The 60,979-nt window shown below is 37.4% G+C and overlaps 1 protein-coding gene and 1 non-coding gene across 3 annotated transcripts; both read right to left on the bottom strand.

The window, feature by feature from the left end:
• Positions 1–9,142: 9,142 nt before the first annotated feature.
• On the bottom strand, positions 9,143–40,759 carry Tmx3 (thioredoxin related transmembrane protein 3). 2 transcript variants are annotated; one of them, XM_032885398.1, is made up of 17 exons: positions 40,531–40,624; positions 39,771–39,872; positions 39,604–39,658; positions 36,569–36,608; positions 34,504–34,627; positions 33,010–33,055; positions 31,673–31,753; positions 29,036–29,135; positions 28,313–28,390; positions 25,874–25,940; positions 23,284–23,382; positions 21,430–21,487; positions 21,202–21,255; positions 19,900–19,956; positions 14,880–15,009; positions 13,497–13,565; positions 9,143–12,503 (listed from the first exon to the last, which is right to left on the bottom strand). In XM_032885398.1, exons 5-17 carry the CDS (start codon positions 34,559–34,561, stop codon positions 12,246–12,248), a joined length of 1,155 nt encoding a protein of 384 aa, XP_032741289.1. In that variant the 5' UTR covers positions 34,562–34,627; positions 36,569–36,608; positions 39,604–39,658; positions 39,771–39,872; positions 40,531–40,624; the 3' UTR covers positions 9,143–12,245. The 2 variants fall into 2 exon arrangements, with proteins under 2 accessions (XP_032741289.1, XP_032741288.1); XM_032885397.1 differs by lacking the exon at positions 39,771–39,872 and having other exon boundaries at positions 40,531–40,759.
• Positions 40,760–45,118: 4,359 nt separating this feature from the next.
• Positions 45,119–45,249, bottom strand: LOC116885046. The gene has a single exon (XR_004385932.1). It is a non-coding gene; the product is annotated as a small nucleolar RNA SNORA17 (small nucleolar RNA).
• Positions 45,250–60,979: the final 15,730 nt, after the last annotated feature.

Here is a 60,979-nt window from a genome sequence, read left to right as displayed (position 1 = left end):
TCGATCTAACATATGAGGAGCCTTTTACAGCCTCCACAAAACTAACTCCAAAAGGATCGTACACCTTAAAGTTAAATGCTAAATTTAAGAACTTGTAGAAACCAGGGCTCTCTGAGTTTGGTATCCTGCCCAGGATGTTTTTACACACAAGCCACTCTTCCAAATGCTCTGCACACATGCAGCCTCACCCCCATCCCCAAGTGAAATTATTCAGAGGCTACCGCTGGGTGGTTCCCATTTAGCTCGGGGGGGGGGGAAGACCCACAACACCAGATCCCGCTGCTCAGCCCCCATGGTTGGCAGTGACCCTGTGCTCACCATGTCGTAGCTTCGGAGCTTGCCTGGGTACTCTCCACAGCATCCAGAGGCAGGAGAGAGATCCCATCACACCAGAGCATGCAAGCCTGACCTTTCAAGCCTGCTCAGTTACTACAGAGGGGCACCCGGAAGAATCCCCCTCCTCTTCTGACTGGCAGGACCTCCTGAAGGCTCTGATTGGCCAGTGAGTCTTGAGTGACTCGAGCACCCCCTCCCTTAGGATTAGAAAGTGCTTAAGGGACACAATGTAGAGGCTTCCAATCCAGGGCCAGACCTTTTCCAGTTCTGCCGAGATTTGCATTTCAGCATCACTTGTTCCTGTCCAACAATAGCCAACCCATCTGTCTCCCCATCTAGCCCCAGGGAGAGAGGATCTACCACTCCAGCGTCTACTGCTCAGCTGTCTGCTCCTCCCGTTTATGAGCAGTGACCCCGTGCTCACCAGGTCCTCACTTCAGTCTGAGCTCCCCTCACAGCACTCAGTAGGCTCTTTCCCTTCTTCCTCCTGGAATCAGGGTAGAGATAGCTTGCATAGTCCATTACTCAACTTGCAGTAGAGTTATCAATCTGTCCCACAAGTGGTAAGGTGCCCAGAACACCTTAAACAATTAAAGAGGGATTTTAGGAAATAAGAGTTTTGTTTTGTGGCTGTTGGGATTCAGACCTAGGACAAGCGGCTGAAGTGCACATTGACTATATCAAAGCCGGCAGGCTGGGCCTCCAGGCTCTCCTAGCAATCCTCAGTCTCCACCTACTGCAGGGCATGGCTGGCATACCTCGCCTTGTACCCTGAACTTTCTAGCCCAGGGACTGGGGCTTTCCCTTTCCCAGTAGCTCTTCCCATAATCCAGACATTTGTGCCTTTGTCTCCCTCTGCTCTCTCTCTCTCTCTCTCTCTCTCTCTCTCCTCCCTCTTCTTCCCCCCCCTTTTCCTCCCCCTCTATTTTTTCCCTCTCACTCCCACCCATCAGCATTTTCTCTCCCTATTTGCCTCGTTAGCCCCCCACCCCCCTCCTCCCTCCTCATAGCAACTTCTCTGACCTCCTTGGGACTAGTGAACCCTCTGGTTTCTAGGAATCAGTAAACCCTCTGGAGAGCTGCTTCCAGTAAACGGGCAAATACTCTAATTGGGTTTGGGTTGAGTCCTTCATGCTGGGTAAACTGAGCTAGTTTTCAGATAGTAGGTATGAAAACTCTGGAAGACAAATGACAAACCCCATGGAGCACTATCGTTAGCCAGCACATCTTCCTCAATGGGAAGGTAAACACACATTCACACCCAGAGCTGTATTAGTAAATATTTTCTAGATAAACAGACCTGATGGGATGAATCTATGTATGTAGAAAGTGGATGTATTTAGAGTATTTCACAGGCTATGGTCCAACTAGTCCAACAATGGCTAATTTAGCTCATGTGGGAGTAGGAAAACCTACTTATTATTCTCCCTCAGTAAAATCACAATGCTTCCTTTCTTGAAGGATATCACTGTTTTGGAAATGACTCCTATTCTCTCCTTGCTTGCCACAGGGAAGAAAAATCTTTCTCAGTTTTACTGTCATGTGATGGGTATTCCTGGTAGTCAAACAATCTTCATATGGAATTAACTAAAACTGAGTTTGGGTACTGTGGAGGATTTTTCTTAATTATAGTTTTTCTTTAATGTGTGTAAACCTTCTTTAATGTGGATTTTTTTTGAGGTGTTAAGATCCACATTTACTCTAGGCCACAGTTTCTGGTGGCAGCCTACATATATAAAGGACATTGAAGATGGTAGCTCATTCTCTTCGTCTATTTACAAAGTAAAACCTGGCTAGCAAGTTCTTTCTTTCTTCTCCCTCTCTCTTTTCCCCCCTGGCATTAAAGAGCCTATGTCTTTGAAACTCTGATATATACTGAAGACCAACTGAGACATCCAGTCACATGGACTGAACCACTACTGGATTATTCAATTTTCCATCAGTAGACAGCCACTGTTAGACTAGTTGGACCACAGACTGTGAGACATTCTAATAAATCCACCTTCAACATACATTCAGAGATTCATTCTATCTATTCTGTTCAAGAGAATCTTTAGTAAAATAGCTTTCTCCACTGAGGAAGATGTGCCAGCTAACAATAGTACTCCACAGTGTTTGTCAGCTGTTTCCTGCTTTTATCCCAAGCTTGTCTCATACCTACCAGGTGAGAAGTAGCTGCAGTTTACCTGAACTCACCATGAAGCCACAAAATAAAACTCTTATTTCCTAAAATCTCTCTTTAATTGTTCATATCCCGGGAACCCTTCCACTTGTTGAACAGATTGATAATTCCACTGCAAGTTGAGTAGTTGAGTAATGGACTATGCAAGCTATATACCTTGATTCAAGGAGGAAGAAGGGAAAGAGCCTACTGAGTGCTGTGAGGGGAGCTCAGACTGAAGTGAGGACCTGGGAGCCGGGGTCACTGCAGGGTGAGCAGTAGACGCTGGAAACCTCTCTCCCTGGGGGCTAAACAGATGGGGAGGACAGACACTGCTGAAAGGCAAATCTGGAGGATCAGAGGTCTGGCTCTGGATTGGAGCCTGGGTTGAGAACCTCTACACTGTGTCCCTTCAGGTGGGAAAAAACACTGGCAATCAGCTCCAGGCTGACCTTGGAAGGGAGGTGGGCCTTCCATTAGGCAAAGGTTCAGTAGTACCTGAGCAGGCTTTTGAAATGCAGATTGCTCTGCTCAGATAGATGGAAAGGTGAACACAAATGGGGGAGGAGGCAGGCTTCTGAACAGAGGAAGCTTAAGTAGTGGGTGGAAAACAGGTGTGCAGCTGTTTGGAGGACAGGCATCAGTAGTACTGAAATGCAGATCTCTGCAGATATGGAAAAGATCTGGACCTGGACCGTAAAGCCTGGGCCAGGAACCAAAATGCTGTGGTTTTTCCATTCTTTTTTTCTTTTCTATTCTTTTTTTTCTTTTTTGCCAGAAAAGTCTATGGTTTTATTTTTCTCTGTTTTCTCTTGTGGTCATGCAAGAAGATTAAATTTGAACAATGCACACAGTTGGATCACACACTCTAGTGTAGGCTAGAATTGAGTGCATGCCTCTGGCCCAAATGGAGATAAGAGCTACTTACACTCTGTCAAAGCAACCATTTAAACAATTTTTTGCAGGATCCAGAGAGATGGCTCAGCAGTTAAGTACACTGGCTGCTCTTTCCTAGTACCAGGGCTCAATTCCCAGCAACCATATGGTAGTTTACAGCACATACTCCAGTTCCAGTGCTTGCAACACCGTCTTCTGAACTGTGGGCACCAGTCTCACACATAGTGAACTGGTATATTTGCATGCAAAACATACACAAAATAAAATTTTAAAAATAGAAAAACAATTAAAAATTCCTGCAAGAAGGGTAAAATTTACAAGATTGATTAGCTAGAGTGAACATATTTCTGAAGATTACTAAATGTGTGTATGTGTGTGTGTGTGTGTATATATATATATATATATATATATATATATATTTCTCTTTTTTATTGGCCATTTTATTTATTTACATTTCAAATGTTATCCCCTTTCCCGGTTTCCCCTCTGCAAACCCCCTATCTCATCCCCTCTCCCCTTGCTTCTATGAGGGTGTTCCACCCCCAATCCCACCTCATCTCCCTGGCATTCTCCTACACTGGGGCATGGAGCCTTCACAGAACCAAGGGAGTTGCTGTCACTCATGACTCACTGGCCAGTCAGGCCTCCAGGCAGACCTGCCAGTCAGACTAGGCAAGGTGTTCTTCCAGGTGTCATGTTGCAGGTTCAGTCCTGTAGCTGAGCAGGCTTGAATGGTATGGTGAGAGGTGCCCTTAACCCTGATGGTAGGTGGTAAGAGGGGATTCAGGCAAGCTCTGAAATTGGGAAGTAGTTAGCACAGGGTCACTGTCCACATTCAGGAAGAGCAACTGGCTGAGCATGGGAAGCTGATGTGTTGAGTCCTCCCTGGGGCTGGGTGGGAACCTGAGGCAAATTGTGGCCACCTGTGAGGTCCCTTGTAGTTCTAACCACTCTCTGGAACCGGCTGTGGCCTCTGAATAACTTCACTTATGGTGCTGCATCTAGGCAAAGCATTTCGAGCAGTGGTTTGTGTGAAGAAACATCGTTGGCAGGATACCAAACTTGGAGAGCCCTAATTTCTCCAGTGTCTTCTATAGGTTCTAACCTTAGCATTTGACATTTAAGTTTAAGATCCATTTGGAGTTAATTTGTGAAGGTTGTAAAAGACAGCCCATGTGTTGGATAGCACTCCAATATTTAACTGTGAGGTAGAAGAGTATAATTAATGATATAAAAGATTTACCAATGTTTAGGAGATAGTAAGGTACACCAAGGCTTTAGCTGAGAGAGAACTGCTTCTAAAACATCCCACAGATAAGTAGTAAGCTAACCAGGCCTGTTAGAGATTAGGATGCTATGATACAGGACTGTCCAGAAATTTGGCTCTAAACCATGACAAAGGAGATGCCCTTTACAACCAGCCACCAGGCGAATTCTCATATTAAAGAACAGGCCTCTAACAAACTGCTCAATGGGGGCCTTACAGGAATCACAACCAACCTTAAGGCCTGGTGTGCCATAAAGGTCTGATTTTCTTCTTGAGAAAGCATAGTTCTGCCACATGGGTACGACTACACTGGGTGACAACTCCTTAAAGAGGAAAAAAATCTGTTGTGTTGAGGTCTGACCTAATCAAGAAAGGCTTTCTCTGAGGTCCTCATGTATGATGAATGACAGTTTTTTCTCAAACCCAGGAACATGCTTGACAGATCCAATAACAGCCTGGGGCCTGGGTCTTGGGAGCTTTCCCTAAGGCCCTGATGTATTGAGAATAAAATAGAGCTACTTCTCTAAAGCCAGGAATATGCTTATGAGAGCTGGTCATAGTCTGGGGCTAGAGCCTTGATGAGGGGTTGCCTCAGATTTTGAGAACACAACTCTTTCCACCACATGGGGCTGTGGGTTTCAGTTCCAAGTCCACTGTAGGCTTGGATGATTATGTTAAGATGCTCTGAGTATCTCCTGTTGAGTTTGTCCCATTGTGTGATAGGTTCTGAAGACTTCATAGAAGTCTCCCATTTCTTTCTATTTTTCACTGTAAGTAGTATACAAGATGCTATTCTTAAGAGGCTTCCTTTGCATAATATATAGCTTCTGAAAGGCCTCCCCACCCAGCTTTTATACTTTTCTGCCTTCTACTTTTCTTGTCTTTTTCATCTTCTGGGATCTTCCACTTAGGAACCTATCACAGATATTGTTTCCGGGCGATGGTGTACTTAAGAAATAATTCTGGGAATATCTTTGTTATGTAAATGTCTGTCCAAGTGGCTAGACTTGCAGTCGCTAGTCCATATTTAAACTGTTCAAAACTTAACCTGGAGCCTGAATCTAAAAGAGTGTGGAGAGCCTTTGGGGCCACTTGCTTCTAAACACTTGGGTGGGAATTTGGCCAGGACAAAAGAAGTAATCTTTGGGCCAGGATTTAGGAAATAGGCCCAGATTAAGAACATTTGAGTTAATGCAAAGGTCAGAGCTGGCTCAGTGGGGACAGGGACGTGTGTGGCATTCCTTTTGTCTGGGTCAGTCTGACTAGCCCCTAGAAAGGTGTTTACAGGATTTAGATCACAGACTAAAGTTTAAGGCCATCAGCTGCACGGGTCACCATTTGAAGAAGGACCTGATTCATGCAAGTAATTTTGTAATTTCTCAGCATGTATTTGAATGAAAATAGACTAGATTGGTGGATGTACAATTTGAGTAGGTTAGCTTGAGCCAGTGAATATTGAATTTCCAATTAAGGGACTGTCTTATGCATATATGTGTAATCCTCTCTGATACAGGTTACAGATCTCAGCATCAAATCTTGCTATTTCCTCTACCAGGGAATGAACTGCCCTTTTTCAAAGTCAGAGTATTCCTATGTGTTTTTCAATTTTATTTATCTTCTTAAAAGTTAATTGTTGGTATTACTTTTTAAATTTCATTTTCTTTATGCATCATTGTTCTATTTGTTTGTACTCTCCAATGTTCCCCGGTCATTAAGAATTCCATTCCTATTTTTCAAGTCTGGTAGCCTTTCCTCATGCTGTGTAGACTTCATTTGTACACCTAATCCTGCCTCTGCTACCCTGTGCCTGGAAGGCATGCCTGCAAATCCTTCCAGGCTGGGCCCTGACTGGTCAGTGTGAAGGAAAAGAGACCAGTCAATGAGTGTCCTCCAATCTCCCTGGCATTTTGGGTAATTGAAGACCTGTGTAAGAATTGAGTTCCCTGACCAACTTTGAAGGTAGTGTAGTCACAGGACGGAAATGGACAGGAAGGAAGGAGGGTAATAGCCTTCCTGCTTTGACAATAGTCGACATTAACAATGAGTAGTCAGGTAATCAATTTTAGATGATTAGTAAAAGTCCAAAGTGGCTAGTTTGGAAGGTTCACAGACCAGGGCAATCAAGAATCTGGTTGAGGAACTAAACTTACTGGAAACCACATTTTTGTAGTTATACTAGTTCAACCAGCACAGAACCTCTGGACAAACTGGTGTGGCTATGTCTAACAGATATGTATTTATCTTGTCTGTAAAGGCACAACCTGAAAGAAAGGTGTAATTCTTGGTGTGTTTAATACATAAGTCTAAGCCCTGAAAGATATAGGACTATTATAAAACCTGTTTCAACTTTTTATTTTTTTCCCCTCCTCTGTTTCAACTTTTTAAAATAACTTTTGAGATTATAATTAATTTCAACCTTCTTATTTTTCCCTATTGTTAAGTAACACATCCTGGGACAAATGGCTGAGGTGCCTGTTTAACAAATCAAAACAGACCTGGATGTCAGGTTCTCCTAGCATTCCTCAGTCCCTACCGTTATAGAGTATGGGCTAGCATATCCTGCCCTCTAGCCTAGGTGTTGGGCTGCCCTTTCTTATGTAATACAACATTTTGGTTACCCAGTCTTTTTCATCTAACATTTACTCTCCTAGCCTCTTGGTCTGGCTCTTCCTCCTCCCCTCCTCTTTCCTTACAAGGCTCAGGATATGTCCACCCTGGACTCTTTCATACGGCCTCCCATTCAGTTACGGAATGTTGTGAGCAACCACGTGAGTGTTGACCCTGGATATTCTGGAACTACGTATGTTCCCAGTATGCTCCCAGTGCTCTTAAACATGGTGAGATGTCTCTAACCTCCACATACTTACTTTTGACATTAGTCCCCAGTCCAATTTAGATTACATATTTCCTTCCACCCGGAACAAACTATTTTGCTTTTATTCCACAAACACAGGAAAATGTCATTTCAGCAAGTTTTCTTCTAAAGCAATTCAAATATCATGTTACACACGCACGCCAAATGCCTGTACTTCTATATGGCAATCTGTTCTCTACTCACTTCCCCAGCTCACCTGTCCAAAGTATTCTCCCAGACAGAGGCAGAACAAGACCATCCTAGGGTTATCATTACTGTAATGAAACAATATAACCATGTCAACTTTTAAAAAAGAAAGCATTTAACCAGGGGCTTGGCCTACAGCTTCAGGAGACATCCTCACAGGGAGCATGGTGGCAGGCACAGAGGCATAGTGCTAGAGAAGTACCTGAGAGCAACGCCCTGATCCGCAGCTTTGGAAGCCTCACCCCTCACCTCCAGTGATATACCTACCTCTAACTGCCTACATCGCATAGAAGTTTAAATAAGATATTCACATATGTTAATATCTGGTTAGTTACACTTTGTGTGTAATCGTTTTCATTTAAAAAGCACAAAGGCCTAAGAATTTCCACAGGTAACTAAACCTAAGTATTTGTACTTAATTTTAATATTAAAACATTTCCTGTCACCATATAAAATGCTAGAATTAAAAAATTTCACAAATATTAAGCATTTCAGGACTTCACATGACACTGAATTGTTCCCTTCTCCCTGAGGTCAATGATAGAATTCTAAATGAAGTGAGAAGTCAGTTAAGTTAAATGTTAGTTAGAGCTGTGGATGTGTGCCAGTCATGAATTCATCTAATCTTCGTAATTTAGAGATAGGAGGCATTATCCTCAAACTACAGAGAGGTTAGCTGGCTTTTCTATCTTCACAAGGCTGGAGCAAGAATATGAACCATGATGTGAAACCAGAGTCTCATATAGAGGGTGCTCTACCCATTCACCCAACCAGGGAGGGTGCCTCCCTCACACAGCTGAGCAGTCTCCGCTCATAACCTGTAAATCAAGTGTAAGTTCATATTTTGGGCTCACTTGTTATTCTTGTTCCTATCATCTCATGAAAACACATCTCTTTGATGTAAGAAATTTAAAATTAACACTTGCATAAAACTTATGTTTTCATAATGTATACTCCTTTATTTAATGTCAAAATAATTAAAAATCAAATGCAAACAGTGCCTTCCACCCGCACTCCATTTTAAGGCTTTAAATTCTCTGTTCATTGATAACAAAGTGAGAGGTCAGGAGAGTATGGTGTCCAGGATCATAATTTATTAATACAAAATTCAAATCCACCACACTTTAAATTTTGTAGAAAAGTTGAGGTATCCTTTTAAAAAGAAATATTTAAAAAACATATTAGGTTTTATACAATTAAAACTAGACCAAGAGATGTTTTGGGTATAAGGAACTATGCTACAATTCACTTCCAAGCCTGCTTAAAATCTAAAATTATGTTTCTGTAATTATAAATAAACTATGCCTTAATAAAAGGAAAGTACTGTGTAGAATAATAGTTGTAGCTTCTGAGTTTGTTTAGAGATTGGTCATGTGGCAAACTTCTGAAAAACATATTAAAGGTAGCAATTATGTAATGATGTTTTTAATTACTTTATTTTAGAAAAACAAAGGTTTCCAATTGGTGTATAAGGCAGAGTATCACAATTAAACAAGTTAGTAGTAATAAAGACTTTCAAAAACCATTATAACTTAGTCCAAACTAGAAAATTTATTATCATCATTATTATTATTCTCCTCATTCTTGGGACTTATACATTCAGGAAAAATATATATTTGTAAAAATAAAATTGCAAACTCAGTCGTTTAAGTCTTAATATCTTACACTTGTTTAAGAATTTCTACGTAAGAATAGCTGAGTGATTTTTTTCCCCTCTGTTCATTTCATCATGAAAGACTGATGAAAAATGTATAAATTTTTTTCCCCAAGAAAGGGTTTCTCTGTAGCCCTGGCTGTCCTGGAACTCACTCTGCATTTCAGGCTGGCCTCGAACTCACAGAGATCTGCCTGCCTCTGTGATACCAATGCTGGAATTATTTTTTTCTTAAAATTTAGAGCAACCTACCAAGTCAACATTAGAAACATCATGGGCAATAAAACTGAGTAAACAGAAACAACATTCATGACTGCTTCAGCTCTTCAAGAGACCTTTCCATCACTTTTACTCATTTGGCATCTTTTACATTATTTCTAAACCAGGTTTCAGAAGTCCTTTGAGTAAAAACCTCTAGAGCTAATTAATTTCAAAGACGTTTCAAACAAAAGAAACTACAAAAATATTGATAAACACAACAAAGAGAGATTTCAGGACAGAGGTGCTGAGGATGTTGGGCATGTTTAAATGCACATTCTCTGAAATACTCTTAAATGTTGGTAGAGCACCAATGAGCTATGATTTTGAATTTCAGAAATCAGAACTTGACACATGAAAGGAAAGGTAGAATCCCAATTTCCTGAAAGGATTCTATTTCTGGTATTTAACCAAGGGAATTAGAGGATCGATCTTTTCCTAGATTATGAATAGAGCTGCCTTGATTCTAAAGTATGTTCTCCTGATAAGCAAACGGTACTGATAACACACTGAAAAGAAAAGTACATGAGTGAACAAATTTTAAGTTTTTTTTTATGTGAGCAATCTAACAATGCAAATAATATCCTCAAGAAGAAACATGTAAAAATTAAAAGTTTAATTCAAAAAGAAATAAAACTATTTACTTACAAACCACTTACACGTTCTTTCCCCTGATGCACATTTTAAAAGTACAAATAGAATATGAGGATCAATATAAAGTTGTTTCACAACAGAGAACCAAAGCACTCATTCAAAAAGAAAATTATTGCAGGATACAATGAATTACCTCTGTGCATATGTTTATTAATGCAAAGCTGTGCTTTACTCTTTTTTCCTACTGAGAACTTATTTACAAGGATGATTGACAAGACAAAATACATTTAACATTTGGTAGTGATAAACAGTAATAAATGTAATAGTGGTACTTCCTATTTCTTCATGTCTCTCTCTTCACCACATATTATCATTAATGAGGCATCCATATGGACTTCAGGTCTTTTCTCCTGCAAAAAGGCTTGACCATTGGGACCACTACCATGAACTTTCCCAAAGAGTCATCTTTATTCTATGGAGGAGTTTGTTACAGTAATTTTAACAGTGCTTATCTCCAGTTTCCACCTGAAAATATTCTTTTATTTTCTGAACATTCCCCATGACTACATACGTACACCATTATCCATAAAGTTAATGATGGGTGATTAAATATTAAAAATGGTTGCTTTTAAATATAAAAAGAATATTTGGACACAGACTATGATTAGCAATTCTCTTGCTCTATAGATATACATGTTTTAATTCATTAATATGATGCAATATTGATTAGTATTGCATCAGAAACCAGAAGCTCCCTTGGCAACCAAAGCAGAAGCCCCAAGTAACTTCAGAGTTAGTGCTACAAACCGTGTTTGTAAATGTTCAGCGGATCCTTTCAACAAACTCTAGAATACTCAAAGAATAGGACCTAAACATTACCCAATAAAAATTCTGAGATTAGATAACGTGAAAGCTTCAAAATTAACAAACTGATCTGTAGTAAACATATTATCACAAACACCCACTGTGAGGCATGACTGCATTCTGATGAAAGACAGAGGTTGTGACTGTCAAAGAGGCAAGGCTGGGTCTAGAGAAGGGAATTAGGATCTCTCCCTTGGTTTGTGACATCTGAGTTTAACATGTTGATTGTACTGTGAACATGTTATGGCCTTCCACAATAGAGGTGTGGCAGTAAATTTTAATTATTAGTTTACATATCATAAAAACATGATTTCTATTACTTCCGAAAACATTCTGAATTAATAGAAATACTAGAAGTAATGTCAAGCTATAAAATAAAAACAAAACAAAATACCAGGCTGCTTTGGCTAACATCAAGATATATTAGGAGGGCCACTCCTTCTTCCAGTGGTGGACAGTGCACTCTTCTAAACAGCATAGGTAAAAGCTGAAGCCATCACTCCCTGCATACCAGCGGTCATTTTAAAAGGTCAATTACAAGATTCTTCCCCCACTTCATGGGACCATATGCCAATATCATAATAATGCAACAGAGTATAAGTAAAAAAGTAACATTTCTCCCTTTAAAAACAACTAGTAAAATAAAATCGCTATGCTATATATAAAATTACTAGTTTCAAACTCAGAACCTTAAATTTGATACACGGAAAAAGTTAACAGTTCTTAAAATGTCTAAATTTTAAAGACTTTATTTGTTTATATAAATTTTATCCAAAATATAGGAGAATTAATATAGTAGGTGAAAGTACTATTTCTCTTTGCAAAAAACACATCTTCCACATTAATGGGCAATTTAATATTCTGTCCAAGCTTCTTAACTTTGTCATAGAACATGCACATAGAGAAGTGTGCACAGAACGGATCTGTAAGGTAAGTGATACAATGATCTGGCTTTGTTTTGAACAAACTGTTCATCACTTTGTTCCAAACAGCTTCCTACTTATGGAAAGATTATTTTAATTCATGCAGTTGTTATTAGCAAAATACAAAGAATATGTTCTCTTCTGTAAATAGATCATGATTAAATCTCTAAGTTCAATAAATACTCTTTAATAACTTGAAATTCTATCAAATATTTTTTATCTGTGAAGTCTCAATCTTTCTTCTTTTCTAATACATCTTTGGACTCTTGCACAGTAGGCACTAGAGACCCTCCACTGCTGGATTCCTGCTCTTTACTCTCTTCTATCTGTTCCTGGTTTTCCATTTCACTTTTGGACACTTCATATCGTTCTTCTATGTAGCCTCCATCTGTGTCAGCTGTATAGATTCCATAGCACATGATACTGATGACACCCAGTGGCAGCCCGAAAAGAAAGCAGCCCATAAGGGGAGAGCTCTTGAATATAGACTGTGGGGAGAGAATACAATTGCATTTGAATGGAATTCTGACATGAAACACATGATATAAATTTAAGGCCATAACAGATTCCCCTCACTGCTATTGAACTCAGTTTCAATGACTTAATGACAATACCCGAGTAATTCCTACCATGTTAAAGACTAAACAAAAACTCTATACTCATATGTGGGTGTGCATGTGTGCAGAATTGGCAATGGGCAACAGGAAAAGTAACCAAATAGTCTCTTAGGTGGGATATATATGAGAAGGAGGAGGAAGAAGAGGAAGAGGAGAAGGAGGAGATTGTGTGTTGGAAAATAAACTTGGGTATTGCAAAAAAGGTACCAGCTCTCAACAGAGCCATTTACTTAAAGCTCTATACATATTCTCTTCACATGACATTTTAACATGAGTGATGTTGTTATTAGCAAAGCCACATTAACTTACTAGTTAATTTTATGTTATGTGCTATTTCCTCAGTTCTCAGAAAAAATAATTTTACTGAATCAGTTTTACCATAAGATGTATTCATGGGTTAATTGCTCGGAACTGATGGCTGTTGTGACACTGTGTAGACTGCTGAGAGAAGGTGTGGACTTGGGTGAAAATGAGGGCAGCTGGTGGACAAAATACCAAGTGGCCAATCCATTTGGGTGGAAAAAAGAAAATGAATGTGACTGATAAATAGACGGATGCTATGTATGGGTTCATTCAGATTACTCAAATTTGCTCCTTTATCAATAAAGAAGGCTAGCACATTTTCATGATGGCTTTGGCCTCAACAAATAAAAAGCAGCATAGAGCTGCTAGCAAGACAGGTGGGAAGAACAAATGAAGGAAGGAGCTGTTAGAGAGTTACGGTCAGATTTTAATTCTACAATTTAAGTCAGCCATTTAAAGAAATAAAGTACAAAAGAAAGAAAGCAAGTACAAAGAGAGAGCAGATTGAGAACCCCAAATTTTTCAACTATTGAAGACACCAAATTAACTGTCAGAACTTACCACAATTGTAGATTTGGCATCAAATACTATTCTTTTCAATCTCTGAAAAATGCTATCACCTCCTTGGGCCTTCAATTTAATAAGAACAAAACATGTTATGCACATATTAGTAGTTCATTTTATGTTACATAATCATGTAACAGGAGGTAAAAGTTGACTTATAAAATATTACATATGTAACCCCTCAAATTCATGGTAAATATTTACACCCTCTTTTGTCTTATATTCCCATCTTATCATGTTAACATACTCTAAACATTCATTCTGCTTTTACTCATGATCCCTGTGGCTTGCTGAAGCAGGCCCACCCTCCCCAGGCTTGGACAAGCTTTGGGTTTTCCTCCGTTGCTTAGCCACATTGAGGGAGAAACTTTCTACTACTTAAAAATATCCTCATGCAGACAGAGCTCAACAGGGAGTGCTGAGAAGCAGAGAAAAGTTCCTGGGGATATCAAACCCTGGCATCTAACTATCCCAGAAGTCTGGCCTATTCTTTGAATTGTTAAACTACAGGACCAATGAAATCTGTTATAAAAGTCTGGTTAGGTTTTACAAAAGGGCTCTCACCACTACAACTGAATTTCTTTCAATCAAAAATACTATTTCTACATAGTACCATATTGCTACTTACTTATGTAACTAAGGGAGTTTCCCAAATTTACTGACTTTAAACCATGATAGGTATGCAATACTGACTTTTCAAAGTTTGTATAAAACTTAAAACAAAAATGTAAGATAATGGTAATTAAATTATCATTGAAGCAACAAAGATCCTTCTCAATTTTTTTTCCACTTAATTAAGATGTGTGCTGGTCACACCTTAGCAGGTTTTTATAACTGTTAATATGAATTGTACCTTAGGTTGAGAAATACTACAATAAGAAAATTAAAATTGTATAGTCTTTATGATAATTCTCTTGCCTGATTACTTTTAGAACTCTTTGCTGGACCTCTGACTCTCAAAACATTTCTTGATGGTTAAAAAACTGTGATTGTTCACAGTTTTTATTAGGAAATAAAAAATAATTTCTGGTAACTTATTTCAGTTGTCCTTAATTCAACTGACCCAAAAGTGTATTTAGTGCCAGGTAAAGTCTCTAAAAAGTACTACCCCACATCACAAATCTCTTAATATCTCTAGTCCAACACCAGAGGCTAAGAACACTTTTCCCATTACTGTGCAAGCAAAGGTATCTCAAATACGGCTTTGAGGGACATCTGCACCTGTGGCTGACTGAGACGGGAGAAAGCAGTGGGCTGAAGCGGATTCCTTTCCCCTCAGGCAATGAATACCTTTTCTTTTCAGGATCAAAGGTGAAGGACTGCTAGTTTCTCCTCTGCCTCCTCCCTTTTATCCCTCTGAAATGGATCTGAATCACTTACTGGTACTGTACCATCCAAAATGCTGTTAATGAACTGGACCATGTCGCTGGCATCCTTAATATGTCTATCTAGCAAAAAGTACTGTTGGTTTGAAGTATTCAGTACAACTATGGTTGGGACCGTCAACTCGCTAGAAAAAAAAAAGAAATCAAAACTCATATTAAGCACAGCAATAACGAATACCTTACTGCTCATTTATATCTTAGGAGCTACAGTTTGTTAATTGTACAGGAGGTACAGATTTTTAATATCTTTACCACTGTGGTCTACAGGAACCTTTCAAAGTTTGCATAAAATTAATCATTATGCAAGATTGCATGAAAATATTCTAAAAATCAACACCTGAATAACAGTGATTAAATATGAGAATAAAATTCATGCTTTGCAAATTATAAATTTCTTAATAGCATTATATGGAATACTAATAACATTTAGCCCTACCTTAGATGGTACTCAGAAACCCAGATAGGCAGGAAGATAGTCTCTAGACCCATACTGTTTGATTCTGGCACTTTCTCTCAACATTGCAAGGTGTTAGTCCAGAAATTTAGCTTCTTACATGCAAATTTTTTTCTTATAAAATATGGAAACCAATAATTCCTAACTTTCACACAATTACAGGAGAATATTCAAGCTAAACATTCAGAATGACATTTTATATTTTGAGCAAACATATACAAGGTGAATAAACACTATTGTGAACTCTCTAGTCTACTGTCACTCTACCCAACAACAGGATACATGTATTTTCCAATGTACTTAAACATTCATCAAAGAGGATCACATCCTAGCACAGAAAGCCCTATTGTTATAGCCTGAATGTGAAGTGGCCTGGACAGGCTCATGTGTAGAAGGCTTGGTCCCCAGCTGGTGATATTATCTTTGTAAGCAGGGAATCTTCAACAGTTTAAACCTAGCTAGATGTGACTGGCAACGTGCACTTGATGGTTTATCTTGCTTCCTTTTTTTTTTTCTTCTACTTTTACTTCTTAGTCACCTAAGGTGAGGAGTATCAGCCACACATTCCACTGCCATGATGCTCTGCTTCATTTAAACCAAAACCAGTGGAATCCACTAACATTGTCTGAGACTTATAAACTGGACCCAAAATAAAACTTACCTCCTTTAAAATGTTTCCCTCAGGTATTTGTCAGAGACAACCCCCCTCCCCCAAAAAAACCCAAAAAGCCAAAACTTATCATACCCTTCAAACCTAACAACTTAAGCTCATTATGATCTTGTGACTGTAATTTGAGCTCAGACCTTCTATTTCACAACTGATTAAACTATTTATTAAATGTTCACTGTTAGATACTATCATCTCAGATTATGTTATTGAAACAAAACTGCTGCATAATGTTGCAAAACTATTTTTAAATAAATCTATCTACTCACTGCGAAAGATTTAAAAAAAATGGTCTTATCAAAGTTCCTATCATACATACTGCAAAAACTGTATTTCTATTATAGGATTATACAGAATATCTTTTCTCTTAGATTTATACAAGATCAACCTTACAACTTCTATAAACAATAAATGGGCAATAAGAAATATATGAATTGTTGTTCTGGTTTTTTTTTCTTTTGGTACTAAAACTTTATGGTAATTTGGGAAACAATTGGCAAGGGGGATGGAAGTGGAAAAGAAATCAAAAAGATCTCAGAAGATGGAAAGATCTCCCATGCTCATGGATGGCAGGATTAATGTAGTAAAAATGGCCATTTTACCAAAAGCGATCTACAGATTCAATGAAATCCCCATCAAAATTCCAACTCAATTCTTCATAAAGTTAAAAAAGGGCAATTTGCAAATTAATTTTGAATAACAAAAACTCAGGATAGCAAAAACTATTCTCAACAACAAAAGAACTTCTGGGGGAATCACCATCCCTGACCTCAAGCTGTATTATAGAGCAATAGTGATAAAAACTGTATGGTATTGGTACAGAGACAGGCAGATAGATCAGTGAAATAGAATTGAAGACCCAGAAATGAATCCATACACCTACGGTCACTTGATCTTTGTCAAAGGAGCTAAAACCATCTAGTGGAAAAAAGACAGCATTTTCAACAAACGGTGCTGGTCAACTGGAAGTCAGAATGTAGAAGAATGCAAATCAATCCATTCTTATTGCCTTGTACAAAGCTCAAGTCCAAGTGGATCAAGGACCTCCATATAAAACCAGATACACTCAAAGTAGAAGAAAAAGTGGGCAAGAGCCTCAAACACATGGGCACGGGGAAACAGAACACCAATGGCTTATGCTCTAAGATCAAGAATTGACAAATGGGACCTCATAAAATTGCAAAGGTTCTGTAAGGCAAAGGACACTGTCAATAGAACAAAATGGCAACTGATCTTTACCAATCCTATATGCAATAGAGGGCTAATATCCAATATATACAAAGAACTCAAGAAGTTAGACTCCAGAGAATCAAATAACCCTATTAAAAAAATAGAGAGCTAAAGAAAGAATTTTTTTTTTAAAAGATTTATTTATCACTTTATTCAGACACACCAGAAGAGGGCATCAGATCCTGTTACAGATGGTTGTGAGCCACCATGTGCTTGCTGGGAATTGAACTCAGGACCTCTGGAAGAGCAGTCAGTGCTCTTAACTGCTGAGCCATCTCTCCAGCCCCCAAGAAAGAATTCTTAACTGAGGAATATCGAATGGCTAATAAGTACCTAAAGAAATGTTCAACATCCTTAGTCATGAGGGAAATGCAAATCAAAACAATCCTGAGATTCCACCTCACACCAGTCTGAATGGCTAAGATCTGCTGCTCAGCTGGCAGCAGACGCTGGCGAGAATGTGAAGAAAGAGGAACACTCCTCCATTGATGGTAGGATTGCAAGCTGGCATAACCACTGTGGAAATCTGTCTGGCAGTTCCTTGAAAATTGGACAGAGTACTAACTGAGGATCCAGATATACCACTCCTTTTGGGCACATACCCAAAAGATGCTCCAACATATAACAAAGACACATGCTCCACTATGCTCATAGCAGCCAGAAGCTGGAAAGAACCCAGATGTCCTTCAACCAAGGAATGGATACAGAAAATGTGGTACATTTATACAATGGAGTACTACTCAGATATTAAAAACAATGACTTCATGAAATTCTTAGGCAAATGGATGGAACTAGAAAATATCATTCTGAGTGAGGGAACCCAATTACAAAAGAACACACATGTTAAGCACTCACTGATAAGTGGATATTAGCACAAAAGGTCAGAATACACAAGGTACAACTTACAGACCACATGGAGCTCAAGAAGGAAGACCAAAAGTGTGGATGCTTCAGCCCTTCTTAGAAGGGGGAACAGAAATACTCACAGGAGGAAATATGGAGACAAACTGTAGAGTAGAGATTGTAGGAGAGGCCATCCAGAGACTGTCATACCTGGGGATCCAGCCCATATACATGCAGTCACCAAACCCAGACAGTATTGTAGATGCCAAGAAGTGCATGCTGACAGGAACCTGATATAGCTGTCTCCTGAAAGACTCTGCCAGAGCCTGACAAATACAGAGGCAGATGCTCTCAGCCAACCATGGGACTGAGAATGGGGTCCCCAATGGAGGAGTTAGAGAAAGGACTGAGGTAGCTGAACGGGTTTGCAACCCCATAGGAAGAACAACAATATCAACAAACCAGACACCCCAGAGCTCCCAGAGACTAAACCACCAACCAAAGAGTACACATGGAGTGACTGGTGGCTCCAGCTGCTTATGTAGCAAAGGATAACCTTGTCGGGCATCAATGGGAGGAGAAGCTGTTTGTCTTGTGAAGGCTTGATGCCCCACTGTAGGGGAATGCCAAGGCGGGGAGGTGGGAGAAAAGTGGTAGATGGGGGAGCACCCTCATAGAAGGGGGTGCGGGGGGGATGGGATAGGTGGTTTCCAGAAGGGAAACAGGGAAAGGAGATAAAAAGAGAGAGAGAACAGGGAGATGTGCAGCAAAAAAGTTGACTTCTGCACACAGTACAGCTATTGCAAGTATGAACTCATAGTTATCTGCATCTGAGTCTGTCAAGATTGTACCATGTTTTGGGCAGGGGAGGGGCGTGGTGGTAGGGGCTATGAAGTCCTATCCCTTCCTGTGTGATTATTGGCAGTTAATAGCTGTTGGGTCAGGAGGTTATCATTTTCTTCATTGATGTTATAAATGTTCCAGGCAATAACCTACTCATATACTCATGCAAATAACTCATATTAAGTTGGGCCAGACATATTGGGCAGAAGTGTTTCAGAGGGAAATGTGGGAGAAAATTGGGGGGAATGGGGATAAAAATAACTAAAATTTATTCTACACTGGTATCAACCTATTAATGAATTTTAAAAGTTGAAAAAATACCAGTGTCAATTCAATTACTTCAAGTATCAATAATTATATGTGGAAATGAGCCAACCCTCAGGAATTTGGTCTCTATATAGGGATTAAACTCAAGTTGCCAGGCCTGTGAGCAAGTGCCTCACCAGCCCATAATTTTTAAAATTATTAAAGTTCGTATTATAAAAACTACAGATACTACATATTGTAGAATGATTTGAGAACACTAAGTTATAAAGAAGTGAGAAATTATCTTCTACACTAAAGAATGAAATTAAATCTCTGGGGCTACAGAGATGGCTCAGCTGTTAAGAGCAATGGCTACTCTTCCAGATGTACTTTGATCCCAAGCAACCATACGGTGGCTCACAACCATCTATAATGTGATCTGATACCCTCTTCTGGTAATCAGGTATACATGCAGATAGAACACTCATATATACAAAATAATTAAATCTAAACAAAATTTTAGAAAAAAATAATATAATTAAATCTCAATGAATTCAAAATTCAGGATTTATAAAATAAAATAAGACATATAATGGGAGAATGTTAGCACCAGAAAATGACAAGTAGTTTTTGGTATGTTTTTTCCAGCTAATTAAGTCACTCTCTATCTCTCAAAATTAAGAGATATCAACGTGGAAAAATTGCTATCAAAACCATCAACACTTTACTTACTCCATCAGCAAGGTGTTTATATAGTCATTTCCATCCATATGGCCAAACTGAAAATCTCTTTGAAACACAGCAACAACAAAGAGAAAGAAGAGAAAGAGCACAATATTAGATTAAAAGAAAAAAGGGACACAATACAAACTAGAAATTGGTAAGCATATAAACTTTCAACAATGAACATGGAAATCCCTATGATATTTAATAAGAGTATGTTCTACTGATAAGCAAGTACAGGAGCAGCAGCAACAAACTGGACATTTCACCTCATTGTAGTAACCATGCTTAAAAGGCAGGAAAGAAATGTGCTACAAGTAAAATACTAGGAAAGCTGATTTACTAGGAAATAGGACCACTTAGAAAAGTCAGATTCCATGTACCAGGAGAACTACACAATGCGTTTTTGGTAGATTTGAAATATGAAGAAAATAATGACTTCTAGAAGTTTTTAGTGCTGTTTTTGATAGCAACAACAAACCCAAATATGTGAAATACAGCAAAAATTCTTAATCCTAAGTAGAATTTTTATTCCTTTAATTTTTTTGAGTTATTTTTACCATCATCTACCTGACATGTGACTGTCACTTAAATTGTTTCCAATTTACAAATTTATGTATATATTTTTCTACCATAAAACATATGCCAAACTCTCTCAGGAAGCAGGAATGGGATGAATTATAAATGCAGCTACTCTAACTTGAAAGATGTGGCATGCATGTATCCTCGTGCTGACCGGAAGCTCCAGGCCAGTCAATTCTTGATTCACCTGTCTCATTCTCACCAGTATGAGATATGGACTGTCTTATCTGAAAGCCTAGGGCCAAATGTGCTTGAAATTTCTGAAAGTTTTCATGGTTTGGAACATTTTCACATAAACAATGAGCTCCCTAGGGCAGGGACCAAAGTGTTAATTACAGATTTCATTTTCCCCCCATATATATCTTATACACATATCCTGAAAGAAATTTCATAACCAGCCCCCGCCCCCAGAGCTGAGGACCGAACCCAGGGCCTTGTGCTAGGCAAGCGCTCTACCACTGAGCTAAATCCCCAACCCCCACACAATTCCTTAAAAGTGACTTTGTGTTCTGACTACTATCATGGGAAGGCAAGTGTGGAATTTTCCACTTAGTGTCATGTCAGAGTCCATGCATTTAGACCTTAGAGCATCTTAGATGTCGGATTTAAATTTTAGAGATTAGAGATCCTCAACTTATCTTACCACTTTTGATTTACCTCACTGTAATGCCAAATGAAACAAAGACAACCTTTCAAACAAAGACAACTTTTTAGAACACATACACATACCTATGGAAGTGGTCTCTGAAATCTCTAGCAACTTCCTGAATAATTGACTTTAATCTATGGAAGAAGAAATATATAAACATTTCACTCTTCAATTAAAAAGTTTAATTATCCCATTACAACATTGTTGCCTTATCTAAGGTGCTACAGACAAAAGATACTCTAAGGAGATCACAGAAAGAACTGATCTGGATGACATTTGAAGCTTAAATCCATTTTAAGCAACTGTACCTGGTATGCTCGAGTGATGTATTTTTCTCATCAATAACTGCAATGGCCACAAGCTTTCCTGAAATTAAGAATAATAGCTTTCATTTTCTTGAAATTGAACATGACATAACTCATATTACACTTACTTGTCAAATATTACATCTCCTGTAAATGTGAATTATCATAATATGTTTCTAAACTTTTACTTCAATCATAATTTATGTGTTATACAAAATTAACCCAACATCTTTTTTTAAAAGACTGATATTTATTTATTTATTTATTAATTATTATATATGAGTACACTGTAGCTGTCTTCAGACACACCAGAAGAGGGCATCAGATCTCATTACAGATGGTTGTGAGTTACCATGTGGTTGCTGGGATTTGAACTCAGGACCTCTGGAAGAGCAGTCGGTGCTCTTAACTGCTGAGCCATCTTTCTAGCCCTTAATCCAACATCTTATTGTACAATGCTTGCAGCCTGGACCAATGAATTAGTTAACTGCAAATGATAAATTTCTTCTACCTCTAGGAGGTAAATAATAATAAATTTGCTATAATTTCTCTATTAAAAAAAAAAAAAAATTTATGCAACCCACAGACTGACAGTGTTTTGTGGAAAGCTACACCATAAAGAAGACACTGATTTAAAAAGCTTACTAAAAATTGTTGTTGCTAAAAAATAATCCCAACAGTTTTAATACTAAGGAGATGATTTTTGTGCGGCAATTTTTTATGTTACAATTTCACCAATAATGGCATATAGAATAAAACTGAATGACAAGTATAAACTGTCAATAAAACTGAAGTATAAGTAAAATAGTAATTCATATGCCTACTGATAATGTTCAGGAGTGGAATAATGTAATACCAGATCAGTGGTGTTCTGGTGGTACTGATGTGGGTTAAAGATGTTATGTGCTGAGCACTGAGCCAAGTCCTGGAGAACAAAGGTGAGATAACCACTGTGTATTACCTATGTTAATGAACTTCAGGAAACTCCCACTTACCTTAGGAAAGCAAGGTTTTCAGATTTATGAGGAAAGTTAAATGAATTTATACACCTAAACATACTAGAATATTATTCCACTTGGGGCAGGAATACAAATGTAGGGTTAAGTTAAAAAAAATAGTGTCGTACATTATTTTGATGCTTTTCCTAATCTCAGTCTGCATAATACAACCATATAATTTCAACTGACTGTTAGCTTTCTGTTGAAAACATCAGTCCATAAGGACTATTTCTTGAAATATTTCAGGTACTAGACAGTGCTTAATTTTTCTTATTTTTACTTAGTTTTCAAATATTTCTTTCCTACAACTGCATTTCTACTTCATGACCATGAAACCATGAGAAGAGACACACGTGATAACAACTAATAGTTGTCCCACTTTTAATTAGTCTAAGTTTATACAATATTCTCCTAAGAAAAGATGCTTCTTATAACTTTTAAGCTTCTATTTATACTAATATTCTATTTAATAAACACTTGTATTTATTTTCTTGCTTTGTCAATTTCTACCACATGACCTTAAGCAATATACAATATGACGGATTCCCACTCACAAGTAACAGCAGACCTTAGAGATGGTGAGAAGGCTTCACTTTAACCAGCAGCCTCATGACTTTTGTCTTTCCCTCATTCCTTGTCTTCCTCATCACTATCACTTATTAGTGAGCCTTCTCTTTGGCTACACTGATCATCATATGAGAGTGCATATCCGTGCTTTATACATCCCAATTCTTAGAAAGCAGAACTAGCAAACATAAGTCTACTTAGTTAGGAAATGCAGCCTTAAAAGAGCCAGTAGATACGTATTCAATTAAAGAAAAATTCTGTAATAAAACAGGAATGGCCATCTACTTGTTACCTGTGTCTCCAAGTTCATACAAAAGGAAACCATCCATAATAAGATAGTTCTGAAACCTCTCCCTGCTGATCCATGAGGACAGATCGCCATCTTCATACTCTTGAAACAAAGCAAAGGAAATACATCAGAGTACAAGATAGTTATAATGTCTACATCTAGCAAAGTAAATAAAGTACTTAACACAGTATTATAATTAAAAAATCTTAGGCTGGTTGTTATGTAGTTTATTCTACTCAATCAGATGTAGAAAAGGATTAACAAACAAAGCAATTATTTCCTATACCATCACTAAAATTAGCAAAGGATAATGAAAAAATAATTAAAATGCTCTAAATCAAAACTGAATATGTTTTGAAACATATTAAGAAAGTCCATTTATAAATTTAAAAAGAGATTATAACACAGTTATTAAAGACTGACTATTCATTTGACAACAAAATTGAAAAGATAGTGATAAAATAATCAAATGAAAATATATTTTCCTAAATGATAGCCTAGTGAAGCTATTACCTGGTTCTTATGGGTAATTTGTATTGTAATTTCTTTGCTCCTGTTTATTAGATTTTATTTTATTTATAATTCTTTCTCATATCTACAACTTAAACACACACACAAGACACAGTACATTAGTTGTATTTCAACGTCAAATACTTCCTTTTCTAGGCAGACAGGAAATATTGCATCCTGATTAAAAATACAGTTCTAAAATACTTCTGGAAACAGGACAATGGCATGGAGAAACTATTAAAAGTAAAGATCTTTAATTGATTGTATTGTACTCACTGACTGAAAGGTGTGCCTTTTCTTTCTGTCACATTGTTAAATAACCTATCTTAAGCAATCAAATCTATAAAATAAAAAGCCAAATTGAAATTATTTATAGAGTTAGATTTAGAAATTAGAAAACTGAACCTATAAGTTGATCATTGGGCCAGGATCTTCATTCCATGGCAACAGTAAGTTTCCTAAGGATGGTATGTGATGAATTTAAAACTCTTTAGAAAAACTATCCCTATAGTAGGATCCAAAAGGTTCCAGATTCATAAATAATCAGTAGCAGAATAAATGTCTGAGGTATTATGAGATCTATTGTCCACCTGAAAGATTCAGGCAGGTTCAAGGTTTAGCAACAAAGCTGGTCATGTACAATACCCTCAGGAACTGCACCTACTACTTCTTTCTCAAGCACAAAAGACATCTCAAGTAGAAGTGAGGTGAAAGAAGAGGGACTTTCTTTGAGCAGGCACAAAGAATATATATAAATCTAGACAAGTGTCACCAGGTTGTGTGTGTGTGTTTTTTTTTAATTTCCAAAAAAGAATCAAAGGTAACTGTAGCTCTCTAAGTTACCAACCTCTTAGCAGAACTAGAATAAGAGATTTGATGGCCAAATCTAGATACTGCTAGATCTTAACTTGGGAGAAAAAAAAACCACTTTAAAAATACAAAAAATAGCTACAGTGGCCAAGTATACAGTGAGCAGTACTGCTAGCAGTTCCATAGTCAAGAAGATGGTAGGCAAAGACACATATATAGTTTCCTTTCTCTCTTTCCTCTCAAGTTCATTTGACTGCTTGGTGATAATTGTAAACATTCGATAACTATCTCCTGAATGACTGAGTCTATGAACAGCCTTGTTGTTCATAAATCTCCTTAGCTAATGTTTTAGTGATGCATGACATTTATTTCTCTGCCATTCTATCCACTGCATAAATCATTTAAAGGATAAAAATAGTAAGTAGTCATTGTATTGTACTAAGTAATAGAATACACCTAAGATATAGTAATTTATAGCATACAGTAATGACAATTATATATCAGGAACTTAAATCAGTTTCAATTAAACACAGTAAAAAATAGAGATGCTTAGTATTCTCAGTTCAATTATCAGAATAACATGTTCCTTGACTAAAACAATGAAAATACTTTTTTTCTTCAGTAGTCTAATAACTGAGAGGTTACCTAAAAACACATAGCCCACATTAAAAACAAAAGATTAATGAAACAGTGACAAAATGCCATTAGGATTTGCTTTGAAATGCTTCAAAAGAGAAACAATAAAACTGAAGCAACTGCAGTAAGGTTCTGTTAACCATTTATATTACTGATTATTAGGCTTTTATTATGTCATTCTTTTTACGATGTATGAAAGATACCAAAATAAAATTTAAATAAAATAAAGTATTCACTTCTAGGAAATGTTTTCTGACAGAGGGGGAGAAATACCTAAACAGGGTATAAAGGTTTCATTCTGCTGAGTATGTTTTCTTTTATCTCTGTATGATGAAAGTTAACTCTCCTCCTAAAATTAAGTTTGAACATTTTAATGCATAGAAATAGAATACGGCTTATTTCTTAAGGTGGCAAATAATTTCACACACAAACACACACACATGCACATTCATGCACACAAAATCACTGGCAGCAACTAGGGATGAAAGTACACTGAGTGGAAAACTACTGAAGGGTTAAAAGATTACTCTATCAAATGCGACACTGGTAGCACTTAACAAAATCTTTTGTAAATGCCTCCTTATAACAATGTTCTAATTATGAAAGGCTTTATATGAGTTAAAACTTTGGAACTTACCATCGTAAACAAAGTAAGTGTCATCTTTGAAAACAAGCACAGCAGGCATCTCCTTCAGTGTCACGTACTGCAGAAAATCATACGTTTAACACTAGCAATTCCATTAGTAATCACAATTTCAAAAGCACTGAAAGAAAACTAGGAAAAACACTCACAACAACAACAAAGACTAAAAAGAGTACAATTTTAAATTCAGCTAAATTTTATATCTGAATTTTATATCTAAATTTTATATCAGATACCTCTCTGGAAGCATACTGCTTGATATGAGAAAAACCAAGGACTGTTTTTAAGAGTTTCTAAAAGACCATGAACAGCATTCTGAGTAGGAAAGGATGGAGTGGATTCTGGAGCACAGGACAGACAGCAGGACCAAAGCTTCAATAGCCGACCTAAGGATGTCACGCCCCACCACTCACCACTTCATCTAGGGTCAACTGCCTTATTCTAGAAACATAAAGCCTATGACAGTATCTACCGCACAGGTTAATTATGAATGACATTAGGTAACAAGTACTCTCCAAACTGCGTTTTAAAACACAACTGTCATTCATAAGGAATCACCTAAAAGAACCTCATTCTATTTTGTATGTATTTCCAAAGAGTAAAATTATGACAATTAGATGACAAATAATTTGGCTAGGCAATTACGCATGAGTACATGAAACATGAAAATAACAATAAATAAAGGAATTCAGGTATACATTAGCATACAAGCAATATGATAAATGACTTTATGATAATGCTGCATTGTGACTAAAAATTACATGTCATAAAAAGAACTACCTCAGGTAGTGAAAAAAAGCTTTCAACCATGACTAGATCTCCCAGCTCTTAGACACTCACCCACCAAAATGATATGAAGTTTCTATTTTCAGTATGAGGCATTGCTCCCTTTCAAAGGAATGCAGTGGTCATTCCTGGAAGGGCTTAAAGCAGATAATCCAGATCCATCTCTTTCTCTCTTCTAGATGTTTCTATCACATTTACATGGGTGCAGGGACTATTCTCCATGCTTTCAGTTTTTTCTTTTTAAATATAAAGTCTCATGTAGCATAGGCTGGACTTGAGCTCCTGCCTCTGCCTCCAGTTATACAACATCCTGTCTAGGTAATTCTACAACTTCCAGAGGTGGTGGTTAAACAACTATTTGCATTTGTTAAAAATCACACACCTGGGTGCTAAAAATGGATCTGACTATAAATACAAAAAGTAATAGTTATATCTAAAAAGGGAGACATGACAAATTAAGGGTATGAACATGATCTGCTCTGAAAAATAATGTCTTACACCAAACTAGGAAAATTAGAGTGGGTTTAGATTGGCAAAGATTGACATTCATTCTGAAATTATTTCAGAATTCCATTTATAATATAAAAACCTAGATATGTAAGAAAGCAGTGGTTTTCAACCTATGAACTGCGACCCCTTTGGGGATGAACTACTATCTCACAGGGGTTGTATATCAGATATCCTGCATATCGGATATTTACATTTTATGGTTCATAACAGTACCAAAACTACAGTTATGAAGTAGCAATGAAAATTTATGGTCAGGGGCTACTACAACATGAGGAACTATATTACAGCACTGCATCATAAGGAAGGTTGAGAACCACTGTGCTACAGGAGCACTAAGTTATTTCATGTTCTCCTGCTTATTGACTCTTAAGCCCAAAGGTCACTGATCTCTGGACCTACTTTCACACTGTCCACTGCACTGTGCTCTAAGCATTTTCAAATGAACAGACTTGAGTTCCTTATGAACTTCAACCTCCTCATACACAGTATGATATACACAACAGAACTGTCTTCTGCTTGCTTCTAACCCCTTCTCACAGTACCACAGGAACACTGGCTATTGTGTTGCTTCTCAAGTATTTAAGGCATGCTCTTGTCTTGGGGATGTACTTTCTTGTACTATCTCCTCCTTGTTTCTGATACATTCTATCCACAGACCTGCATGAGGCAGGTTTCATTTCAAATATTTCTACTTAGACATACCTCCCTTTCTTTCTTTATTTTTGGACCAAAAATGTAAATCAATTGTCTACCCCTACACATCCTAACTCTCATGCTGTCCATTTACTTTTTGGTGGCATCTCTGAAATCTTGTTTTTATAATATTTATTTATTTGCTGTTGGTGTAAGGAACCAGGAAAAGACTGTATTTGCAGGATACATAGAACTTAATACTTAAAAGCGTCTTTGGGGTTTGATTTATATATCACTGCTTACTAGTATTATTTCACAGAGAAAAAAAAGTCCCTAATGTAATCAAAATCTCTAAGTGCCATGAGTTCATGAATTATAAACAGTCTGACATCAATAGTGAAAAAATTTCTTTTCAGACAACATTATGAATAAATCTGACATGTAAAATCAAATCATAATTCTTAAGAATAAATTATTATCATTAAATCAGATATTAAATATTACCTCAGGAACCACATCTTCTGAGGCAGAAAAGAAGTACGTATATACAATTAACTCTGAAGCAGCATCTATGTATTTCTCCTATGATAATGCAAACAGAAAAAGATATCTTAAATATAAAAGATCACAATTTATTTCTCACTTAATAATTAAAGCTATCTGTAAGCAGCAGAAGAAGTTCCTACCATGTCAGCTTTCAGTGAAAGAAGAAACCATAGCCAAATCAAACACACTGCTGTCAAGGCAAACAATCATTGCAACTGAGTGCTCCTATTCTCCCCCTCAGAGAGTGCTGGATTATAACACACAGCCGACCCAGGTTTATTAACAGAGACTAGCAATGATGTATACCGATGCTGGTGGTGACTGTTAGGAAGGCGTGCACAAACACACGCACACATTAAGTAAACAGCACAGTGCTTTGCTTTAAAAAGGTAACATTTGCACTGCAGTTTTCAGTCTTTCACTTAAAGTGTTAAAAAGTGATGAAAAATTAATTAATCTGGTCAGTAACATAAGAAATACTAAGGCAGGCAATATTTAGCCAAATTTCACTTACTTCAATTTCACAATTGCAAATTTAGTAAGAGAGATTAAAGAAAGTGTTTTCATTGTGAAAAATACTTAAACTATTTTGCTTTAAAGTCTTGGTAAAATCACAGCTCCACAGCAAACAAAATTACAACAACATGTCTGTTTATGTGGAAGAAAAAGATAATTTCATACTTTCAAGGGTGATTCTCCACCAATATAAACAAAAAATACACGGTGCCTCTTCCGTACATGGTCGAACATTTGTTGACTTGGAAGAGGCCGAATTAGAGCCCTGTGTGAAAACAAAACAAATGGGTATGAGTCAAAGATAGTGCACAGCTGATTGCTATTTATGTGACATCTGATCACATTTAATCACATTTAATGTTCTAGCCATGCTTTTCTGCACTTAAGTATAACACCAAAGCCACCCAGGTAAGATTCCGGCCTACGGTGTGTGTCAGTACACAGTAACACTTTATGTAGTACCCAAAATTAAATCTGCCAGTTCCAAATACATCTCTTTAGACTTCATCAATACTAATCAATAGTTTTTGATGCGTGAGACACAGAATGATCATCTGCTTACAGTCCTTGGCTAAAAGCAAGACAAGTCACCTGAGAATTCTTTCAGCTTCAAAAGCATATTTACAGAAACGGATCACGAAATAGTATCTCGGGAGTCAACAAGAGTTAATATTTATATAACATGTGTCAATTTAAATATTACATATTCCGTAAGTATCCTATAGAGGTCAAAGCTAAACTTCCAATTTATATTACTATTTATTTTCAGAAAAATAAAATGGAAACAAGTTACACTAGCACAAAGAGAAAACTATGCCATAAAATTTATTATACAGTTATTTTAAAAGCAAGTGGATAAATTAATTATACTAAAAGTTACTATAAAACATATCACTCATAAAACAGTTAAATGAATAAATGCTTTCTTTTTTAAAAATTAGTATAGATTGTCATACTTTCAGTCCACAAAACTTACAAAATGAACAGAACCTATTGTGTAAAAGTGAACACCTTCAAAGCACACAGGGCTACGGCCATTGCATCACTTTCCCTAGCCTCTGCTTCAATCCTTCGTAATTAACCAGGAAGTGATGCAACTCTGGAACCGAGTCATGAAATTGCCTCTACTCTGGAGTACTTTCACTCCAGGAGAACCCCTTCCTAGGGTTAAGAAAAAATGCACTCAATAACTGCGAAATATAAAGCTATCTGAAGCCATGGGAGTCCAGTGCATACCACTAGCCTCACTTACTTCAAATTAATTCATTTCAAATTTATTTATTCACAAAGAAAATGAAGAGAAACATGCAACCACAATGAAAAAATACAATTGAAACTATATGTATAAGCATCACAAACTCTAATAAAGATCATTCATAATTCTGTGCATTTACACAAATATTTCAAGGCATAATTTTACACAACAAACCTATCCTGTTTTAACCTCAAGCTATTTATTTACTAACATATTCTGTCAAGCTATGAAAGGGCCTATATAAACTTCAAAGCCAATATAGATTAACTGATATTGACAAATATTCTTCAAAAAGATACACACATATTATAAATATAATTATGAACACTGATATTCTCTACATCTTAGCAAGACACAGACATTTCGTTTAAAGAAATAACATTCAAATCATCAGGAATTGCTAGTGGAAAAATCTACTTTCTGATCAGCAATAAGTCAAAGATCTGTAGCTCAATGCAAACGGCTCACTGAGTTTGGCTATGTCACTTACTAAACAAATACTGCTAGAATACATTGCATGTAGCATTAAAAAACATGTGATAGAAAGAAAATTAGTTTAGATGCATTTAAAAATGTTTTTAGCACCACAAACTAGGGATGAAATCCTAAGTCTATAAGAACAATAATATTCTGGGCTTCTCTTAAGACTCTGAAATTAGAGAACAAGAGACATAAGTTGATATATAGCATCCCAACATAAAAAAATTTCTAAAAGTTAAGATTCATGAAGTTGCTAACTGATTTTCCTAATTTCATTTTCCATATTTCCAATTAACAACTATGGTCTGATAATACTAACTAGAAACTTCCACAGAAAACAGTTCATAATTTAAACTGTGCACTGTTCTGAGTAATGGGGCACCCTACTGTTTACTGGTTTCTCTCAAAGAGTACACAGAAAGCCAGTGAATCATCCCTTTGTCTAGTATATGCATGTTGTATACACAACCTGCCCATCTGCAATTCTATAGCCCTTTGAGTTGCCAGACTCATTTATGAGAGAATTGCGGGGTTTGAAAGCAAGTAATCCTTACATTATCAATGGACCCAAAGTGCAGAAGTTAGTGATACTGGAAATCTAGATACTAAAGGAAGGAAATCAAGTGCTTCCTTTAAGTGAAAATCTAAAAGTACAAGATATTTTGAGAGAAAGAAAAAGAGTACATTCATAGGATCTGGTACTAGTCACAGTTTCAAGCATCTGTGAGAGGGGGATGAGGTAGCAGCTGAGGATGTCCTTTATAAATAGGACATATATTTATAAATAAATTCATGTACATAATATAAATAAATTTACATATAAATTATATATGCAATAAAAATTTGAAAATGGATTACAATTAGAGAAAAAATTCTAAACATGAAATTATCTTAAACACAAAATTAATATATATTACAAATTATGATATATCATTATAGAATTTCACTGCATATGCTACATATCTATATTTTTCATAATTGCATATAATACATTTAATATCTAAAATATGTATATCCAATGTGATCTACTAAAATACATTTTCTTTCAAATATTAAAACGAACTTACCCAGACACTCTGTGAGCAAACTCAATTATATCATCTTTGGTCCGTGGTCCTCTGTAATTATATGCCAAGTCTCCCTTTAATCTTAAAAATTAAAGGTAAGAATTGGAAATTAACGTTCTTCATATCTAGTCTCAATCTCCTTCTACTAAAGTATAAACTTAAAATGTACAAAATGCTAAATAAGAGAAAGCTTTAGGAGCTGCACACTTGTGTCTTCTGAGGAACAGCAACTTAAGATGCACATGAAAAGGCTGTACTCCACGCACACAACAGGAATACATTTTACTTTGTAGTGTAAAAGTTACAGTATATAGCTTCTGAAAAGTGAGTAATTTGCACATTTACAATCAAGAACTTAAATCAGAGTAATTTTAATCAAGTGAAAAATAAAAAGACAAAACTAGAATATTTTGGTGGTGGTAAAACCTCTAATTTGCATCGTGAATGAGGCATAAAAATAGCTTTCCTAAAACTTAGATTATCTTCCACAAAACCTGTTAATGAATAAATTTATATCTAGCAAAATGTACAGATAAAAAGAACAATAAGAAAAACCAGAACTCCTAATAACAAAGAGAAAGCACCATTAACATACACTGTAATAGAAGAAAAATTTAAAAAAAAAAGACATACACACACACACACACACACACACACACACACATACACACACACACACACACACTCAAAAGGAAAAAATGTCAACACCCCTCCCCCTGAATAATATATTTACTCAAAATTGTAAAATTTTGGGGTTTTAAAATATCAGAGAAAATAAAAAAAAAAAACACCTTGAAAATAACTGCTTAGCACCTCATAGTATCAAAATATGGTTAATGAAAATAACAGGGAAGTGCAGCAAAATCATTGTAAAATAATTCTCTTTAGAATCACCACACCATTTTTTCAACTTAATTTCTCTAGTAGACTTGATCTATACCCACAGATTGAAATAATTATCTATCAATTTTCTTCTTGATTTCTTTCTTTCTTTTTAATGAAGTTAGTTTCTTTATACAAGAATGAAATATGTTAGATGTGATTTGCAGAACACAGACTGGGGCTACTCAAGAGACCTTTCATAATTAATGAGTGTATACCTTATGCTGTAAGTGCATGCTACACAGTAAACCCTCAGAACACATTTAGTGAATTAGCTGGGTACCACATACTTAAATATGAAATGTATAGAGATGTAGTCTCTAACTTTGGATCATGCACTTGGCTTAAAAACAATGGCTGAACCCAAACCTTCACCCTCTAAAGAAAGTCTAAATAAAATATAAGCAAAGTGGACTATTAAAAATATAGATCTAAACATGTAACACTTGACTTACAGCTTAATTGTTGGATAACCTCGAACTCCAAACTCTGAAGCAATGCCTTGATAAGAAAAAGAATAAATATTTCTAAGTTCTTTTTAAACTGAGAAAACTAAGTAACAGGAGCCTTGTACTTAGAAAAGTATATAAACCTGAGTGAATGTATTAAGTATTAAAATTTCATAAAGGAAAAAAAGCATGACATTTTTCTTACAATTATTTAATAATCTAACATGAACTTTTGAAAAGAATTTTTTCAAAATTCAACAAAATTCAGAGTACACATGAGTTGGAATAGTTATAACTGGGTTTAAAATAATAATTAAGTGTATAGAAAATAGCTGGGTACCATCATGGTTAATTTTTTTTTAAGATTTATTTATTACATATAAGTACACAGTAGCTGTACTTCAGACACACCAGAAGAAGGTATCAGATCTCAATATAGATGGTTGTGAACTACCCTGTGGTTGCTGGGATTTGAACTCGGGAACTCTGGAAGAACAGTCAGTGCTCTTAACCACTGAGCCATCTCTCCAGCCCCATGTTGGTTCATTCTTGTAACCTAGTACTTGGGACACGGAGGAAAGGACTGACATGAACCCTAGGACATCAGAGAATGTTCCAGGCCAGCTTGAACTACAGAGAAAAGATCCTGTCTCATTTTTGTTTTGTTTTAAAGAGAGCAAGCACACGTATTGCCATATAACATAATTCTGCTTTCATAAGTAAAAGACAAGGAAACCAATCTTATTGAACACAAAGGAGTTTACATGTGTCACAGCATTCAATCTTCAAAATAACCAGTAAAAGAAAGATCACAATGAATTGTTTACCAATAAAGCAAAAGTTTAAGGTCTTAAACTTTCTCAGTGTCACACATAAAAGCAATTGGCAGTGCCAATCTTGCTTTCTCTGAAGCCATGCTCTTCAATTTGCTATGATACCCTAGACTTCTCTAAGTTTAATTTCTTCTGTTATCACTTCCCTTAAGACTACCTAGTAAAAATTTGGTTATGGGGACATATAGTTTCTGTCACAACTCAGCTTTGACAATGAAGCATGAAAACAGTCTACACAGCAGTATACAAAACAGGGAGCAGGGCAGATCTGGCTTATGTGGTGCCATGTACTTGTCTCAGATTCATTCCGTTTCTGTACCCATTCATTAATCTCATCTTCAACTTTCAATATCTTCCTAATCTTCACTTATATTTTTTCTCAATCTATCTTTTAAATGCCTACTTATTGTTCTACCTTTTTTCCTCAGCTTATTCCTACAAATTCAACTTTTCTGGCCCTAGGGCTTCCATGTCTGTGTTATGATTAAGATTAAGCTCACACCGTGCATTAGAATTTTAATGGATAATTCATTTAACTCAAAGTATATAATCTTAAATTATTAAGATAACTTTATATGACAAAACGTTTCTTCTACTTACCCTAAAAATTGTTATAATTAAAATATTTCCATTATTAGAACAATACAATTATTAACTACGAGCTTACTAGAATACGAAGTAGCATCCATCTTTCCAACTTTAACTGGAGAACCAATACTTTTCATTTCAAGCCCAACTTCATTCCAAATTGGTTCCAGTTTTTTACAATGGCCACACCAGGGTGCATAAAACTACACAAAAATAAAGAAAACACACTAAAAAGCTGTATCACCATGAAGATAAACCATAAATTTAAAGAAGTTATTTAAGTAACCTACTATTAATCTGTTTCAGACAAGATAATTTTAAGTGGCAATATAACAAAATAAAACACATGAATCCAGATAAATACCTCAAAACTAATATTTTAACTTCATTTTAATAGACTATTGCTATCTATTTAGAATAGAAACATTGATTTAAAATCTTTAATTCTATGCAAATGTGTCCATATTTATTAAGATAAGACCACTAGATAAACATGTATGCACAATACCATATGCAGCCTGTGTTCACTGTAAACATCTGTTCTTAGTACAAAAATTTGACAGAGGTAGGTGCATTAGCTGAATTCTGTTTTCACTGGCAGGATATGGGTGATCATTGAGAGGTTAGGCACAGGGACAAGTCAGATTGATTACAACCACAGCCCTTCAAATTTCAGAATCATCAGAGTTTAATTAGGTTCTTGAGTTATATGATGTTAACATAATATTTATGAATTTTCATGAAATGAGGCTTATTTTTAAACTCAATACTATGGAAATGTTCAAATATAAATAAGAAGAGAAAAAATTAGGCGGTAAATTTTCAAACTCTATCTTCTACTTTTAACAGTCACCAATTTTGCTATCTTGTTCCATTTCATGGGTTATACTGTTTTTTTTTTCTTCTGATACATGTAAAAGCAAACCCCTAAGTTTAATTTTGCTCAGTATTGATATAAAAATGTGTTATATTAAAATAACTCAACCCTGTAAAAGAATAAAGAAATGAGTTAAGTCGATACTGAAATCATAATATAATCTCAAGATATAATCCACAACTTTATTATAAAAAATGGTCTTGTGAGGTTCGGCCAGCAGCTGACCAATGTAGATGTGGATGTTTGGAGCCAACCACTAGACTAAGCTCAGGGACCCTGGTGGGGGACTGGTGGAAGGACTGGAGGAGCAGAGGGGGATTACAACACCATAGGAAGAACTTTAGCATGGAGCATTTGGCTGGCCAGACCACCCAGTTCTCCCAGGGACTAGACCACCAACCAAGGAGTGTACAGGGAGGAATCCATGGCTCCAGATACATAAAATGGCCTTGTCTGACATCAGTTGGAGGGGAGACCCTTGGTCCTGTGGAGGTTTGATGCCTCAGCACAGGGGGATGCTGGAGGGCTGGTGTGGGAGATGGTGGGTGGGTGTGGGGAGCACCCTGATAGAGGCAAAGTGGAGGGAAGAGAGGGCAGATTGGAATGGGGGGGCTTGTGGGGTAAATAGGAAGTGAGATATCATCTGAGATGTAAAAGAATGGAATGATTAATAAAAAGGAAAAAGAAAAAAAGAAAAAGAAATGGTCCCAGCTTCTCACAGAATGACTTTACTTTCAGCATCTCATCAAAAATAAATTTCTTTGTCAGGAACTTGAAAGTTCTTAGGGTCATTTAAATATAAAAATCTAAATAGGGGTAGGAAGATGGCTGGTAAAGAGCTTGCCATACTCCTCTAAGGACCAGAATTTGGATCACTAAAACACAAGTCCAACCCAGCTGGGTACATGCCACTTAAGATTACATTATCCTAGTCCACAGGAGAAAGAGAAAGGGAATGCCCAGGGCAAGACACCTAACTGAAATAGCGAAATAGAGAAAATCCTGAGATCTATCAGTGAAAGAGCCTGTCTCATGTTATACAAGGTGCTGAGCAACTGAAGAACACAACATAAACCACTGGCCTTCACAGGCACAGACACCAGCTATGTACACTGTGAATACACACTTGCAAATATGCATGCATACATGCACACATACCACACCTACATACATATGGGAGGAAATACAAGTAGCAATATCTGAGAAAACAGACTGTTCTCTTTGCAAAAAGGGAGACCAAAAATGATACTTAAATTTACATACTTACATCAACAAGCCAAATGTCATCTTTTCGATTATCTTTAAATCTAAAAAAAAAAAAAATCTGATTTTATATTTATGTTCACAAACAATATCCCTGCCAATGGTAGTAATTATTGCAACTAGTATGATTTACAAATATACAACTTACTTAAGAATACTGAATTTATCAATACTGAACAAATTCTCTAAATAAAAGTTTTATATAAAATTTTTACTCAGTGGCTGCTAAATCTTATGCTATTCAGTAAATATTTTAAGAATTAAAATTGAAAAATGACAAAAGAATTGAAAAAATTCCAACAAAAGAAAGGAGAATTTTGGAGGAAAACCACCAATGTGGTCTGCTTCCTTTATCTGGTATTCCATTCTTACCAAGGGGCTCCTCTACACTGAACAGTATTAGTCACTTCTTGTCATTATTTCAGTATCAATACAGCAAAACTATTTACATTATACTTTGTTAGGTGTTACATAAACTCTAGGGATGAGTTAAAACACAAAGGAAGATGTATATAAAATACATACAAATAAGTACTTAAGCATCCAGACTTTGTTATCACAGAACATTCTAGAACTAATCTCCATGAGTCTTGAGGGATGATAGTGTATGTCTCAGCTCTTTACTCCTCCATTCCATTTTAAACCTGTAATGTAGGGGACTAGGTGAAGCTCAGAAAAGACTGCTTACAAGATTGGTCCCTTCTTTATATTAAGAACTTGGATTTTAGAAGGAGTCCCATCATTTCCTGGTAAAGAATGCAGTTCCCATAAAATATCTGTGAAACAAATCCAGAATTGCTGCACTGGGATCACGTGTCTGAGGTTCATTCCAGGCTATAATAAACTTGTAAAATGCCATCAGCTAGTTCATTCAGAACTCCAGGGCCACCATCAGATGCAATGCTCTTAGAAAACCTGAACAGGAAGCAAATCTGCCACACAGGCCGAGAAAGAGTCGGAGCAAGTCAGCCCAAAGCACGGGATGACAAAACACACTCAGAGACTGGGACTCAGGTCTACATGAACATTACAGACAACCCAAGGGGTCCAACATGTTTCATCTTGTAAGAACGGCTTGACTTTGGGCTTCAGAAGTCTCCCTGCACAGTATATTTAGCTTTCATCAGGATGCAACAAATGGGACATGTTTTTTCCATATTGTTTTGGTTCCTTATCACACTGGAATTCCCTTTTTATGGGGTACTGTCTTCTGGATCTGAGTGGCAACACCAGCCGGTACCATCACAAGATATATTTCAGTTTCACATTCAACTAACAAGCAAGATACTCTATTAATATTTTCCAATGGAAGAGCCTTTTAGGTGAGCATCATGTAGGGAGCAAAATGATTACCAAAGGTGAAACTTCCCTCTCCTCAGGCAGAGTTACCATTATAAGAACAGTGTGTAAAGGTGGCTGAGAGTGACAAACCCCATCATTGAGCTAAATAAAGCTACTTTTCTGTTATCAAAGAATTTTCCTCAAATACACACTTTCTTTCTTTCTTTTTTTTTCTTTCTTTCTTTTTTTCGGAGCTGGGGACTGAACCCAGGGCCTTGCGCTTGCTAGGCAAGCGCTCTACCACTGAGCTAAATCCCCAACCCCACACACTTTCTTTTTTAAAATTTTTATTAGATATATTTCTTTTACTTATATTTCAAATGTTATTCCCTTACCGGTTTCCTGTCCATAAGCCCCCATCCCCTCCCCCTCCCCCATAACAGGTATTAAATACACACTTTCTACAAACAATCTTCAAATACAACCTCAGTGCTCATCACTATGACTAGAGCCCATGGGATGTTCATACTTCTTGGTAATCCTTAAGAGTTCAATTGATCAAGCTTTTACAACAGCAATTCTATTAACAGTTGGGTGCCAAGGTGATTGACGGGCACAAGGAACAAGTTGAAATTGTCTGCAGAAACTGTTCAGTGAGTAAAAGAGTTTGTTGTGCAAGCAGGGTCAGGATTTAGATTTTAGCACCCCCTCAAAAAAAAAAAAAAAAAAAAAAAAAAAAAGCTAACATTATACCGTCAATCTCAGTGTTACATGAATAGAACCAGGAAGAGTGCTGGGGTTTGCTAGATGCTGCGAGGGTAGAACCATCAGAGTAACCATCTGTCCTCTGCATAAGCATGCAAAGATTGTGCTCACATACATGTACATACACTACAAACTTCAAACACACACCTACACACACCTACACAGAAAACTGGAAGTAACAAGTCCTGATTCATCTACTCTTAACAATGAAAGACATAAGATAAAAAGGATGGTAGTTTCTTGGTAGGTATTGTTTCCATCATGAAACAGTACCATACAAGCATCAGGCAGGTGCAATGGACAGGGAAATCCATCTCACTTATGAGGAACACAGAAGAAAAGTCTTCTGCCTCTCTGAAAGTGGGAAAGTGACTAAGTTAGAGACCTTGATAAGAACATTTTAGTAGCAAAGTGCATGAAAAAGGTGAAGCCTCTAATAAAGATACTAACAAGTGCTGGTATACATGAGATTGGTTGGCATGGGAGGCCTGAGTCCTTGACAACAAGTTCCTCCAGAGACTGGTTGTATACCAAATCTGGTGTGGGAAAGGAACCCATGTGGCCTACCAGGGAAGAGATTGTTATCAGCTACAGTCAAGGCAAAAAGACTGACCTTGAGTTTTGCAATGAAGTTTGACTTCCCACCTACTTCGAGCAAGGTCTTGTGAATAAACCTGCTATACTATTCATTAAACACTGAATTCCAGCAGTAACTCTGTATTATTAAACCAAAAGAAAGAAACACTATCGAAACATTTGCTGGTTTTTCATCTTAGAACTATTAGCAAAATTCTCTGGGGCGCCCCTCCATTTTGCACGTAAACGGGAAGCATGTTAAACAACTCCTGAAACGAAATTGTCAATGTTAATATCAGTCACCATGATACCTATTATTAAAAGATTAGATGCATGTGTGGATATTTTGATGGCATCTGAGGTAGACAAAATTAAATAGAATTTAATAGTATTTTACACACACATATATATACTCACGATTCATTTAGATCTTCTACAAATCCTTTACAGACAGCCAGATCAAGTAAAATAACTGGAAAGAACAAAATGTAGAAAATAAATGATTTATTATTTTGATTTTTACCTTAAGTCTAAATTGCCCATACAATGTTTGAACTTTTTTACTATGTGCCAAAAACACTCACCAACGATCCATTATAAGGTTTAAGTGACACAGAAGCATAATTAGTTCATCCACTCAGTAAAAATTTACTCTGCATGCAATATCATGTTGCGAAAGGCAAGCACTGTAGGTGAATACACATAATACATATTTCTACACAATTCTACATATTTCCACTCGTTTTAATTTTTCCTTTTCACTAATTTGCTGGCCTAGAGATAAAAACTTTTTGTCTCTAGTGACAAATCCAAATGCAATTCCTCAAAATAGGTAGAAAAAGAAAACACTAGACTCTAGTTCTAACTCTTATTCCAGGGCAGTGCCTGGCTCACAGGGGGTTCTAAATCGGTGGCTGAGTCAGGGGTGAACCACAGAGAACCCAAATACTCCGTGCTGAAAGTAGATGGCTGAGAGCTTTAAAGATGCTTGGCCTCTTCAAACCAGTCTTGGACATCTTACCAGGATCTGCCCTTGGGCATCATCCCTCTCTTAGTTTGGTCAAGAAAAGCCTTCCACTGTAACAAGACTCAGAACCTATGCCAAGTTAGGGCTCAAAAATCCTTGTCCTTCCATCCATAGTCAAGGAACCTTCTTGGTCGCAGAGAAGGTAGCAGTGGTCTCTCAGCATTGGGCGGCGGATCACGCAGAGTCCCACTGAGGAAGCCTGACCCACCGAGGAGGCAGAGAAGAAATCCTAATTACCCTGTGGTGCGGCCCCCACGGTCGGGCTTCATTTCGGGCCAACCTCCTACCCGTTCCCCACCGCCCCGCGTGCTCCTCACCGGCAGCGCAGAGCCGGAGGGCCGCCCAGCTCCTCCGCCCCGCTGCATTCGCCATGGAGCGCGGCGTGAATCCCGTGATGAGCGCGCGCAGAGACATAGAATCGCCCGCGCCAGGCGCCCGCCTCTCCGGAAAGGAAAGTGAGGAAGACCGGGGACGCAGGACAGCTCCCACCCGGACCGGGGCGGGGCGGGGTAGGCCGGCCTCCTCCTGGGATCCCGGTAGCCCAGCGGTGGTAGCCTGTGAGCATGCGCGGAATGCGACGCATGCGCCCGAGCAGTGCGCATGCGCATTCAAGTTCTCACGGAGTCTTCTCTGAGTAAGAGATCTGGAGAGCGTGGGAATCCGTGCGGGGTTCTTCCTGTGATGGCGCAAGTGTGCTACAGGACTCTAACCCGAATGCATGTATGACCTTGTCTGGCGAGCTTAGTGCTTGAGGAGAGGTAGGGTCCGACATGCACTGCAAGCCTAGGTTTTGTCACATGTTTTAAGATTGCTACCAAGTCCAGTGAACACACTTGGGCACCGGGATGGCACACTAATAAATGGGATATCGTGCTGTAAATTAAAAGACTGGATTGCTGAGCTCTGACACGTCTGTGTATAAACCTATTTAGAATCATATAAATTGGTCCATTACTATGTGGATGACAGAACTATGACAGTTAACAGCTGCTCTGGTGGTGTATGTGACATTTTCTTAAGTGATAGGTTGCCTTGCTTATGCAAGCAGCAAAAATGAAACTGCATCACCCCTCCTATCCCACCCCACACGAAAGTATACGCAGGTCTTCCAGAATAGTTTTAGTATGACAAGGGGGACGAGTGTGTGTGTGTGTAAGTGATCCAAGTTCATCATAAACATGTTTGAAAATGTGAAAGAATATAAAGAATTGCTTCTTCAGAAACTTAAAAAAGGGGAAGTTAATTATAACATCTTGGTTATGTTTTACTGTTTCCTGATTATTTGTGGACTGAAATCCTGAGTATAAATTTTTTGTATTGCAACTTCTTTCATCCTTTCTTACATTATGACTTATAAAAATAGTATTTTTTTTTTAAAGACTGTAGGTCCCTGTGGCAGTCACTGACTTAGATGAGATTTTTTTTGAAAAATAAGAATGAGGCGCCAGGAGATTTGGGTTACATTAGGTCTTAGAGTTTATATTATGAAAACACAGCATGCAAAGGCAGAGCAGTAGAAGGAGAAGGGAGGGAGAAAGGGACAAGGCAATATGTGAGAAGTGTCTCTCACAGGCTTATGTATTCGAGCAACTATTCTTTAGCTAGTTTTGCTCTTTAGGGAAGTTCTAAAACCTGAATGCATGTATGATGCCTAGCTGGCTGAAACAGAGCCTTAAGATGAGGACTTCCAAATTTCACTGAACCTGGGCTCTCTGTTCCCTCCCTGCCAATGCAATGTAACCAGTTGCCCTACACCTGCCTCTCCTCAGCACCTTCCCCAGTCATGTTGTCATCCTCTCAAACTATTTAAAAAAAAAATCAATGGCTTCTTTCAAGTATTTTATCACAGCTATGAGAAAAGTAACCAATACAACTATATATGCAGAGGCAGTTAATAGGATGGACATCTTTGTAAATAGGTATGTAAAAGTTTAAAGCTCAAACCTTAAAAACAGGCAAAACACATTCAAGAATAAAATTGATTTTAGAATTAGCCTTTGTATAAATTAATTCAGATTTGAAATAATTCCATAAAGAAAGGCTCAGTAATTAAAATATGCTGATCTATGATCTACTTTTATTTAAAAAAAATCAGTTATTACTGGTAATTCTCCAGCAAAACAAAAACAGTAGGAAAAGTTTTATTGGAGGTGGTTCACAAAATAAATAAGACCCATGCTCTGAAGGTGTAAATCAGTGGTATAATTCTGAAACCTAAGAATTCAGGCAGTAGCAACGCAGTAATGTCCCAACACAGAGTGGATCCCCACCCGTTCCATCACCTTTTTGTTCTATCTAAGATGAATATGCATGAAACACACCCACATTGAAGAAGACTGAATACTTGGCTAAGTTTCTTATTCAGTCATTAAAGACTTCCAGAAACATTTTCACAGAATAAACTCAGAATACCATTTTAACACCTGTCTGAAAATCCTTTATTGCAGTAATTATTTGGCACATAAAAGTATCTATAGAATTGTTGTTTCACACTTCCCGTAATAGGAGCAATAGAGAATATTCACCAGTTTATCCAATAAAGCTAGTAGAAAGTTGATACAAAACCCAGAAGAGGCAAACGTGAAAAAGAAAATTATACAGATAACTCACTTTAGAGAAGAATAGAAACGATGTTCCAAAGGAAAGATTATAGGCTTGCGCATCTGAATGTTTGATTCCCCAGTTAGTAGAATTTTTTGGGAAGGATTAGGACATATGGCATTGGTATGGAGGTTGGAGGAGGTGTGTCACTAGGGGTAGGCGTTGAGGTTTCAAAAGCCAATCCTGTTTAGTTTTCCTCCTGGCCTCTGCCTATGGTTCAGATAAAAACTCTCAGCTACTGCTCTAGCATCATGCCTGCTTACTGTCATGTTCCCAACCATTATGGTCATGGACTTCTCCTCTGACATTATAAGTTCCCATTAGAAATTTTCTTCTATAACTTATCTTGGTTATGGTGTCTCTTCATAGTGCTGTAAAAGTGATTAAGACAGAGATCTACAACTGATCAAGGTGCAGAGAACGAAAGACTGTGAAATGCTCATCCACAGATGGGGGATCCTCAGGGATCATTACAGAAGTGCAGGAGGAAAGGCCAAAGGCCGTGGATAACGACAAGGGAACGGCATTTTCCAAACAGGGACAAGACAGTATAAATTCAACTTTTATTCATCAGATGCAATTGTCATCTCAGAGGCTTGCTGATGAGTAAGCTCATCCTTTTTAGTTTTTTCTGAACTCTGGGTAGTTGGTTCAACTCAACTGTTCTGGCTCAAAGCTTCTCTCCAAGCTAACTTGTTCAAATGGGCTTCCCTCAGCGTTTCACTGAATTGCTTTATTTGGAAAAACTACCTCTGAACTCCATGAACTGAGCTGCACTGACTGCCCTAATTGCATGAACTGCACAAACTCCACTGAACTCAAATTGAGTTGTACTGCATTCACGGAACTGCCCACCCTTTTCCTGCACTGCTCTTAAGTAGCTTTTCTTTTCTGTCTGTTCTCATTAGAGTTCGGCATATCCCATCTGTGACTCATTCTGTCAAAGCTTTTTCTGATTCATCATTTTGTCTGCACTTGAATTAGACACTGTTCTGGTATTAAAGGTACACTAAGGGTGTACTAAGGGTGTATCTGTATTCCAGCCATGGGAAGAATTAATTCTTAATTCTTTTTTTTTATATTTTTTTAATTTCTTTTTTTTGTTCCCCTTCCAACCTCCCCCATTGCCGCCCTCCCCAACAGTCTAGTTCACTGGGGTTCAGTCTTAGCAGGACCCAGGGCTTCCCCTTCCACTGGTGCTCTTAATAGGATATTCATTGCTACCTATGGGTCAGAGTCAGGTCAGTCCATGTATAGTCTTTGGTAGTGGCTTAGTCCCTGGAAGCTCTGGTTGCTTGGCATTGTTGTACATATGGGGTCTTGAGCCCTCAAGCTCTTCCAGTTCTTTTCTGATTCCTTCAACGGGGGTCCTATTCTCAGTTCATAATTTTTAATTCTTAATACTAAGGCAGTGTATTTGTTTTCTGTTGGTGAAATTGAAACAGCACCCATTTGTGATTTACAGGTTCTACAGATAAGAAAGCCAAAGAAGCTAGATCAGTGAGACTGAGGAACATCCTTGGGTAGACAAATCCAAGTTTTGCTCACTGTTTACCTCTGGACTCCGTGTGAACCTGATCAGTGGGCTGTCTGTTGCAGACTTTGGAGACCCTAGAAACTGGGAGATACCTGCTCACTGAATGAAGAAGGCCTAGCTCTTTGGAAAAACCAGTTCAGAGAAGGTCCTGGCCTCTGAATGTGTGTCAGATCACCACTGAGAGAAACTCTAACTCTCATTCTTTACATCTTGAAAAGCCATGTTGAAAAGAAAATGTTCACATGGATGGGAGAAGATTGAGGAAAATAGAGTCTGCTACTCTTGTTTGTGTCCACATCCTTCTGTTTCTCTTTCTCTTCCATTTTCCCACCATTTACTTGCTCCTTTTAGTGGTGCCTGGGATTTCCGAGTGTTTGGGGTCTGAGGAGTGGTCTCTATGCCCTGCTCATGTATTATGACAACAGGCAGGGGTCATTTTCGTCAAGATCTACCCCCCAAGGCCTATGCAACACCTGACTGGTAGTCATCTCAGGTTAGCTTCCTGTCTAGATCCCATGACACTGGTCTGGTTGTCATTTCAGGCTCAATCCTCTCCCACTTGACCCCATGTGAGGATTGTTTATCTTGGGCTCACTCTTCCCCAATGCTCTCAGTGCCATGCAGGGTTCTTCTATTCTCTGGCTTGCTCCCAGTCTTGGGAAGTGCGGGGGCCTGCATAGTGGCAGACTAAGTACAGTCTCAGGTTAGCTCCCTGTCTGAACGCCCCACCCCCCTGTCCCATGCCACAATGGTGGTTGTTTCAGGCTCATTTTAGAGTTCTAATCATTCAGATGTTCATAGATCACAACACTGAGTGTAGACATAACCTCTCTCCTCTCTGCCACTTTCTGATGCACATGTGGCACAGCAACCAGACCTGCAATACTTAAGGGATAAGTCACTCTGGACTTAAAAGTGCTAATAAAAGTTTAAGAGGGAGCAAATAATTTAGATTCTTTTTCATAATCATGAAGAAACACTTTAAGCCTTATTTTTTATAATTTTTTTCATAATTTCTACAGTGGACTGTCCAATTCGTGTCTTCTTTGTCTCTACACATAAAGGATTATGCAGTTTATGGAAATTAAGTTGAACATTTCTGATCTACTAAAATCTATGATCTTTTCTTCTGAATGTTAAAGACTTATAAACATATAGTAGGTCACATTCCTGAAAGTTTAAGTTCATATTGGTTTCAAGATGATTGCTGGTAGTAACTGTTATTATTCATTTCATCAAGATGGATGTCACAGTGATGGGGTTATTCTATTGAGTCATGCAATGTCTTCTAAGTGATACATATAATGCTGAGTTGTCACTGTTGTGTTCCTTATCATTGGAATAAATGTATGGACATACCACAGGATTGAGTAATAAAATATATGTCAGAAAATGTTCTGAGCTTCTGAGCTTCTTTGATATGTATATATATGTATGCATATACATATGATATATATGTATATTTATATGTGTATGTATATGTAACTTCTTTTCACATTATGGACTCAGGACCATAGTAAACTCAATATATTTGTGTTATTCACAAACATTGCATGTGTGATGCCTATTACACTGGTTGGCTGTGGGTGTCAACTTGACACAAGCTAGAGTCATCAGAGAGAAAGGTGCCTCAGTTGAGAAAATACCTCTATGAGATCAGATGCAGCTGTAAGGCATTTTCTTAATTACTGAGTGATCCCTGGTGGAGGACCCATTCCATTGTGGGTGGTGCAATCTTGGGGCAATATAAACCCTAACACACCCATATTACCATAGTCAAAGCCTTATAATTTGTTTGTCATATTCTCTTAACCTGAATCCATTAACCCTTTAAAGAAAACCTTGGCTTCTTAAGAACCAACACATTTTCTTAGAGTATTTCTTTGGACTCACACATCTTTCCAAAAATTTTATATGTAAGTTCCTTCTGCAAATTAAGTTGGGCCATTTAAAATATCATTGCTTTTAGGTTATTGCAATGAACATAAGGATGAACAATTATATTATTTATATTAGTAACCATTAAGTCCTAAATTGATTACATGCTACGTAGTCAGAATATCATCTGCTACAGAATCCTGCTGATTCAGGTATGTGACAATTGTTAAATGAATTTGGGGAGATGCTTTTCAAATGCTCTTCGAATTTTTAAATCTTAGTACACTCAATAAAAGGACAGACTTTATGAAAATTAGTACATCTCAAACTCTTTTCAAGAAACTTGATTATAAAACTGATTATATCTAATATTAAAGAAAAACATTTCAAATGCTTTAGATTCAACTAAGTACTTTTTAAAAACATTTAAGTAACTTGCAGTTTCTTAATCATTTCATAATCATCTATTCTAAGATAATTATGAGAAATTTTTTATTTAGATATCAAATGTTTCTACTTTGATTTTCCTAGGCACAATGAAATATTTTATTTCTCCTTATTCACCTAAAGATGTATGGGTCTTTGGGATGGATTTCTTGTCAACAATGGTATAAAAGACACAGCTATCAGTTGTAGAGGGAGATAATCAATAATCAATGTGTGTCCCCATAAATCCTCCTCCCTTTCAAGGAGAAAATTGGGGGGGCAAGTTCCAAATGGTGAAAGTATAAGGAGTATCCCTATATATCCTTTTTTTTCCAATTGGGGGACCAATCAATGCACAAAAACCCCCTACCTGAGTCATTTGATATTGAATTATTCCTTTACACTGTGGCCTTGCTGAATATTACCATTAGCATTTATTTCCATGGATGAGAAATAACTTTTGAATTGCTGACTTTTCCAAAATTAAAAAAGAAAAACCCTAAATACTTACACGGTAAGTGTACAATAAATAGATACATCCAGCTCTACTCAGAGAGATTTAACTGATGAAGTAAAACAGAGAGCTGCTTCTGTGAGTACATGGTGGTACATTTGAAAACTTTTGGATCTCCCAGTCAGTGAGGGAGTCTTCAGTAAGACTAGAGTGCACTGATTCACTAAAAGGAATTTTCCTTGCTGTGTAGGAATGGTACTAGAGAAAGGAGATCCACAGCAAGAGGAAAAGGAAGGAAAGCTGGATCACATTAGTAGGCTCTCCAACATGCAGACTCAAGCTTATACTCTATTAAGGATAGTTGGGTTAATACAGTACAAGTAGCACAAGAAATTTGTCAGTAAGCAGTGGCAGCCCAAGCAACAACTCCTTCAGCAACTCAAGTGGCTGCAAAGTCTTCCACAGAAGTGCATGAACCCCTGAAGTTGGCTGTCCCAAGCTGAGGCTCTGGATTGTCTACCCCAGAAAGGACCACTCAAAGGAGCTCCTTTGGGTGAGTCCAGAGCACCAAGGGGACAGACAGGGCTACAGTCTGAGAGAAAGCCTAAAAATCACTTTTTGTGGAAATTCTCTGAGTCACTCACTCTCCAGCCTGACTTTTCTAGAGAAAAGTTCTGCTTTTGTATGCATTCCTTCTCCAGACTCCATTTTCCTCAGTCTTCCCCCATCCATGTGAACATTTTCTTTTCAAGATGGTTTTATGTAAAGAATGAGATTTAGAGTTTCTCTCAGTGGAGATCTGGCACACATTCAGAGGCCAGGGCCTGTTCTAGGCTGGTTCTTCCAAAAGACCTAGACCTTCTTCTTTCAGTGAGTAGAGAGCTCTCAGTTTCTAGCGTCTCCTAAGTCTTAAACAGACAGCCCCACTGATGGTTCTTTATAGAGCCCCAGTGATAAAGAGTGAACTTTGATTTGTAGGAGTTCACTCAAGGATGTTCCATCTCATGCTATGTTTCATCCCAGGCTATACTTCAGGACAGTGCTGCAGATGGTCAACAGGGCCCAGGTCTAGCCTCTTTGTTAGCAAGTATGGGCAATGGGGTCTTAGCTGTGCAAAGGCCTCAACATCCCTCGGTCCCCACCCCCCAGATTCAGGAGGGCTACAAACATCCACATAGGGGGCTATTTGACTGAGTTTTAGCTGGATTTTCCTCTTCCCCACAGGAATATATTGTCCGGTCACTTCCAAGGAGGACATATGAAGATGTAAAATTATATAAACTCTTCCATTTAATCCTAAGGAAGTTAAGAAGAGGACACAATTAAGGTTACTAAAAATGTTTGTCGAATCCTGTCTAAAAAGATCTAAGTTCACCCTGCTCCCTTCAGTCAATCAGAGAACCCTAGAAACTAGATGCAGCCAGCTTGGATGTTAGGGTTTATATCAGATAGGATATGTAAGCCTTGAGCCTAAGGCATGAGTCCTGAGAAGCTTTTTCTATTCGATACCATCTTAGTTATTCAAATGTGAACATTTATAAAATGGGAAAACTAACTTTGATGTAATATACTGCTTACTAGAAGATATCTTGATCTCTATTTGTGTTCTTAACAAACAGAATGTTGTGAGTATCCTGCATGTTGGGGTATTTCTAGTACTTCTATGGAGGATTCCCCAAGTGGCCCAGTAATAGTAATTATATCTTAAAATCTTATTTTCTGAAAGAATGGCATTTCTCAAAGGCTTTTTACCAAATGACATTCGTATTAATTTTCACTGACCACAGATAATATGACATCATCCCCATTCTCAAATTTTCTCTTAAGTTTCAGGGTATCAAATAGATATCAGCCTAGGGCCGCAACTATCCCTTAACCTGTCCCTACCACATATTCAAGAGGATTGCAAACAACTACCCAAACTATAGATATAAATCTATAATTTTAATTCATCATTGCCATCTCAGTTACAAGGTTATAGATTTGGGTCATGCCAGTTCAACAACAAGTGATGGCTTGGGCTGTCCTTTCAATTTTTTTTTAACCATAACCCTCTTACAGATTGAATAAAAAATGTAGGGATAAAAAAGGCATTCAATTTATAAGAACTATAGAGAAAAGATGTAAGTACTGAGGGAAAGATGCATAGGACCAGAGAGAATTGCAGGCTCAACACACCCTGTTTATGGTCCTTGTGTGAATTCCCAAGTGTTGGCTACACTTAAGCAACTCAATATGGCACCAAAGACAGCAGGTGACCAGAGAAACACAAACTCTGTCTTTGTGTTGTAGTTTAAGAATAACTCTCCAGAATTTACAATAACTGTGGTTTACTAAGAAACATGGAGAGAAAAAAAGGATTGGAAGAATATGAATCACATCTTGTTTTTTTAGTATGTCAAAATTACAACCCTTTTTAAAAATGCCCATGGCAGTTTTGTGTGGTCACTAAGAGCTGACAGAACTTGGGGTTCTTACTGGAATATTTAGAAAAAGAAAGGAAGGACAATTTTATTTGTAGAAGTTTGAAAACGTTTAAAAAACTCGTTAAAAAGAGGCATGGAAAACATGATTTTGATGGAATATAGTGTGAGAGTGCTTTCCTAGTAAAACATTGTTTTGTGGTGGAAATTATCTTACTTAAAATATTAACCACTACCAAATTTAGAGGCCATGTTCTTAATAGTTTGCCTTGGCCAAAATCCTTATAGTCTAGAAACAAAACACATTTGAATAAGACCATGGCATAGGTTACAAAAACAAACAAACAAACAAAACAACAACAAAAACAACAAAAACCTCTATAACCTTAATTGTATTGAGCTGGTAGCTCTTCTTCATAGATGAGTAAAGTGAAATTTTGGAAATTACAAACCTCCAAAAAAATGGTCTCAAATGAGTATTTACCGCTCTTGTAAGTGATTGTATAACTGATCATTGAAACTAGATCAAGTAGCTATACTGTGTTTACATTTTTGTGATGACTCATTGCTAAAAGTTTTCATAAAACTAAGTTTGAAGTCTAGAATTACCTATTTTTGTTAGCGAAAAAAATGGTGATGCGTTAGAATTACATGCTTCAGCATCAAAGGTTCATACATGCAGGTTGTGCCTGCATCTTTTAGGAATGGTTGCAGATATACAAGCAAAATGGGATAAATGACAGAATCTATTCCTTATTTAGAATTAAAGTTGAGTTTGAATAAAGCCAAGCTCTTCCAAAGCAAGATTTTTGCAAAGAAAATCACGCTAAGTTTAAAAAGTCAGAGAACACGGTTAGAAGTGGTTGCTATGGTAGCCGATGTAAACCTGTCCTCTGGGAAGAACAGAAGAGAACAGTCACCTGTCTCGAGAGATGCTGTTTTTAGGGCTCATTAAGAGACAGATGTGACAGGAGAGAACTAACTTTGAAGAGCCAATTGTTCTTTCTGTAAGTAAGCATGCACTTTATTATCTTTGCGGCGTAGAGGTTAGTTCAAAGGACAGGATACATGTCTGTCTGTCTGTCTGTAAACTAAAAAGTGCATTTTCTAGTCAGCACTACAGAATGTTTTGAATGCCACAGTAAGACAATACCAAGGGAATATTGCTGTCATCACTTTGCCTAAGGAGACATTTTATGTGCCATATATATTTAAACCACAAATAGAAATCCAAAAATGCCACAGAGTTTTGAGTCTATTTCAGATTTAAAGCAGTGCTTTCCAATTCAGCATTTAGAAAAATGAGTACCTTATTCATCCTTCTCATAGTTTGATAAGTATCAAGCCTTTCAGAATATTATCAGAATAAAGATTACAGCCATTTAGCTACAATGTTTGAAAGAATATTTGATAATTTCAGCCATCATTTTGTCAGACATTTTCCATTGTATTTTTTTTGGCAATTTAGCAGAAATAGAGGCAATACATATGTATGGTATATATATCTTTCATTTTTTTCCTCAACCTACTGATATTTTCTAAAAATTCAGACCGAGCTTTCATGATCTTTCTTTTTAATTTCTCCAACATTTGGATTTTAGAGCACACTTTATGAGGTCATTTGATTGATGACTTCTTGTATGTCTCAGAATAAGTAATTTTTATTTACTTCATGAGTGTTTAGAAAATAATTTTTATTTACAAACATTTTTGATATATTGTTAGATTATAGAGAAATAGATATATAGATAGATACAAGAGTTATTAGCAATGTACATTATGTGTCATAGTAAAAGGACATTTCTGTCTAGATTCAATTTTATGTAGACATAAACATTCATCACTCAAAGACATCAAAACATTCTTCTTTTCTTACATCCATCTCACTGTTAGGTCTGATGTCCTTATATTTGTCTCTTTGTACATGATCTGACTTACTAACGGCTTTATAATTTCTAGATTTTTGATGTATCCAAATTTCACCCTAGCATTTCCAGGCATGGAGTTTTTTTGGCCATCTTGTTTGATAGAAAGGCAAGGAAAACCAAGTGCATGTTCACTGTGATATTCCTGAACTATTCATAGACCTTACCAAGTATTCTCACAGAACTCCCAAAGAGCAATTCATTTTTATGTGATCTCTTAGGCTTCTTGGAAAACTGTTTACCAAACAATATAGTGAGTAGATTCCAAAGGCTGCCTTAGGCACAGACTAATCAAAAATACAAAATTATTTAATGTGTGACATTTTATAGAATGACTTGAATGTAACATCATTCAACATTTGAATCACAGTAACATCTGCAATGACTAATCTTTTAGAAAATACACAAATTTTTATTTGTTTCTCAAAAGGAGCAATGATATTGTGATATACTGAGCTCTTACTGGACAGTGCTTTAATGTTAACTGAGCTAATATAAGACTATGTGTTTTTGTTTTAGATTTTAGAATAGGGTATTATGTAGTCCAGGTTGGCCTTGAATTTGCTTTGTAGAAACAGATAACCTTAACAAATAATTCCTCTACCTTCACCGCTTAATAATACCTTCACACGTGTTATTATGTGGTGCTACAGATCAAACCCAAAGCTTTGTTTAAGGTAGGTGTGGTGGTTTGGATAAGCTTGGCCCAGGGGGTGGCACTATTAGAAGGTGTGGCCCTGTTGGAGTAGGTGGTCACTGTGGGTGTGGGGTTTAAGACCCTCATCCTAGCTGCCTGGAAGTCCGTATTCTTTTTTTTCTTCCATTTTTATTAAATTGGGGTATTTCCTATTTACATTTCAAATGTTATTCCCTTTCCCAGTTTCTAGGCCATCAGCTTCCCCTTCTATATGGGCGTTCCCCTCCTCATCCACCCCCCCATTACCATCCCCCCCCCGCAACACTGGGGGTCCAGCCTTGGAAGCCAGTATTTGCTAGCAGCACTCAGATGAAGATGAACTCTCAGCTCCTCCTGCACCATTCCTGCCTGGATGCTGCTGTGCTCCTACCTTGATGATAATGGACTGAACCTCTGAACATGTAGGCCAGCCCCAATTAAATGCTGTTCTTATAAGAGTTGCCTTGGTCATGGTGTATGTTCACAGCAGTAAAACCCTAACTAAGACAGCAGGCAAGTACCAAACCCATGGAGCTATATCCTCTACCAAAGATTGATATGTTGCACTTTTCTACCTTTATGGTCAAACTCATTACTGTCTCTGTGCTGTGTGCATCCCTCTATCACTGAGTTCCAATTCAGTGTGTCAGACATGTTTTTTTGTTAGAATCTTTTAATTATGCAATAATGTAGATTATTGTGTTGTGTTTATGGTATATTTTTCTTTTCATGATTTATATTCTTTCAATAACTGTAGAACCCTGAAATCCTCATTTAGAAAATGTGAAATATCTTAGTTATGATGGAGATAGAGTTCTTGTGAAACTGGTTTAGTGAGTGAGGGACTCTTCTCAAGAGAAGAGCAATGAGGAATGAGGACAAGACAAGGAAAAAGGATGTGCATTGTGGCATGGGGTGGTGGTGGTGCTGCTGTAAAGCTTCAAACCTCTTTTTTAAACATTCATCACTTCTTTTTATTTAATTGTTGCTACATGACTGTGCATTGTTATAGATTTCTACATGTATAAGAACAACCTGCTGAGCCTGTGTAATATGACTCATATGTATGTGTTTTCACTGGATACCCAAAGTATGTGTTCCTCCATGTGGACGATTATTTCTCCTGCTTCTAGCATTCTTTATTTGCTTGTAGTTTTTGTGTAGCATTGGGGACCAGAGTCACATGAAAACGTCATTGGAATTCTGCTTTGAGCTCTTTGGGGGCCTAGATTCATTTTTATACTTTATGGAAGTAGCACCTAAATAGCTCAAACTCCTAATACTTGACTGAGCTCTGCTAGTTTATCTGAAAGAATCATATCAATTGACACTTGCCTTATGGAGTCTTAACACTTCAGTACCTGAACTTGTTATAAAATTTGCAGAGGTTTGTGGGTGACTTGGGAGTGAAACTTCTGAGACATCATAGAACTCTAGCCAATTTAGTGAGAAACTCCCATTTGTAAACAATTCTAATACTTTCAGGTTTTAAGAACTAGTTTTTAAAAAATCATTTAAACCATCACCAGCACCACCACCATCATCATCAACAACAAAACCTTAAACAAGTATAAAAAGAAATTAAGAAAAACAATAATTGTTTTGAAGGTTTAATTTACACAACAAAAAATTTTGGATATCATATTTGAACATTACTAAAAGCAAAGAAAACAATTGAAATGCTTTCAGATGAGAATCCTTTTCTATCAAAAATAAATTTCAAAGGACTGTTGAAGATTTATTAACTTTATCTGAGAAAAGAACCTTAAATGGCTGCTAACCAATGTGAGATACTTCTTCATAATCTAATCTAGATTCACAAAGGGACAGAAAATTGTCTCATGATATAATTACAGATGAACAATTATAGTATTGCATTAGAATGAGGAATAACCTATCTTCTTTGATCATTCAAAAAGCATAACCATTACTTTCATATGAAATATTTTATTACACTTTTCCTTTTAATTGTCTAATTTTATAGTCCAATGCTACAAAATTTTCCTTGTAAATTATCTGATATTTCACCAATTATATATCATTATTAGATTGTAATCTTTTGAAAAAGTAACATATTGATTTAACATATATAATTGAATAAATTGTATATATGCAAATATCAATGAAGCCATCATCATGTATTTATTAATTTATGACTACTTCTTTTTTAGAGCACGGACATTTAAGACTGCCAGAGATGCTACTTTAAGTTCATTACTCATCTTCACTAACTGTATGGCTCTATGTCTTAAAGAGGATGTTTAGAAATATTTCTCTTACATAACATATCATTTATAGCCACTGACTACATTCTCATTTCCTCTCCCTATCAATACCCTGGCAACCTCTGTTTTATGTGAATATTTCTATGAGTTTTACTATTTTTACATATTGTGAATAATTGGGATTCATGCAGTGTTTAGAATTCTGTAATTGGCTTGTTTCACCAGTGTCCTTTGTGTATATACCAGTCACTGGATTGCGTTGATATGTTTCCATATATTGAACCATTCATGCATCCCTGGGATGAAGCCTACTGGATCATGATGGATGATCATTTTGATGTGTTCTTAGATTCAGTTTGCAAGAATTTTATTGAGTATCTTTGCGTTGATATTCATAAGGGAAATTGGTCTGAAGTTCCCTTTCTTTGTTGGGTCTTTGTGAGGTTTAGGTATAAGATTAATTATGGCTTCATAGAAGGAATTCGGTAGCGCTCCATCTGTTTCAATTTCGTGGAATAGGTTGGACAGTATTGGTATGAGGTCTTCTATGAAGGTCTGGTAGAATTCTGCACTGAATCTGGACCTGAGTTCTTTTTGGTTGGGAGACTTTAAATGCTTTCTTCTATTTCTTTAGGAGTTATGGGTTTTTTTTAATGGTTTATTTGTTCCTGATTTAATTTCGGTACCTGGTATCTGTCTAGGAAATTGTCCATTTCCCCCAGAGTTTCAAGTTTTGTTGAATATAGGCTTTTGTGGTAGGATTCGATGATTTTTTGAATTTCCTCTGACTCCGTTGTTCTGTCTCCCTTTTTATTTCTGTTAATTTATTTTGTTAATTTGGACACACTCTGTGTGTCCTCTGGTTAGTCTTGTTAAGGGTTTATCTATCTTGTTGATTTTCTTAAAGAACCAGCTTTTGGTTCTGTTGATTCTTTCTATGGTCCTTTTTGTTTCTACTTGGTTGATTTCAGGTCTGGGCTTGATTATTTCCTGCCTTCTACTCCTCCTGGGTGTATTTGCTTCTTTTTGTTCTAGAGCTTTTAGGTGTGCTGTTAAGCTGGTGACATATGCTCTCTCCTGTTTCTTTCTGCAGGCACTCAGCGCTATGAGTTTTCCTCTTAGCACAGCTTTCATTGTGTCCCATAAGTTTGGGTATGTTTGTTGTACCTTCATTTTCATTAAATTCTAAGAAGTCTTTAATTTCTTTCTTTATTTCTTCCTTGACCAGGTTATCGTTGAGTAGAGCATTATTCAACTTCCATGTATATGTGGGCATTCTTTCTTACTGTTATTGAAGACCAGCTTTAGCCCATGGTGGTCTGATAGGACACATGGGGTTATTTCTATCTTTATGTATCTGTTGAGGCCTGTTTTATGACCAATTATATGGTCAAGTTTGGAGAAAATACTATGAGGTGGTAAGAAGAAGGTATATCCTTTTGTTTTAGGATAGAGTGTTCTATAAATATCTGTTACGTCTATTTGGTTCATGACTTCTCTTAGTCTGTCTACGTCTCTGTTTAATTTCTGTTTCCATGATCTGTCCACTGATGAGAGTGGGGTGTTGAAATCTCCTACTATTATTGTGTGAGTTGCAATGTGTGTTTTGAGCTTTAGTAAGGTTTCTTTTACGTATGTAGGTACCCTTGTATTTGGGGCATAGATATTTAGGATTGAGAGTTCATCTTGATGGATTTTTCCTTTGATGAATATTAAGTGTCCTTCCTTATCTTTTTTGATGACTTTTAGTTGAAAATCGATTTTATTCAATATTAGAATGGCTACTCCAGCTTGCTTCTTCTGACCATTTGCTTGGAAAGTTGTTTTTCAGCCTTTCACTCTGAGGTAATGTCTGTCTTTGTCTCTGAGGTGTGTTTCCTGTAGGCAGCAAAATGTTGGGTCTTCATTACGTATCCAGTTTGTTAATCTGTGTCTTTTTATTGGGGAATTGAGTCCATTGATGTTGAAAGATATTAAGGAATAGTGATCATTGCTTCCTGTTCTATTCGTCTTTGGATGTGAGATTATGGTTTTGCTGGTCTTCTCTTTGTTTTTTTGCAAAACGATTAGTTTCTTCCTTTTTCTAGGGTGTAGCTTGCCTCCTTCTGTTGAGCTTTATCATTTATTATCCTTTTTAGGGCTGGATTTGTAGAAAGATATTGTGTGAATTTGGTTTTGTCATGGAATATCTTGTTTTCTCCATCTATGTTAATTGAGAGTTTTGCTGGATATAGTAACCTCGGCTGGCATTTGTGTTCTCTTAGGGTCTGTATGACATCTGTCCAGGATCTTCTGGCTTTCATAGTTTCTGGGGAGAAGTCTGGTGTGATTCTGTTAGGTATGCCTTTATATGTTACTTGGCCTTTTTCCCTTACTGCTTTTAATATTCTTTCTTTATTTTGTGTATTTGCTGTTTTAACTATTATGTGATGGGAGGAGTTTTTTTTTCTGGTCCAATCTATTTGGAGTTCTGTAGGCTTCTTGTATGCCTATGGGTATCTCTTTGTTTAGGTTAGGGAAGTTTTCTTCTATGATTTTGTTGAAGATATTTACTGGTCCTTTGAGCTGGGAGTCTTCACTCTCTTCTATACCTATTATCCTTAGGTTTGATCTTCTCAGTGTGTCCTGGATTTCCTGTATGTTTTGGGCCAGTAGTTTTTTCCATTTTCCATTATCTTTGACAGTTGTGTCGATGATTTCTATGGAATCTTCTGCTCCTGAGATTTTCTCTTCTATCTCTTTCATTCTGTTGGTGATGTTTGTATCTATGGCTCCTTGTCTCTTCATTTGGTTTTCTATATCCAGGGTTGTCTCTTTTTGTGCTTTCTTTATTGCTTCTATTTCTATTTTTAATTCTTTCACCTGTTTGATTGTGTTTTCCTGTAATTCTTTCAGGGATTTTTGCATTTCCTATAGGCTTCCTGTTTTGTGTTTTCCAGCATTTCTCTAAGCAAGTTTTTTTTTTTTTTTTTTTTTTTTTTTTTTTTTTTTTTTGAGTTGGGGGACCGAACAGGCCTTGTGCTTGCTAGTCAAGCACTCTACCACTGAGCTAAATCCCCTCTAAGGAAGTTCTTTATGTCTTTCTTGAAGTCCTCCATCATCATGATCAAATGTGATTTTAAATCTAGATCTTGCTTTTCTGGTGTGTTTGGATATTTAGTGTTTGCTTTGGTGGGAGAATTGGTCTCTGATGTTGCCATGTAGTCTTGGTTTCTGTTGCTTGGGTTCCTGCACTTGCCTCTTGCCATCATGTTGTCTCTGGTATTACCTTGTTCTGCTATTTCTGACAGTGGCTAGACCGTCCTATAGGCCTGTGTATGCTGTAGACCTGTTTTCCTGTTCTCTTTCAGCCAGTTATGGGAAGAGAGTGTTCTGCTTTCAGGCGAGTAGGCATTCCTGTCTACTGTTCTTCAGGTGTTCCTGTGGGCGTGTGTCCTGCTTCCATCTGAAAGGTCAGTTGGAGCAGAAAAGTTGTTCTTACCTCTGGTCTCAAGCCTGGAGACACTTCTCAGAGCTGGGTGTCAACTCTCCGTGATGGCAGCAGCCAGAAGGGCCTGCCCCACCTTCTCTCGGGACTCGTGCACAGGGGGCCCAGATGGTGCTAGGCATTTTCCTCTAGAGTCAGAAATGTGGGCAGAGAGTAGTCTCCTCTAGCTTCTCAGGCATGTCTGTCCCTCTGTATGTCTAGTGCTCCCTCCCACAGGAGTTGTGTGCAGGGAGCTGTCTGACCGGGTCCCTTCAGATCAGGGCGGTGTCTGGACTGCAGCGTTGAGTGCCCCTATATTCCTGTTCCCAGAGACCCTATACACTTTCCTCTTGGGCTAGGGATGTGGGCAGGGGTGGGCAGTACTGGCGGTCTCTCCCGCCCTGCAGTCTCAGGAGTGTCCATCTGTCTTGGCGGTGAGCTCTCTCTGAAAACAGCATTGTTTTAAACATTATTTTTTCAATATAGTCTCAGTCTAGTAATTACAAGGGAAAATCAGATGCACCATGCTGCCCTTTGTTTTTCTGTAGGTTTTACAAAATAAAGATATATTTTTACAGTATTCAATTAATTGAGGAAACATTAAAGTTCACTGTGATGTGGTAGACTCTGCCTTCTCCCTTAAAGATGATTGTAGTTTGTTTTTGTTATTATACAAGGTACAACTTCATGTTACCCCATAATACTAGTGCACACTCCCCACTATCAAATGGGATATTTGTGAAGAACTTCACTTAAGAGAACTAGACAAGGTCAACTCCAGAGCTGCTCAGATGGAGAAGACTATGAGGTTGTGGCCATATTGCACTGCCAACTGGAGGGAAAAGTAGAGTGAAATTCTAACTTAAAGGAACAAGCAGGGAAGAAGGAAAACAGATGCAAGTAAAATTAGAAATGACAGAAAAAGAATTGAGTGCACTGAAAAAGAAGCAGAGACTGTTACCTCAGAAGGAGTTTTCTGAAGCCCATGCCATTCAGGGCCTGGAGCTTCCTGGTGTTTAGATGTATTCTATAATCACAGAGGCTACAATTCTTACAGGAGTGAATCTGCCAGAGAGTCTTTTTAAAGAAGGCAATTCCCCAATGAACAGAACACAGGTAGTAAGGTAAGAAAATTATCCATGCCTACAGATAATGTGCATTTTGAATGCTGTGTTAGATGCTGGGAGGGCAGGGAACCCTAAGATGCAGCACTGCTATTATGAAGTCCCACAGGCTGGGTGGAGTGGGCAACAGAAATGTACCTTTTATTAGATTTTGTGGTTAGCATACAAAGTAATGGGTTTCATTACAGCTGTGATTTTTTGATCTTCCTTCCCCACTCAGCTTTTGCTGCTTTCTTTCTGTAATCAACCTTCTTCTGCTAAATAACCCCTCTTATGTTTTCTTGTCTCATGTTGTCCATTGCCGTTTCCCCTTTGTTTCAATTTTTTGATTTATTTATTTCACATATTTTTCATATATGTGAGCACACTATATTGTCACTGTCTTCAGAGACACCAGAAGAAGGCATCAGATCCCATTATAGATGGTTGTGAGACACCATGTGGATGCTGGAGATTAAACTCAGTTGGAAGAGATATCAGTGCTCTTAACTGCTGAGGCATCTCTCTAGACCCCGCCCCTCCCTCCTTCCCCTCTTAAGACCTCATTTCAACTCTTTTGTCCCTTTTCTAGTTTCATGACCTGCACTTCCTTAAACTCAGATATATGTACATATACCAAGGTTAAAATCTAGGATGTATGTATGAGAAAAAAATGTGGCCATGTGTCTTTCTTTGTCTGGGATACATCCCTTAAATAATAATTTCTAGTTCCATTTATTTTCCTAAAAATATCATGATTTAGATTTTTATTTAAGGCTGGGTAAAATTCTATTTTATGCATGTGCTTCTGTACAAAATGTTGATCAGGTTGATTTCTCTCCCAGGTACAGAATTAAAAGCTGGGGAAATCTTGAGTGTAATACATAGCAAGTGAGAAATGACAAGCACTGCAAACAGGACCAGACAGAATCAGCAATTAAAAAAAGTTTTAAATTTGGGTCAGATACAAGAAGGAGAAGGAGAACGAAGAAGGAGGAGAAGGAGAAGGAGGAGAAGGAGAAGGAAAGGGGCAAAATTCTCTGTAAAGCAGAAGGGGATCCCAGGAATCCAAAAATTCAGACTTTTCTCAAGAACTAGAGATTTTAAACTCTTTGAAGAGTATTCCTTTCCTAATATAGGGTTTCTCAGTCTGAAGACAGACAGGATAGTTGATTGGACAACAACTATTGCATAACATATCCTGATCCAGCCTTGAACTTGGGCCAGCCCATTAGCAGGGAATCTATTGGAGTGTGAAACAGGCTTACAGGCTTTGTTTTAAGCTGGTGAGCTTTTGCATATGGTCCAGAGGGTGAGAAGGAAGCCAGTCATAGTAAAAAGTCTATCATCTTTATTACCTAGTCATGGCCCTTTTCCCTGTATATTTACCTACTAGGGATTTTGTCTAACTCTCAGTCTATCATATATGTACCACATAATTCTTTTTTTAATTTAATTTTTACCACAGTTTATTTATTAATGTAGCTGGATTTTGATTTTAGGGTTGCCACTGCACTTCATTTAATTTATAAGACGGTAAGCCCTATCAAACTGTTGTATTCTCTTATGCTTCTAGTGCTTAGCCCGATCATTTGCTTTGACTCATTTAGGAACATTCATGTATTGGAAAGAACAGAGCTCTCTCCTCAGATGGCTTATGAGACACTTTGTTCTGGAGCCAAATGAGTGACCAGAATCTGGGAACTGTAGGACGAGCACGAATGCCAGGAGAAGTTCTTTTCCCCCGCCTCCTAACCCTAAATATATATATTTCCTGTTTATTTTAAAAATAAAAACATATTTCTTTTTTAAAAAAACTATCTTTAATTTTCTTTTACAGTCCAGTCATTATCCCCCTCATGGTTTGCCCTCAGACAGTTCCTCATCCCATTCCTTCTCTCCAATATAATATCCGCCCCCCAACCCCACCAGACCTCCCCATGCTCTGGTGCCTCAAGGGTTAGGTGCATTTTTTCACACTGAGGCCAGATCAGGCAGTCCTCTGCTATATATGTGTCAGGGCCACATATCAGATAAAATTCTTGATGTTTA

The sequence above is a fragment of the Rattus rattus genome, chromosome 15 (genome assembly GCF_011064425.1).
Source record: "Rattus rattus isolate New Zealand chromosome 15, Rrattus_CSIRO_v1, whole genome shotgun sequence".
Classification (NCBI taxonomy): Eukaryota; Metazoa; Chordata; class Mammalia; order Rodentia; family Muridae; genus Rattus; species Rattus rattus.
This window is presented reverse-complemented; position numbering and strand designations above follow the sequence as displayed.

Coding starts and splice junctions, on each gene's coding strand:
- Tmx3 (XM_032885397.1), bottom strand. CDS start 40,627: ATGTCTCTGCGCGCGCTCATCACGGGATTCACGCCGCGCTCCATGGCG. Junction 21,256..21,429: donor ACATCACTCGAGCATACCAG/GTACAGTTGCTT, acceptor CTTCTTCCATAG/ATTAAAGTCAATTATTCAGG. Junction 12,504..13,496: donor ATGCCAAATCTACAATTGTG/GTAAGTTCTGAC, acceptor CTCTCCCCACAG/TCTATATTCAAGAGCTCTCC.